The sequence below is a fragment of the Bos javanicus genome, chromosome 6 (genome assembly GCF_032452875.1).
Source record: "Bos javanicus breed banteng chromosome 6, ARS-OSU_banteng_1.0, whole genome shotgun sequence".
NCBI classification, from domain to species: Eukaryota; Metazoa; Chordata; class Mammalia; order Artiodactyla; family Bovidae; genus Bos; species Bos javanicus.
In genome coordinates this window covers 75268974-75341062 of record NC_083873.1, presented here as the reverse complement: position 1 = coordinate 75341062, position 72089 = coordinate 75268974, and the positions used below count along the sequence as shown (strand labels likewise).

The 72089-nt window shown below is 38.1% G+C and overlaps 1 pseudogene; it reads right to left on the bottom strand.

Annotated features, from left to right (window-relative positions):
• Nucleotides 1-19531: 19531 nt before the first annotated feature.
• On the bottom strand, nucleotides 19532-47051 carry LOC133249159 (condensin-2 complex subunit D3-like; annotated as a pseudogene).
• Nucleotides 47052-72089: the final 25038 nt, after the last annotated feature.

Below are 72089 nucleotides of genomic sequence, written 5' to 3'. Positions count from 1 at the left end.
TTTTTTTTTTTTTTATTCTTCCAATTTTATTTTATTTTTAAACTTTACATAATTGTATTAGTTTTGCCAAATATCAAAATGAATCCGCCACAGGTATACATGTGTTCCCCATCCCGAACCCTCCTCCCTCCTCCCTCCCCATACCATCCCTCTGGGCCGTCCCAGTGCACCAGCCCCAAGCATCCAGCATCATGCATCGAACCTGAACTGGCAACTCGTTTCCTGCATGATATTTTACATGTTTCATTGCCATTCTCCCACATCTTCCCACCCTCTCCCTCTCCCACAGAGTCCATAAGACTGTTCTATACATCAGTGTCTCTTTTGCTGTCTTGTACACAGGGTTATTGTTACCATCTTTCTAAATTCCATATATATGCGTTAGTATACTGTATTTATGTTTTTCCTTCTGGCTTACTTCACTCTGTATAATAGGCTCCAGTTTCATCCACCTCATTAGAACTGATTCAAATGTATTCTTTTTAATGGCTGAGTAATACTCCATTGTGTATATGTACCACAGCTTTCTTATCCATTCATCTGCTGATGGACATCTAGGTTGCTTCCACGTCTTGGCTATTATAAACAGTGCTGCGATGAACATTGGGGTACACGTGTCTCTTTCCCTTCTGGTTTCCTCAGTGTGTATGCCCAGCAGTGGGATTGCTGGATCATAAGGCAGTTCTATTTCCAGTTTTTTAAGGAATCTCCACACTGTTCTCCATAGTGGCTGTACTAGTTTGCATTCCCACCAACAGTGTAAGAGGGTTCCCTTTTCTCCACACCCTCTCCAGCATTGATTATTTGTAGACTTTTGGATCACAGCCATTCTGACTGGTGTGAAATGGTACCTCATAGTGGTTTTGATTTGCATTTCTCTGATAATGAGTGATGTTGAACATCTTTTCATGTGTTTGTTAGCCATCTGTATGTCTTTTTTGGAGAAATGTCTATTTAGTTCTTTGGCCCATTTTTTGATTGGGTCGTTTATTTTTCTGGAGTTGAGCTGTAGGAGTTGCTTGTATATTTTTGAGATTAGTTGTTTGTCGGTTGCTTCATTTGCTATTATTTTCTCCCATTCTGAAGGCTGTCTTTTCACCTTGCTAATAGTTTCCTTTGATGTGCAGAAGCTTTTAAGGTTAATTAGGTCCCATTTGTTTATTTTTGCTTTTATTTCCAATATTCTGGGAGGTGGGTCATAGAGGATCCTGCTGTGATGTATGTCGGAGAGTGTTTTGCCTATGTTCTCCTCTAGGAGTTTTATAGTTTCTGGTCTTACGTTTAGATCTTTAATCCATTTTGAGTTTATTTTTGTGTATGGTGTTAGAAAGTGGTCCAGTTTCATTCTTTTACAAGTGGTTGACCAGATTTCCCAGCACCACTTGTTAAAGAGATTGTCTTTAATCCATTGTATATTCTTGCCTCCTTTGTCGAAGATAAGGTGTCCATATGTGCGTGGATTTATCTCTGGGCTTTCTATTTTATTCCATTGATCAATATTTCTGTCTTTGTGCCAGTACCATACTGTCTTGATAACTGTGGCTTTGTAGTAGAGCCTGAAGTCAGGTAAGTTGATTCCTCCAGTTCCATTCTTCTTTCTCAAGGTCGCTTTGGCTATTCGAGGTTTTTTGTATTTCCATACAAATTGTGAAATTATTTGTTCTAGCTCTGTGAAGAATACTGTTGGTAGCTTGATAGGGATTGCGTTGAATCTATAAATTGCTTTGGGTAGTATACTCATTTTCACTATATTGATTCTTCCAATCCATGAACATGGTATATTTCTCCATCTATTAGTGTCCTCTTTGATTTCTTTCACCAGTGTTTTATAGTTTTCTATATATAGGTCTTTAGTTTCTTTAGGTAGATATATTCCTAAGTATTTTATTCTTTCCGTTGCAATGGTGAATGGAATTGTTTCCTTAATTTCTCTTTCTGTTTTCTCATTATTAGTGTATAGGAATGCAAGGGATTTCTGTGTGTTGATTTTATATCCTGCAACTTTGCTGTAGTCATTGATTATTTCTAGTAATTTTCTGGTGGACTCTTTAGGGTTTTCTATGTAGAGGATCATGTCATCTGCAAATAGTGAGAGTTTTACTTCTTCTTTTCCAATTTGGATTCCTTTTATTTCTTTTTCTGCTCTGATTGCTGTGGCCAAAACTTCCAAAACTATGTTGAATAGTAATGGTGAAAGTGGGCACCCTTGTCTTGTTCCTGACTTTAGAGGAAATGCTTTCAATTTTTCACCATTGAGGATAATGTTTGCAGTGGGTTTGTCATATATAGCTTTTATTATGTTGAGGTATGTTCCTTCTATTCCTGCTTTCTGGAGAGTTTTTATCATAAATGGATGTTGAATTTTGTCAAAGGCTTTCTCTGCATCTATTGAGATAATCATATGGTTTTTATTTTTCAATTTGTTAATGTGGTGTATTACATTGATTGATTTGTGGATATTGAAGAATCCTTGCATCCCTGGGATAAAGCCCACTTGATCATGGTTCCTTAAGGATATAACCTATTCTGAACATCACACATGACCTTCTGGTAGATATGGTCTCAGAAAACGTGTCATTATCAGTCAAAATATTAAATGTTAGTAAAGCATAATGCCTTTTTATTTTTTAATTCAAAGTTTGTTTTAAATGCATACTTCTCATCTTTGATAAATGCTCTTTAGAGCATTGTTATGTAATTATTTTAAACTATTAGTTGTCTATAGTAGAAAGAGGGCTCTATTGGTGGCTCAGCAGTAAAGAATCCATCTGCCAATGCAGGAGACGCAGGTTTGATCCCTGAGTGGGGAAGATTCCCTGGAGAAGGAAATGGCTCCCCACTCCAATATTCCTGCCTAGGAAATCCCATGGACAGAAGAGTCTGGTGAGCTTCAGTTCATGGGGTCACAGAGTCAGACATGACTTAATGACTAAAATAGCAGCACTAGTAGTGGAAAGAAGCAATAAAAACATATTTGTACATTGAATATGTCTTTTAAAATATCTTGAAACACTGTATATCTGTAATCTATATTGTTAGTCACTCTGAAGAGTCAGGTCTTCTGCCTAAATAAACAATAATTAACAACATATATCCTACCTTTAAAATTCTCAAAAGTCAGACATAAAGCATATAGGATATAAAAAGATTTTTGAAAGCAGTAGCATTTTCTAACAGTATTCTTTATGTTGTAATTAAGCAATACCTAAAATTATAAAAAAGTTATCAATAGTGGTGCCTTAGGTAGTCTGTTTTCAAAACAGAAAATGTGTCCTAAAAAAAAAGAAAAAAAGCAAATGTGTCCTATCCAAAAGGCTCACTTCTATTATTGCAATATATTTAGCAATATTCACTGATACATGTTTTATTTTAAAGATGTTATGTATTACCTTTTTTTGTATTACCTTTTATTATTAATATTTATCTCTATAATGAGAAAACCTTCTCCTTTGCAGGGGATGAGGTTTTTAGCAGGGGGATTTGTTAAGAACATGAGGGCATCATAATGTGAGCAAAAGGAGAGGGAAAAGGTACTTTCTATCAATGCTGGATGCTTAATAAAAAATAGAGTTCCTTCAAAGGAAGAAAGTTGTCCTTTATCATAGGTATTGGGATAGTTGACCTCTTCTGAAGAGAAATAGTAAGCTATTTAAAATACTGTGGTCCTTAATAGTATTTTAATCAAACAGTGGTTTGATTGTATTATCTATTTCATTGGTCATGCCTCTGCAACCATTTATCAGTGAGTGCAAGGACTTGCCCTGCACCACTTTCTCAGAGAAATGAACTCCTGTTGTAGGAAGGCAAAGGGAAGAAATTCCTTGGTTGGCAATAGAAACTTATCATTATTATTAAAAGATAGTATTTGCTGGAAACAAAGTACAAAGTCCCTATAAAAGCCTAAATAAAATGGGCAACATTCTGGAAAATCTGTACCTAAGGCCTCCAATTCCAATGTTGCTTCTGAAAGCCAGGTAAAAGGGGACCTAACAGGAGGAAATATCTCTGTCCAGATGTCCTTCTTAACAGGTGAAAATCTATTACTTGAGGTCCATTTGAGTCACATAGGACCCATTTCATTGCAAGAAAAGATACTTGACTTGAAGTATGTTAAATAATAGAAATTTGCATTTCCATGTTACAGGTAGTCCATGCTAGGAAATTCCAGACCTGATACAACACTTGAACAAATAAGTTCTCCATATTCACTTCTCTGGTCTATTTTTATTTATTAATTTTGGTTATAAGAAAACTGCAGTAGCCTCTGAGTACCATTTCTTTGTTTCAGTTATTGAAACAGGAAGATGGAAAGGATTGTTTATCTGTTTTGTTTGGAGAAGAAAGTCATGCCTGGAAGACCTACATCCACTTCCCATAATTAAATGCCAAGCATGTGTCATATGCTCACTCATATGCTAATTACTGGCAAGTGACATAGAGTAAATATGTTTCATACCCTGGCACATGGAACATTGCCACCCCCAATGAAATAAGAGACAAGGAAGAAGTGGGCAGCATTTATTGAAGAGTAACTAATCCTAGCTCATTATTACCTAGCCCATTATTTTTGTCATTATTTTTTTTCTCCTTGGCTCTCTTTGTACCTTGGGATCAACAACAACAACAAAAATATCTCATGGGCTTTCATGCATTGTTTTACTAACCATCAGTTGAGTTTGGGTGCTGGACACTGCAAATATAAATCTTAATACGAGACAAGTCATAGTAGCAGATTCACCTTACCTAGTCTGGAAGACAAGATATAAATAGCAATGAAAGGTTTTCAGTATGAGGGATCTGAGTTTTAAAGCAGAATAGATATTGTATATGTAAAGGTCAGGTGATGAGGAATGGCATTTACAGAGGGACGGGAACAAAATTATGAAGGATACAACCTACAAACAGCCGGTTTTGAGTACAGGGATTATAAGCAGGTTTGTGTTTCTGGAGAGTGTAGGTTAAAGCTAGAATTTGCTAGATATAAGGTGGTTGACTGCCTCTTTAAATTAACTTTGTAGAGTTATATATTAATAAGTGATTATGGACTGAATGTCTTGGTCCTTTCCAAAATTCATAAGTTGAAGCCCTTATGTGATCGTGATTGGAGATGGAATTTTAAGGAAGCAATTCAATTTATGTGAAGTCATGAAAATGGGATTCTAATGACAGAATGAGTGCCCTTATAAAATGAGACTAAAGAGCTTGTGCTCTCTATTAAGGTACATCAAAAAGCCAGCCATGTGCAAGCCAGAAAAAGAGCTCTCACCAAGAACCAATTGGCCAGAATCTTGGTCTAGGATTCTCTACCATCTCTAGAGCTATGGTAAATAAATTTATATTTTATTTAAGCTACCCAATCCCTGGATTTTAAGACAACAGCCAGAGCTAAGACATAGATATACAAAATCATTGGGGTACTTAAATCACCCAGGTAAAATTGAAGAAACTAGTGACTCAACTGAGAGCAGAATCGTAGATAAGAAGCACAGGACAGAAGTTATTTAACATCAGCAAAAGTCTTTTAGGACACAAAAATGAAGGCAATCTAATGCCTGTTATAAACAGGAAAGCAAACTCTAGTTATCTAACCATCATATCAGGGATTCCCTGGTGGCTCAGCAGAAAAGAATCCACCTGCCATACAGGAGATGTGGAATTGATCCCTAGTCCAGGAAGATCCCCTAGAGAAGGAAATGGCAACTCACTCCAATATTCTTGCCTGGGAAATTCCAAGGACAGAGGAGCCTGGCAAGCTATAATTCATGGGGTCACAAGAGTCCAACATGACTTAGCGACTAAACCACTACTACCAAGCATCATATCATGTAAAGAATACTGAGGTCACTACCTTTGAGGACTAGTATTCCAAAGAAAGAAAAAGGCCATGCTGGCTTTCTGGATAATGTAGCAACAAAGACTAAGGGGGTGACAACATCTCCTGTCGAATATTGAGATATGTAAGTTGTGAAGAAAAAATGTCACTGAAAAAGATCTGCTGGGGAGACCTTGACCTCTGGGGACAGATAAGTTATAGTTAGAGCAACCAGGTGATGGGCAGGTACAGACAAGTAGTAAAGGTTTTGGGAAATTTGCTGGGGGGCCAGGTGAGGGAGAATATGCCTCTCTTTTCAAGAATATTCTTAGGCAGTTATGACTAGATGGTAATGATCTTCTTGTGAGATTAATAGTGGTGTCTTGTGTATTTTTATCATGGTAATCCAAGTCTATGCCCCAGCCAGTAATGGGAAGAAGCTGAAGTTGAATGGTACTATGGAGACCTACAAGACCTTTTAGAACTAACATGTGAAAAAGATATCCTTTTCATTATAGGGGACTGGAATCCAAAAGTAGGAAGTCAAGAAACACCTGGAGTAACAGGCATATTTGGCCTTGAAGTACAGAATGAAGAATGGGCAAATGCTAACGGAGTCTTGCCAAAGGAACGCACTGATCATAGCAAACAACCTCTACCAACAACACAAGAGAAGGCTCTACACATGGGCATCACCAGATGGTCAACACCAAAATTAGATCCATTATATTTTTTGCAGCCAACAATGGAGAAGCTCTACACAGTCTGAAAAAAACAAGACCAGAAGCTGACTGTGGCTCAGATCATGAACTCCTTATTGCCAAATTCAGACTTAAATTGAAGAAAGTAGGGAAAACCACTAGACTATTCAGATATGACCTAAATGAAATCCCTTACGATTGTACAGTGGAAGTGGGAAATAGATTTAAGGGCCTAGATCTGACAGAAACAGTGCCTGATGAACTGTGGATAGAGGTTCAAGACATTGTACAGGATACAGGTTTGAAGACCATCCCCAAGAAAAAGAAATGCAAGGAAGCAAAAGGGCTCTCTGAGGAGGCCTTACAAATAGCTGTGAAAAGAAGAGAGGCAAAAAGCAAAGGAGAAAAGGAAAGATATACCCATTTGAATACAGAGTTCCCAAGAAGAGCAAAGAGATAATGAAACCTTTCTCAGTGATCAATGCAAAGAAATAGAGGAAAATAATAGAATGGGCAAGACTAGAGATCTCTTCAACAAAGTTAGAGATACCAGGGGAACATTTCATGCAAAGATGGGCTCGATAAAGGACAGAAATAGTATGGACATAACACAAGCAGAAGATATTAAGAAGAGGTGACAAGAATACACAGAAGAACTGTACAAAAAACAGCTTAATGACCCAGATGAGCACGATGGTGTGATCACTCACCTAGAGCCAGACACCCTGGAATGCGAAGTCAAGTGGGCCTTAGGAAGCATCATTATGAACAAAGCTAGTAGACGTGATGGAATTCCAGTTGAGCTATTTCAAATCCTAAAAGATGATGCTGTGAAAGTGCTGCCCTCAATGCAGCACATTTGGAAAACTCACCAGTGGCCACAGGACTGGAAAGGTCAGTTTTCATTTCAATCCCAAAGAAAGGAAATGTCAAAGAATGCTCAAACTACTGCACTATTGCCCTCATCTCACACACTAGCAAAGTAATGCTCAAAATTCTCCAAGCCAGGCTTCAATAGTATGTGAACTGTGAAGTTCCAGATGTTCAAGCTGCTTTTAGAAAAGGCAGAGGAACCAGAGATCAAATTGCCAACATCCGCTGGATCATCAAAAAAGCAAGACAGTTTCAGAAAAAAATATACATCTGCCTTATTGACTATGCCAAAGCCTTTGACTGTGTGGATCACAGAAAACTGTGGAAAATTCTGAAAGAGATGGGAATACCAGACCACCTGACCTCCCTCTGAGAAATCTGTATGCAGGTCAGGAAGCAACAGTTAAAACTGGACATGGAACAACAGACTTGTTCCAAATAGGAAAAGGAGTGTGTCAAGCCTTTATATTTTCACCCTGCTTATTTAGTTTATATTCAGAGTGCATAATGAGAAACCCTGGGCTAGATGAAACAAAAGCTGGAATCAAGATTGCTGTGAGAAATACCAATAACCTAAGATAAGCAGATGACACCACCCTTGTGGCAGAAAGTGAAGAAGGACTAAAGAGCCTCTTGCTGAAAGTGAAAAAGGATAGTGAAAAAGTTGGCTTAAAGCTCAACATTCAGGATACTAAGATCATGGCATCTGGTCCCATCACTTCATGGGAAATAGATGGGGAAACAGTGGAAACAGTGTCAGACTTTATTTTTGGGGGGCTCCAAAATCACTGCAGATGGTGACTGCAACCATGAAAATAAAAGACACTTACTCCTTGGAAGGAAAGTTGTAAACAGCCTAGACAGCATATTAAAAGCAGAGACATTACGTTGCCAATAAAGGTCTGCCTAGCAAGACTATGGTTTCTCCAGTAGTCATGTTTGGATGTGAGAGTTGGACTATAAAGAAAGCTGAATGCCAAAGAATTTCTGCTTTTGAACTGTGGTGTTGGAGAAGACTCTTGAGAGTCCCTTGGACTGCAATGAGATCCAACCAGTCTATCCTAAAGGAGATCAGTCCTGAGTGTTCATTGGAAGAAGTGATGTTGAAACTCCAATATTTTGGCCACCTGATGAGAAAAGCTGACTCACTGGAAAAGACTCAGATGCTGGGAAAGATTAAAGGCGGGAGGAGAAGGGGACGATGGACATGAGATGGTTGGATAGCATTACCAACTCAATGGAGATGAGTTTGGGTAAACTCTGGGAGTTGGTGATGGACAGGGAGGCCTGTCGTGCTATAAGCCATGGGGTTTCAAAGAGTCAGACATGACTAAGCAACTGAACTGTATTGAAGATGTGTATTTGCAGGAAAAAGTTTATCATGCATAGAACAAAAGACTCAGTGGCCTCTCTTAATTCACATAGTCGGTGTTTCTAATCTACTGAATGGAAATTAAATGTATATATTTATTGTTACTTAAGTGTATTTACTGAAAGAGGAACTCCCCAGGTCAGTAGGTGCCCAATATTCTATTGGAGATCAGTGGAGATATAACTCCAGAAAGAATGAAGGGATGGAGCCAAAGCAAAAACAATACCCAGCTGTGGATGTGACTGGTGATAGAAGCAAGGTCCAATGCTGTGAAGAGCAATATTGTATAGGAACCTGGAATGTCAGATCCATGAATCAAGGAAAATTGGAAGTGGTCAAACAAGAGATGGCAAGAGTGAACGTCGACATTCTAGGAATCAGCGAACGCAAATGGACTGGAATGGGGGAATTTAACTCAGATGACCATTATATCTACTACTGTGGGCAGGAATCCCTCAGAAGAAATGGAGTGGCCATTATGGTCAACAAAAGAGTCCGAAATGCAGTAGTTGGATGCAATCTCAAAAACGACAGAATGATCTCTGTTCGTTTCCAAGGCAAACCATTCAATACCGCAGTAATCCAAGCCTATGCCCCAACCAGCAATACTGAAGAAGATGAATTTGAACGGTTCTGTGAAGACCTTTTAGAACTAACACCCCAAAGAGATGTCCTTTTCATTATAGGGGACTGGAATGCAAAAGTAGGAAGTCAAGAAACACCTGGAGTAACAGGCAAATTTGGCCTTGGAATATGGAATGAATCAGGGCAAAAACTAATAGAGTTTTGCCAAGAAAATGCACTGGTGAGGGTGTGGAGAAAAGGGAACCCTCTTACACTGTTGGTGAGAATGCAAAATAGTACAGCCACTATGGAGAACAGTGTGGAGATTCCTTAAAAAACTGGAAATAGAACTGCCTTATGATCCAGCAATCCCACTGCTGGGCATACACACTGAGGAAACCAGAAGAGAAAGAGACACGTGTACCCCAATGTTCATCGCAGCACTGTCTATAATAGCCAGGACATGGAAGCAACCTAGATGTCCATCAGCAGATGAATGGATAAGAAAGCAGTGGTACATATACACAATGGAGTATTACTCAGCCATTAAAAAGAATACATTTGAATCAGTTCTAATGAGGTGGATGAAACTGGAGCCTATTATACAGAGTGAAGTAAGCCAGAAAGAAAAACACCAATACAGTATACTAATGCATATATATAGAATTTAGAAAGATGGTAACAATAACCCTGTGTACGAGACAGCAAAAGAGACACTGATGTATAGAACAGTCTTATGGACTCTGTGGGAGAGGGAGAGGGTGAGATGACTTGGGAGAATGGCATTGAAACATGTATAATATCATGTATGAAATGAGTTGCCAGTCCAGGTTCGATGCACAATACTGGATGCTTGTGGCTAGTGCACTGGGATGACCCAGAGGGATGGTATGGGGAGGGAGGAGGGAGGAGGGTTCAGGATGTGGAACACATGTATACCTGTGGTGGATTCATTTTGATATTTGGCAAAACTAATACAATTTGTAAAGTTTAAAAATAAAATAAAATTTAAAAAAAGAAAAGAAAATGCACTGGTCATAGCAAGTACCCTCTTCCAAAAACACAAGAGAAGACTCTACACATGGACATCACCAGATGGTCAACACCAAAATCATATTGGTTACATTCTTTGCAGTCAAAGATGGAAAAGCCCTATACAGTCAAGAAAAACAAGACCAGGAGCTGACTGTGGCTCAGATCACGAATTCCTTATTACCAAATTCAGACTGAAATTGAAGAAAGTAATGAGAACCACTAGACCATTGAGGTATGACATAAATCAAGTCCCTTATGATTATACAATGGAAGTGAGAAATAGATTTAAGGGCCTAGATCTGATAGATAGAGTGCCTGATGAACTATGGACTGAGGTTCATGATAATGTATAGGAAACAGGAATCAAGACCGTCCCCATGGAAAAGAAATGCAAAAAAGCAAAATGGCTCTCTGGGGAACCTTACAAATGGCTATGAAAAGAAGAGAAGTGAAAAGCAAAGGAGAAAAGGAAAGATATAAGCATCTGAATTCAGAGTTCCAAAGAACAGCAAGAAGAGATAAGAAAGCCTTCCTCAGAGGTCAATGCAAAGAAATAGAGGAAAACAACAGAATGGGAAAGACTAGAGATCTCTTCAAGAAAATTAGAGATACAAAGGGAACATTTCATACAAAGAGGGCCTCGATAAAGGACAGAAATGGTATGTACCTAACAGAAGCAGAAGATATCAAAAAGAGGTGGCAAGAATACACAGAAGAACTGTACAAAAAGATCTTCACCACCCAGATAATCTCGATGGTGTGATCACTGACCTAGACACAGACATCCTGGAATGTGAAGTCGAGTGGGCCTTAGAAAGCATCAGTATGAACAAAGCTAGTGGAGGTGATGGAATTCCAGTTGAGGTATTTCAAATTCTAAAAGATGATGCTGTGTAAGTGCTGCACTCAATATGCCAGCACATTTGGAAAACTCAGCAGTGGCCACAGGACTGGAAAAAGTCAGTTTTAATTCCAATCCCAAAGAAAGGCAATGCGAAAGAATGATCAAACTACCACACAATTGCACTCATCTCACATGCTAGTAAGGTAATGCTCAAAATTCTCCAAGCCAGGCTTCAGCAATGTGTGAACCATGAACTTCCAGATGTTCAAGCTGGTTCTAGAAAAGGCAGAGAAACTAGAGTTCAAATTGCCAACATCCGCTGGATCATCAAGAAAGCAAGAGAGTTCCAAAAAAACATCTATTTCTGCTTTATTGACTATGCCAAAGGCTTTGACTGTGTGGATCACAGTAAACTGTGGGAAATTCTGAAAGAGGTGGGAAATTCTGAAAGAGATGGGAATACCAGACCACCTGATCTGCCTCTTGAGAAATCTGCATGCAGGTCAGGGAGCAACAGTTAGAACTGGACATGGAACAACAGACTGGTTCCAAATAGGAAAAGGAGTACATCAGGGCTGTATATTGTCATCCTGCTTATTTAACTTATATGCAGTGTACATCCTGAGAAACGCTGGGCTGGAAGAAACACAAGCTGGAATCAGGATTGCCGGGAGAAATATCAATAACCTCAGATATGCAGATGACACCACCCTTATGGCAGACAGTGAAGAGGAATTAAAAACCTCTTCATGAAAGTGAAAGTGGAGAGTGAAAAAGTTGGCTTAAAGCTCAATATTCAGAAAATGAAGATCATGGCATCTGGTCCCATCACTTCATGGGAAATAGATGGGGAAACAGTGGAAACAGTGTCAGACTTTATTTTTGGGGCTCCAAAATCACTGCAGATGGTGACTGCAGCCATGAAAGTAAAAGACACTCCTTGGAAGGAAAGTTATGACCAACCTAGATAGCATATTCAAAAGCAGAGATATCACTTTGCCAACAAAGTTTCGTCTAGTCAAGTCTATGGTTTTTCCTGTGGTCATGTATGGATGTGAGAGTTGGACTGTGAAGAAGGCTGCGTGCTGAAGAATTGATGCTTTTGAACTGTGGTGTTGGAGCAGACTCTTGAGAGTCCCTTGGATTGCAATGAGATCCAACCAGTGTATCCTAAAAGAGATCAGTCTTGGGTGTTCTTTGGAAGGATAAAGCTTAAACTCCAGTACTTTGGCCACCTCAAATGAAGAGTTGACTCATTGGAAAAGACTCTGATGCTGGGAGGGATTGGGGGCAGGAGGAGAAGGGGATGACAGAGGATGAGATGGCTGGATGGCATCACTGACTCGATGGACTTGAGAGTGAGTGAACTCCTGGAGTTGGTGAAGAACAGGGAGGCCTGGCGTGCTGCGACTCATGGGGTTGCAAAGAGTTGGACACGACTGAGTGACTGAACTGAACTAAATTGTTTTTAAACAATATTACCTTTACTTGAACATTTTTCTTAGGTTTCAGTTCAGTTCAGTTCAGCTGCTCAGTCGTGTCCGACTCTTTGCAACCCCATGAATCACAGCACTCCAGGCCTCCCTGTCCATCACCAACTCCAGGAGTTCACCCAGACTCATGTCCATCGAGTCAGTGATGCCATCCAGCTATCTCATCCTCTATCATCCCCTTCTCCTCCTGCCCCCAATCCCTCCCAGCATCAGAGTCTTCAATGAGTCAACTCTTCGCATGAGGTGGCCAAAGTACTGGAATTTAGTTTTAGCATCATTCCTTCCAAAGAACACCCAGGGCTGATCTCCTCTAAAATGGACTGGTTGGATCTCCTTGCAGTTCAAGGGACCCTCAAGAGTATTCTCCAACACCACAAAAAAATAAATGTCACTATGTCCCACATATTATAGAACTCCAGGATGAATTTGAAACGTGTACCATAGATTTGAGATTCTAGTTGACTCAGTGGTAAAAAATCTGCCTGCCAATGCAGGAGATGCAGTTTCATTCCTGGATAAGGAATATCCCCTGGAGAAAGAAATCACAACCTACCCAAATATTCTTGCCTGGGAAATCCCATGGACAGAGGAGCCTGGTGGGCTACAGTCCCTGGGATTGTAAGAGAGTCAGATATGAGTTAGCAACTATACAAGAATAAACCACTGATTTACTCCATAGAATTTGGAGAACAGGTGTTCTTTTCTAAGTACAGAATAAGTAGTTTGCAGTTCAGTTCAGTTGCTCAGTCATGTCCTACTCTTCTCAACCACATGAACCTCAGCACACCAGGCCTCCCTGTCCATCACCAACTCCCGGACTCCACCCAAACCCATGTCCATCCAGTCGATGATACGATACAACCATCTCATTCTCTGTTGTCCCCTTCTCCTCCTGCCTTCAATCTTTCCCAGCATCAGGGTCTTTTCAAATGAGTCAGTTCTTTGCATCAGGTGGCCAAAGTTTTGGAGTTTCAGCTTCAACATCAGTTCTTTCAATGAACACCCAGGACTGATCTTTAGGATGGACTGGTTGGATATCCTTGCAGTCCAAAGGACTCTCAAGACTCTTCTCCAACACCACAGTTCAAAAGCATCAGTTCTTCAGTGCTCAGCTTTCTTTATAGTCCAACTCTCACATCCATACATGACTACTGGAAAAACCATACCCTTGACTAGACATGCCTCTGTGGACAAAATAATGTCTCTGTTTTTTAATATGCTGTCTAGGTTAGTCATAACTTTCCTTCCAACGACTAGGCGTTTTTTAATTTCATGGCTGCAATCACCATCTGCAGTGATTTTGGAGCCCCCAAAAATAAAGTCAGCCACTGTTTCCCCATCTATTTGCCATGAAGTGTTGGGACCAGATGCCATGATCTTAGTTTTCTGAATGTTGAGCTTTAAGCCAACTTTTTCACTCTCCTCTTTCACTTTCGTCAAGAGGCTCTTTTGTTCTTCTTCACTTTCTGCCATAATGGTGGTGTCATCTGCATATCTGAGGTTATTGATATTTCTTCTGGCAATCTTGAATCCAGCTTGTACTTCTTCCAGCCCAACGTTTCTCATGATGTACTCTGCCTATAAGCTAAATAAGCAGGGTGACAGTATACAGCCTTGGTGTTGTATATTTTGGGGGGTTGGACAAATGTATGATAATATATATCCATCATTATAATATCACAAAGAGTAATTTCACTGACCTAAAACCTCTTAATATATATATATATATATATTTTTTTTTTTACAAAATAATATGTTTATGCATTTTGTCTCATTAGTATGATTCCACTTTACTGTGTTTTCACTCTCCAAAAATAAAACAATTTAAAAGATTACCATGACTTTTCACAGTGGGTAGAGACACATTTAGAAGACCTTGTTGTGTGTCTCGCTATCATCGAAACGTTTCTTCCCCTACAGGAGTAGTTAACTCAAAAGAGGGAACAGATGGTAGGAGAGACATAAACAGAAAAGAATTTATTTGTGCAGGATTGCACCTGGGCAAATCATACCTTTGACCCTGTCTTGGAGAATAGGAGAAAGGAGTTCCAGGAAACATTTTCTCTTTTTCTTGTTTCCTGTCACAGCATTATTAATCATCTTTTAAACCCATAAATTAACTCCAGCGAGTCTTAGAAAGATGATCTTTATCTTGTAACTTAGCCCATGTAAATGTCACCAGATTAAAATCATGCTCATAATCACTCTATAAAATTATAAAGTCTGGGTCTTTACTCTGAAAGCCCTTTTCACTTGTCAAGGTGATAGGTGACCTGATTAATTAAAGTTAAGTCTTTAGGATAAAGGCTTCTGACTACCTTCATTGCTTTAAGCCTTGATTTAATAACTGTCAACTTTAAAAAATCAGTTTTATATATCAAACAAAAAGTTAGAGATACATCTGGAAATAATATTAAAACTAGTAAAAAGTATATGTGATTGAATTGTAAAAATTAGAAATATTTTTTGAAATGTTGAATAAAAATCGGGCTAGTGTGAACCATATTTTTTATGTCAATTTATATTATGTCACAATAAGTTTCTGAGTCTAACAATAAATTAAAAATCAATAACATGGAAAACATTTTTCCCAAACAAGGGGAGAATTTGTTTTGTTTTTCTTTAAAGAAATGGCAATAATCTTTTATCATGTAAGACTCTCAACTGATGGATCAAGAAGACTTGAATCTGTTTAAGAAAACAAATTTTAAAGCTTTATGCATATTTTCAGGTTTTCTTTTAATATCCAAAATTTAAAATCATCTTATGTCTCTTTAATGACCCCTAATACTGAAGGAGTAAACAGACGCGAGGAAATAATATGCTGTGTAAGCTGACTTTTGCAGCCACAAAATGGCTTGAACTCTTTTTTTTTTTTCCTTTACTATGTTTTATAGAAATGCTTGTGGTAAAATAAGACGTGGCATTCTATTGGAGAAAACATATCAACATCAAGCTCTTTACTCACTCACCATGAGAATATTTGTTTGTTTATTCATTTGTTTTTGTTAATGTTGTGATTTCCTAGATAAACATATGGTATCCACTTCCTCTTTTTAAACTTTTAGTGTCTTTATTACATAGATGTGATCAAGGTCTTCCTGCAGAGAGCGTCTGAAAACTAAGCAAGAGAAGATGAAAATTTTCATTGTTTTAATACTCCCTGCTTTTGACATTTTAAACAGGATTTGGTTAATACCTCTAGTTCACTTCCCATAAAGTTTAAAAAAAATACTTTTCAAGATAGAATCCAGAATTATTTTGTTACAGCTGAAATAACAATTCATTTAACTGCCAATTTGAAGTCTGGTTATGTCAGAAAAGATAGATGATTAGGAAATATATATTAATCTAAAACAAACCCTATTTGAGGGCTAAATCCTAAGTAATCCATTATGTAGTAATCCATCTTGTACAGTTAGATTCTCCTTTCTCTGCAATTCCACAGAACTGGGCTAGCTTTTTTTCTCAGTATCATAGTTGTCCATTTGCCAGGCACCCTTCCCATTATACTGTTCCTCTAGGTCATGAGCTGTGTCTTATTCTTTGTAGACATTCCAGTGCCTGGATAGTGAATGATTGAATAAATAAAGGTATGAACACACAAGTAAATAACATCAGTAAGAAAGATTTGAAATATAACTTGGGGTACATGATTATTCAAATGTAAAATAATGTATGGAAAATGATAAATTTAAAAAAAGATATAAGTAGTGAAATGAATTTTGTATAATTTTTTTTTTCTAAACACTGAGTTATGAGAGTTGAATTAATATTTATTGGACTATTTGTTAGGCTTCTTTGGATGATCTAACCAGGCAAGAAGGAATGGGGAAGGGAGTAATAATATAAGGATGACTCATTGGAAAAGACTGTGATGCTGGAAGGGATTGGGGGCAGGAGGAGAAAGGGATGACAGAGGATTAGATGGCTGGATGGCATCACTGACTCGATGGACTTGAATCTGAGTGAACTCCGGGAGTTGGTGAAGGACAGGAAGGCCTGGCGTGCTGTGATTCATGGGGTCGCAAAGAGTCGGACAGGACTGAGCGACTGAACTGAACTGACCTAATCAAATTTTATTAATCAGGGTTGAATTTTAACCACAGAAACTTATCTAGCTTGTGCATTCAAATAAAGCTGAAAATCAGTTTTCTGCCATGTAAACTTTGGACTTTTTTTGTTTTTTTTTCACGCTTGCTGCTGCTGCTGCTAAGTCACTTCAGTGGTGTCCGACACTGTGCGATCCCATAGACGGCAGCCCACCAGGCTCCCCCGTCCCTGGAATTCTCCAGGCAAGAATACTGGAGTGGGTTGCCATTTCCTTCTCCAATGCATGAAAGTGAAAAGTGAAAGTAAAGTCGCTCAGTCCTGTCCGACTCTTCGCGACCCCATGGACTGCAGCCTACCAGGCTCCTCCCTCTAAGGGATTTTCCAGGCAAGAGTACTGGAGTGGGGTGCCATTGCCTTCTCCGTTTTTCATGCTTAACCTTAATCAATTCAAAGAAATAATGGTTGTGAATTGTGGTACTGGAGAAGATTCTTGGGAATCCCTTGGACAGCAAGGATATCAAACCAGTCAATCCTAAAAGAAATCAACCCTGAATATTCATTAGAAGGACTGATGCTGAAGCTTCATTTGAAGCTGAAGCTCCAATAGTTTGGCCACCTGATGCAAAGAGCACACTCATTGGGCAATAGAAGATGAGATAATTGGATGGCATCACGGACTCAATGGACATATATCTGAGCAAACTCTAGAGATAGTGAAGGAGAGGGAAGCCTGGAGTGCTGTAGTTCATGGAGTTTTAAAGAGTTGGACACAACTTAGTGACCAAACAACAACCACCTTTATTTACTTGAACAAACTTCAAAAAGTTTGCAAAATATAAATAACATTAGAAAAATATTAGGGCTTCCTAGATGGGTCAATGTATAAAGAATCTGCCTGCAATGCAGGAGATGCAGAAATATATTATACGTAGGATTTTAACATCAGATATAGAAAGCTAGGTACAGCTACCAAAAGCTGGATTTACAGAAGAGAAAGCTCAGGATTAGGATCAGAATAGAACTTAATAGAATAAGCCAAATAATTTTCAAATATTTAAATTTGTATTAAATGCATGAGGCATTTCTCTAGTATCTTATATCTTACAGTTCCAAACTAGGTATTGACCAGCCACACAGGTAAACAGATAGGTGGCCCTGGTTCTCCTGATGGAAGCTTCCAGGGAGAGGTGGTCAGTTGCCTTTTTCTTGCAGGCCTCACAGTCCAACCTCCTGGGGACTGTCACATTCCACTGGGAAGTCTGGGATGGCTGTGTGGTCTGAAAGTCAGGCACTGACAGACACAGAATGTTGTCCCCAGGTTTTGTCTGCCTCTGACTTCCCAGGGTGAGCCTACTGGACCAGGTTGGGAGGGTCTGGCCTCTTGGGGGAAAAGATGGACCCCAGTGACAGACATAGCTGATTTCCTCTCAGAACATGACATTCTGGATGGTCCACTCAGGAGTCCTGATCCCTCACTTCCTTTCGAGGTCAATAGCTCCTCTGGACTCCATCTCTAAGCCCTTTAAGGAGTCACATTGCCCAGCTTACCCAGGCTCTCAGGACACATGTCAAAGGTTTATAGCTCTACTCTCTAGCCACAAGACCAGCTGCATAACTCCCCAAATTTCTTGAAGGAATTCAGGATGATGTTGGTGCTCACTGACATGAGCCTGTCTTTGGGCACCAGGAACAGAAATGCAGTCATGTGGGTAGCATGGGCCCTGGATATGGACGGATGATCCACAGCAGTGACCATGGAGTCTTTCTTGGCCAGCAGGAGTTGACATTGTTTCCAAACTTGGAACAACCTACCTGACCTGTGCCTCCTTGGAACCTGAGGCCACCCTGTCTGCGGCTGCCTACCTCCCCAGCTCCTACTCCTAAGTCAGCTGCTCTTAGTAGCGCCTGGTGTCCTACTCAAGTTTTATGACCAGCTGCTTGTCAACTGTAAAAAAAAGCCCTTGATTTCATCTCAGTAATCCCACATTGCCTCCCTGAGGTAGTGCATGAGTTCTCAAAGAGCTGGGATCTTGTTTTTCTCTAGGGCAGACTTCAGGGAGATGATAATTGGAATAATACTTTCTAGGAAATTCCTCCTTTGAACTTAAGACAAGCTCCTTCTGCACCTCCTACATGAACACTTTGGCTTGGGCCAGGTCCTCCTCCTCCACAAGCTGGTCCTTGTCTGGTTTAGCCCTCAATGTCTGCAACCTGATCTCCTTCAAACTGAGCACCTCAAACGTGTCTGAGAGGAGTTTGCTGTCTTCTGTGTCCACAGGAGGTCACTGTCAGTGAAATATGCCAGGATGTAGCTGAAGATTCTGGAAGTGATGTTGGACCCCTGCTCATCCGTGAAGTAGTGTTCCGGGAGAAACTTGTAGATTTTCATCTACTTTTCCTTGTCCATATTCCCCTTCAGGGAGAATAGCCACTTCTCTCTCTCCACCTGGGGGAGCCTAGTGAAAGTTTTGTGTTTCTCAAAGTTATTGAAGAGGAAAATGCACTCAATGAGGTGCTGGAAAAATATGTTTGGGTTCCTCTTCAGGAGCAATGGGCCAGACAGACTGCCCTGGTGCTGGTGACCTCTGGGTTCAGGTCTACTAGTGTGCTGATGAAACAGAGGAACAGGCAACACTTTCACTTCACCAAGTCCTCCTGCAGGGGTCGGGTGAACAAAAGTAGTGTCTGCTTCTGGAAGAAAGTGTTCAGGTCCTTCAGATGTGTGCGGATGTTGGGGATGTACTTGTTTGTTGGGGCTGTGTAGTGGACACAGAGGTCACATAAGATGATGTTGTTGAGAACATTCCTGCCTATGCCCACCTTCTAGTCCCTCTTTCAGGTTCATGCGAGTCATGCCCTCTGTGATCAGAGGACAAGCCATCATCACCTTGGGAAAGCTGTGGTTACAGCATGAGGACCTTGTCAAGAATAGTGTCCCCGTCTTGGTGTGAGAGCTGGAGGTGGGCATAGACAGGAGCTCTCATTGTCCATCACAGCCAGGATAAACCCCTCCAGCCAGATCTTCTGTAGATGGACACACCAGGATTGGACCATCAGCAGTTCGGTAGAGATTGCAAAGCCTGCTTGTTGACAGACATGGTGATACCAAAACACTGATTATGCAGGACAGGCAGCTTCTCTCTCATACACAAGATAGCACAGTGTTCCAAGATGTTCACTAAGACCTGGACTGCAGATTTCCTGACGTTGGTCTTCTCATCACTAACCCTGTTCCTCAGCATCATCATGAAATCTTTTTCTGTTGAATTTTTCTGAGCACTCTTTTGGTGGCTCTCTACTCCTGAAACTGAAGGAGTGTTATCCAGAAATGCCTGCATGCTGTCCAATGGGGACGTGACAAAGGACTCTAGGCCGTGTGTGAAATTGGACACAGCCTTGCTGTGGACCATTGGGTCCTTGTCTATACAGCGGGCAAACAAGATTTCCTGAACCAAGAACTTATGCTTGAGGAACTTCTCATGCTCAAGGGGAAGTGGGTCATCTACCTCTTATCAGGTAGTTCCAGAAGAGCCAAGGCAACATCTAGAGTGAAACCTGGAAAAGACATTAGCATCTGGTACTAATTCATAAATTCAGGCCATGAAAGAAGCATATTCCTCACAAGGAAGCTTGTTGAGCAGCTGGCCCAGAGGATGAGCCATATGGGTTTCAGTTCAGTTCAGTTCAGTTGCTCATTCATGTCCGACTCTTTGTGACCCCGTGGATCACAGCACACCAGGCTTCCCTGTCCATCACCAAGACCCAGAGCTTGCTCAAATTCATGTCCATCAAGTTGGTGATGCATTCCAACCATCTCATCCTCTTTTGTCCCCTTCTCCTCGTGCCTTTAATTGTTCCCAGCATCAGGGTCTTTTCCAATGAGTCAGTTCTTCGTATCAGGTGGCCAAAGTATTGGAGTTTTAGCTTCAGGATTAGTCCTTCCAATGAATATTCAGGACTGATCTCCTTTAGGATGGACTGGTTGGATCTCCTTGCAGTCCAAGGGACTCTTAGGAGTCTTTTCCAACACCACAGTTCAAAAGCGTCAATTCTTTGGTGCTGAGCTTTCTTTATGGTCCAACTCTTACATCCATATATGATTACTGAAAAAACCAAAGCTTTGACTAGATGGACCTTTGTTGGCAATGTAGTGTCACTGCTTTTTAATATGCTGTCTAGGTTGGTCTAGCTTTTCTTCCAAGGATCAAACATCTTTTAATTCATAGTTGCAGTCACCATCTGCTATGATTTTGGACCCAAGGAAATAAAGTCTATCACTGTTTCTATTGTTTCCCCATCTATTTGCCATGAAGTGATGGGACCAGATGCCGTGATCTTAGTTTTTTGAATGTTGAGTTTTAAACCAGCTTTTTCACTCTCCTCTTTCACTTTCATCAAGAGGCTCTTTAGTTCCTCTTTGCTTTCTGCCATAAGGGTGGTGTCATGTGCATATCTGAGATTATTGATATTTCTCCCTGCAGTCTTGATTCCAACTTGTCCTTCATCCAGCCTGGCATTTTACATGAGGTTTTCTGCATAGAAGTTAAGTAACCTGGGTGACAATATACAGCCTTGGTGTACTCCTTTCCCAATTTGAAACCTGTCTGTTGTTCCATGTCCAGTTCTAACTGTTTCTTCTTAACCTGCATACAGATTTCTCAAGAGGCAGGTCAGGTGGTCTGGTATCCCCATCTCTTGAAGAATTTTACACAGTTTGTTGTGATCCACACAGTCAAAGGTCTTTGCCTAGTTAGTAAAGCAGAAGTAGGTATTTTTCTGGAACTCTCTTGCTTTTTCGATGATCCAATGGATGTTGGTGATTTGATTTCTTGTCTCTCTGCCTTTTCTAAATCCAGCTTGAACATCTGGAAGTTCTCAGCTCACACAGTTTTGAAGACTTGCTTGGAGAATTTTGAGCATTACTTTGCTAGTGTGTGAGATGAGTGCAATTGTCATAGGTTTGATATTCAGATTTATTGAACACCTTGCCACAGATGTGTTGTAGGACTGGATGTATATAGTTTCTTTTAGTTCACCCAGACATAGTTCACTGGAGACATGATGGCAAGTGGGCTGTGATGGCAGTCTTTGTTCACTTGTCTCATTAATATTATGGAGAGCATTTGATGGAAAACACATCTGAGAATCTTGTTTCCTTCTCTGTGAATAGGGAAGCAAAGCAAATACAACCCATGATAGGCCAGTTCTGGTATATATTTTGCTTCATGGAGATTTCTAGCTCACATAACATGAAATTCATGAACAACTGGTTCAAAACTAGCTAATGCAACAAAGACTTTCTACACAATTATGTATACACTCTGGCTTCTCTTTTAGGGAGAACTTGGGAAGAAGTCTTGAAAGCTCTTCAAACACGAGAGGTGGCATTTAGAATTTGACAATGGTCTTCAGAAGAAGAAAAAAATCTCTTCATCTCCTTTGTCTCTTCATCCTCTTCTTTAGTAACCTCATCCATCTTTATCACCTCTTTCTTGCAGGGCTTCCCTCTTCCTTCTCTTCTTTGGATTGGCCTCAGTGTTTTTTGGCTGCTCTTTTTTGTTTTCTCATCTAAGCTGGATTCTTGAGCCCACTCTTTTTAGAATCTGAACATATTTATCAAACAGAAGTGGGTGGAAAACTTGATTGAATTACCCTGTCTGCTACTACCAGAACAAGAAGATAAAGCCCAGCAGTGTGAAGGATGAATTCCTGCTGTTGAGCACTGTCATTTTTCTTAACCACCTTATGAATGAAGTGATTAAACATGGCCATCAGCATGTTGTGGGAAATTCTGTTCTCCCCAAAGAAGGTCCAAATGCTCTTATTCTAAGGAGACTGGCTTGCCTTTTTGGAAGTTTTTGGTCTTCTGCCTGTGTTCAAAAGGTGTTCTGTAGGAGCTGTTCCATATGCAGATGGATTTCAGATGTATTTGTGGGGAGGGATGTGCTCTTCCTGTCTTATTCCTCTGCCATCTTGGAAGTTCTTCTGGACTGGTTTTTTCTAAAGTACTCTATTATTTTATGTAACAGGGTCACAAGGCAGCCTGCATTTGCTTATCTATTTCTTGCAAGATAACCAGAAACATGAACTTGTTCTTCCTTCTATTTAATTAACATTATAATTCTTAGTATAAAGGATAATGTAACTTTCCTGAACCTATTATATTAAATATTCTTATGGTTGTAATCTGTCATTAAAGGATTACATTAGAAGATAGCTGGTAGGAAACACACTGAGAAAAAAAAGTTGTTATTAACTAAATTCTAGAGAACCTCTGTTGCTGAAATTTGATCTTTGGAATACTGTAATAATATTACTATAGAATATGTTAGTATTGGAATACTAGGAATAGCAATTACTATGGAATACTGCACAGTAATTGTTAAAGTTTATTGAGCATAATCCAGGCATAGTTTTATGCTCTGTAATGACCAAAATGGGAAGGAAATCCAATAAATAATGGATATATGTATATGTATAGTTGATTCACTTTGCTGTACAGCAAAAAATACAACAGTGTAAAGCAATTATACATCAATGAAAATATATATGTATAAACAGATCATTTTTGATAAATTAATATAATGAAACATAGTTGTTATAAATTCATGGATGATGGAACTATTACTTTCATATCCTAGCTTTGCTACTTGCATATTATTTGGAGAAAATTGCTATGCTTTCTCAAAAATAATCCCAATTTATAAGATAATGCTAGTTTTTGGTCAAGTTTATTACATTGTCATAAGATATATTTCAGAAAAGGTACATAAAATGCCTATGGATCATGTGGAGGCATACAACCCACAATGCCTGGCTCAGAGTAAATGTTCTATGAATAGTATGTGTATACTCAGCCACTTAAATGTCTAGAGATTTTAAAACATTGGCCCAAATCATACATCTTATATGTTAAACTTTTAAACCATATCAGATAATATAGTCCTCTTCTGTCTCTACAGTTTTCCACTATTCTCCACAAGCTTCTGTAATATATGAATTTGAAAATGAGCAATCCTGAAAGTGAAATTTAGGAAAGTTCTCTATCACTTAGTAACAGGGATTTTTCTAGCACCTCCGGTTACCACAGGTTATATCAATTCAGGTCAGTCACTCAGTGGTGTCTAACTCTAGGCAACGCCATGAATCACAGCATGCCAGGCCTCCCTGTCCATCACCAACTCCTGGAGTTTACTCAAATTCATGTTCATTGAGTCAGTGATGTCATCCAGCCATCTCATCCTCTGTCACCCCCTTCTCCTCCTGCCCCCAATCCCTCCCAGCATCAGAGTCTTTTCCAATGAGTCAACTCTTTGCATGAGGTGGCCAAAGTACTGAAGTTTAAGCTTTAGCATCATTCCTTCCAAAGAAATCCCAGGGCTGATCTCCTTCAGAATGGACTGGTTGGATCTCCTTGCAGTCCGAGGGACTCTCAAGAGTCTTCTCCAACACCACATTTCAAAAGCATCAATTCTTTGGCAGTCACTTTTTTCACAGTCCAACTGTCACATCCATACATGACTCCTGGAAAAACCATAGCCTTGAAAAGATGGACCTTTGTTGGCAAAATAATGTCTCTACTTTTGAACACGCTATCTAAGTTGATCATAACTTTCCTTCCAAGGAGTAAGTGTTTTTTAATTTCATGGCTTAAATCACTATCTGCAGTGATTTTGGAGCCCCAAGAAATAAAGTCTGACACTGTTTCCACTGTTTCCCCATCTATTTCCCATGAAGTGATGGGACCAGAGGCCATAATCTTCATTTTCTGAATGCTGAGCTTTAAGCCAAATTTTTCACTCTACTCTTTCACTTCCATCAAGAGGCTTTTGAGTTCCTCTTCACTTTCTGCCATAAGGGTGGTGTCATCTGCATATCTGAGGTTATTGATATTTCTCCGGGCAATCTGATTCTAGCTTCTGTTTCTTCCAGTCCAGCGTTTCTCATGATGTACTCTGCATATAAGTTAAATAAGCAGGGTGACAATATACAGCCTTGACGTACTCCTTTTCCTATTTGGAACCGGTCTGTTGTTCCATGTCCAGTTCCATGTCCTATATGCATGTCCATGACCTGCATATAGGTTTCTCAAGAGGCAGATCAGGTGGTCTGGTATTCCCATCTCTTTCAGAATTTTCCACAGTTGATTGTGATCCACACAGTCAAAGGCTTTGACATAGTCAATAAAGCAGAAATAGAGGTTTTTCTGGAACTCTCTTGTTTTTTTGATGATCCAGTGGATTTTGACAATTTAATCTCTGGTTCCTCTGCCTTTTCTAAAACGAGCTTGAACATGTGGAAGTTCATGGTTCACATATTGCTGAACCCTGGTGGAGAATTTTGAGCATATACTTTACCAGAGTTTTAGATGAGTGCAACTGTGCAGTAGTTTGAGCATTCCTTGGCATTGCCTTTCTTTGGGATTGGAATGAAAACTGACCTTTTCCAGTCCTGTAGGCACTGCTGAGTTTTCCAAGTTGCTGGCATATTGAGTGCAGCACTTTCACAGCATCATCTTTCAGGATCTGAAATAGCTCAACTGGAATTCCATCACCTCCACTAGCTTTGTTCATACTGATGCTTTCTAAGGCCCACTTGACTTCACATTCCAAGATATCTGGCTCTAGGTGAGCGATCACACCATCCTAATTATCTGAGTTGTGAAGATATTTTTTGTACAGTTCTGTGTATTTTTGCCACCTCTTAATATCTTCTGCATGTGTTAGGTCCATACCATTTCTGTCCTTTATCAAGCCCATCTTTGCATGAAATGGTCCCTTGGTATCTCTAATTTTCTTGAAGAGATCTCTAGTCATTCTGTTATTTTCCTCTATTTCTTTGCATTGATCACTGATGAAGGCTTTCTTATCTCTCCTTGATATTTTTTGAAACTCTGCATTCAGATACTTATATCTTTCCATTTCTCCTTTGCTTTTCAATTTTCTTCTTTCACAGCTATTTTTAAGGCCTCCCCAGACAGCCATTTTGCTTATTTGCATTTGTTTTTCTTGGAAATGGTCTTGATTCCTGTCTCCTGTACAATGTCATGAACCTCTGTCCATAGTTCATCAGGCACTCTATCTATCAGATCTAGTCCCTTAAATCTATTTCTCACTTCAACTGTATAATCATAATGAATTTGATTTAGGTCATACCTGAATAGGAAAAGGAGTACATCATGGCTGTATATTGTCATCCTGCTTACTTAACTTATATGCAGAGTACATCATGAGAAACACAGGACTGGAAGAAGCACAAGCTGGAATCAAGATTGCTGGGAGAAATATCAATAACCTCAGATATGCAGATGACATCACCCTTATGGAAGAAAGTGAAGAGGAACCAAAAAGCCTCTTGATGAAAGTGAACGAGGAGAGTGAAAAAGTTGGCTTAAAGCTCAACATTCAGGAAACTAAGATCATGGCTTCTGGTCCCATCACTTCATGGGAAATAGATGGGGAAGCAGTGGAAACAGTGTCAGACTTTATCTTTTTGGGGGTTCCAAAATCACTGCAGATGGTGATTTCAGCCATGAAATTAAAAGACGCTTACTCCCTGGAAGGAAAGTTATGACCAACCTAAATAATATGTTCAAAAGTAGAGACATTACTTTGCCAACAAAGGTCCATCTAGTCAAGGCTATGGTTTTACCAGTAGTCATGTATGGATGTGAATGTTGGACTGTGAAGAAAACTGAGTGCTGAAGAATTGATGCTTTTGAACTGTGGTGTTGGAGAAGACACTTGAGAGTCCCTTGGACTGCAAGGAGATCCAACCAGTCCATTCTGAAGGAGATCAGCCCTGGGATTTCTTTGGAAGGAATGATGCTAAAGCTGAAACTCCAGTACTTTGGCCACCTCATGGGAAGAGTTGACTCATTGGAAAAGACTCTGATGCTGGGAGGGATTGGGGGCAGGAGGAGAAGGGGGCAACAGAGGATGAGATGGCTGGATGGCATCACTGACTCGGTGAACTTTGGTTTGGCTTAACTCTGGGAGTTGGTGATGGACAGGGAGACCTGGCGTGCTGGAATTCATGGGGTCGAAAGAGTTGGACACGACTGAGCGACTGAACTGAACTAAACTGAACTGAAATGAATGGTCTAGTGGTTTTCCCTACTTTTTTCAATTTAAGTCTGTTTTGGCAATAAGGAGTTCATGGTCTGAGCCACAGTCAGCTCCTGGTTGTTTTTGCTGAGTGTATAGAGCTTCTCCATCTTTGGCTGCAAAGAATATAATCAATCTGATTTTGGTGTTGACCATCTGGTGATGTCCATGGGTAGAGTCCTCTCTTGTGTTGTTGGAAGACGGTGCTTGCTATGAGCAGTGTGTTCTCTTGGCAAAACTCTATTAGCCTTTGCCCTGTTTCATTCCGTATTCCAAGGCCAAATTTGTGTGTTACCCTAGGTGTTTCTTGACTTCTTACTTTTGCATTCCTGTCCCCTATAATGAAAAGGACATCTTTTGGGGGTGTTAGTTCTAAAAGGTCTTGTAAGTCTTCATAGAACCATTCAACTTCAGCTTCTTCAGCATTACTGGTTGGGGCACAGGCTTGGGTTACGATATATTAAATGGTTTGCCTTGGAAATGAACAGAGATCATTCCGTCATTTTTGAGATTGCATCCAAGTACTGCATTTTGGACTCTTTTGTTGACCATCATGGCTACTACATTGCTTCTAAGGGAATCCTGCCCACAGAAGTAGATATAATGGTCATCTGAGTTAAATTCACCCATTCCTGTCCATTTTAGTTCGCTGATTCCTAGAATGTTGATATTCACTCTTGCCATCTCCTGTTTGACCGCTTCCAATTTGCCTTGATTCATGGACCTAACATTCCAGGTTTCTATGCAATATTGCTCTTTACCTCATTGGATCTTGCTTCTATCACCATTCGCATCCACAACTGGGTATTGTTTTTGCTGTGGCTCCACCCCTTCACTCTTTCTGGAGTTATTTCTCCACTGATCTCCAGTAGCATATTGGGCACCTACCAACTTGGGAGATCCTCTTTCAGTATCTTATCATTTTGCCTTTTCATACTGTTCATGGGGTTCTCAAGGCAAGAATACTGAAGTGGTTTACTATTCCCTTCTCCAGTGGACCACACTCCGTCAGACCTCTCCACCATGACCTGCCCATCCAGTGGCCCCGCAAAGCATGGCTTAGTTTCATTGAGTTAGACAAGGCTGTGGTCTTTGTGATCAGATTGACTAGTTTTCTGTGATTATGGTTTCAGTGTGTCTGCCCTTGATGCCCTCTCGCAACACTTACCGTCTTACTTAGGTTTCTCTTACCTCAGACATAGGGTATCTCTTCACGTCTGCTCCAGCAAAGCACAGCTGCTGCTCCTTACCTTGGATGAGGGGTATCTCCTCACGGCTGCCCCTTCTGACCTTGAACGTGGAGTAGCTCCTCCCTGCCCTCCTGCTCCTGTGCAGCTGCCGCTCCTTGAACATGGGGTAGCTCCTCCTGTCCGGTCCTGCACCGTCGCAGCCTGGCACTGTTGGCCTCTGCCCCTGACCTTGGGCGTTGAGTAGCTCCTCTTGGCCGCCGTCCCTGGCCTCGGACGTGGGGTAGCCCCTCTCATTATATAAGGTTAGATACAGGTTGCTGCTGCTGCTGCTAAGTTGCTTCAGTCGTGTCCGACTCTGTGCGACCCCATAGACAGTAGCCCACCAGGCTCCCCCGTCCCTGGGATTCTCCAGGCAAGAATACTGGAGTGGGTTGCCATTTCCTTCTCCAATGCATGAAAGTGAAAAGTGAAAGTGAAATCGCTCAGTCGTGTCCGACTCTTAGCAACCCCATGGACTGCAGCCTACCAGGCTCCTCTGTCCATGGGATTTTCCCAGGCAAGAGTACTGGAGTGGGGTGCCATTGCCTTCTCCGAGATACAGGTTATATACAGGTTATATAAGAATTATAAATAATATTTGTCTCTTATAAAGAATGAAAGTTCTCAGCAGTTTATATTCTCTAGTAGTTGCTTGCACGTTCTGCTTCTTTTGTTTTTATGATTCTTAAATTATTATTATTGAGCAAGTAGGAAGGCAATTATCAAATGTAATTTTGTCTTCTTAGAAGGAACACTTTAAAATGCTCCTCTTAAAAAACAATTGCAATTTTAAATTCTCAGATGACTCATCCATTGTCTCTCTTACTTCTATTTAATACGGGGAGGAGAGAGGTTTTATATTTTCTTCTTAGAGAATTTTTTCATTATTTTAATTTGAACAGTACTCCTGTGAACAAAATGTTGGAGTTTGGGATACGAGAAGGTAGAGAAACTATACCAAGTTCCCAGATTATAAACATCACCTATACAATAAAGGATATTAGATTCACTTGCTCAGACAGTAAAACATCTGCCTACACTGTGGGAGACCTGGGTTTGATCCCTGGGTGAGGGACATCCTCTGGAGAAGGAAATGGCAACCCACTCCAGTACTATTGCCTGGAAATCCCATGGACTGAGGAGCCTGGTAGGCTACAGTCCATGGGGTCCCGAAGAGTCAGACACGACTGAGTGACTTCACATCATACAATAAAGGAAAGGGAACACTGGTGTTACATATTAATCATTTCATATGTTCCATAGAAAAATATAGAATAATAACAACTGTATTTTCTATCCCAGGTGGTATTTCTGCATTGCTGCCAACATCTGCTGCCAACATCGAAAAAGCATGAGAGTTCCAGAAAAACATCTATTTCTGCTTTATTTACTATGCCAAAGCCTTTGACTGTGTGGATCATAATAAACTGTGGAAAATTCTGAAAGAGATGGGAATATGAGACCACCTGACCTGCCTCTTGAGAGACCTGTATGCAGGTCAGGAAGCAACAGTTAGAACTGGACATGGAACAACAGATTGGTTCTAAATAGGAAAAGAAGTATGTCAAGGCTGTATATTGTCACCCTGTTTATTTAACTTATATGCAGAGTACATCATGAGAAATGCTGGGCTGGAGAAAGTACAAGCTGGAATCAAGATTGCTGGGAGAAATATCAATAACTTCAGATATGCAGATGATACCACCCTTATGGAAGAAAGTGAAGAGGAACTAAAAAGCCTGTTGATGAAGGTGAAGGAGAGTGAAAAAGGTGGCTTAAAGCTCAACATTCTGGAAACTAAGATCATGGCATCTGGTCCCATCACTTCATGGCAAATAGATAGGGAAACCATGGAAACACTGTCAGACTTTCTTTTTGGGGGATCCAAAATCACTGCAGATGGTGATTGCAGCCATGAAATTAAAAGACGCTTACTCCCTGGAAGGAAAGTTATGACCAACCTAGATAGCATGTTCAAAAGCAGAGACATTACTTTGCCAACAAAGGTCCATCTAGTTAACGGCTATGGTTTTTCCAGTGGTCATGTATGGATGTAAGAGTCGGAATGTGAAGAAAGCTGAGTGCCGAAGAATTGATGCTTTTGAACTGTGGTGTTGGAGAAGACTCTTTAGAGTCCCTTGGACTGCAAGGAGATCCAACCAGTCCATTCTAAAGGAGATCAGTCCTGGGTGTTCTTTGGAAGGTATGATACTAAAGCTGAAACTCCAATACTTTGGCCACCTCATGAGAAGAGTTGACTCATTGGAAAAGACTCTGATGCTGGGAGGGATTGGGGGCAGGAGGAGAAGGGGACAACAGAGAATAAGATGGCTTTATGGCATCACCGACTCGATGGACATGAGTCTGAGTGAACTCCAGGAGTTGATGACGGACAGGGAGGCCTGGTGTGCTGCAATTCATGGGGTCGCAAAAAGTCACACATGACTGAGCGACTGAACTGAACTGAATCAGAGTTAAGTTATGCAGTTAGTATATTCTTACTATTGCCTTTTGACCACCAATAAAATGGCTGTTTTAAATTTAAAGACTCAAAGAATTCAATTACCATATAAATAGTAAGAAGAAATAAAGCTTAATATACAGCTCGTTTATTATTATAAGATAGACATTGATTCTATAATGCAGTGTAAGTCAAACGAACTAATTTTATTTACTAAAGCAATAGTGACTAGATTTACAAAGAAAGTACATATACAAAAACTGGAATTATAATCTAACATCAAGGGATTTTTCTTTAAAACATATTAGCTTGGATAATCAAGGGTTTTTTACTTCATCTTTAACATTTCTATTAGTATGAACTTACAAATAGATATATTTCAATGAAAAAATTTAAGAAGATAGGACAAATGAAAGAATAAATCAATTAACTATAATATTCAATTCCATTAATAATTTTCAATAAATGATTTACAGTTTATTTAATATCACTGGGGCATAGTAAGTCCACAGGTTTTCTAATGTGTTTTTGTTGCTGACCATCTGCTAAATGTTCTCAGAGATTTGCAAATTCCTAACTCATGGTCAACATTTTGTTGAAGTTTATTGTCTTATAACTGTCAGCAATTTTTTCTATTCCATTTGTTTACACAAAGCCTAGCTGTCTGACTACAGAAGATACTCAAAATCTTCAGTCTATAATTTTTTATGTCTGAACACAATTATTCATCTTACAGAAATATGATGAATCTCCTAAATGCCTAAAATGTAACTAAGTAGCAAAGCAAGCCTGATGTCTGGGACCATGAAAACAGCTGGTTTTATACTGTTTTCTGCTACACTCTGTTCTTTCAGTTTTAAAGAATCTGTTCATTTTGATATTTGGCAAAACTAATACAATTATGTAAAGTTTAAAAATTAAAAAAAAAAATAATAATCTGTTAAAGAGTCTATGGACTGTTCTGTTGGGATTGTCCCTGTGAACTTGAAGCAGTGAAATGGGGACACCATGAACATGGAATACACTGACACTTCTCTTATAAGTCTCTCATTTACCTTAAGATAGGGAATGGAATTTATATTATAGGTAGTGTCTGCTATTATACATGGGTTTCCCAGACAGTTTAGTGGTAAGAATCCACCTGCCAGGCAGGAGACACAGGTTTGATCCCTGGGCCAGGAAGACCCCCTGGAGAAGGAAATGCCAACCACTCTAGTATTCTTTGCCAACAAAGGTATATCTAGTCAAAGTTATGTTTTTTTCCAGTAGTCATGTATGGATGTGAGAGTTGGACCATAAAGAAGGCTGAGCACTGAAGAATTAATGCTTTTTAACTGTGGTGTTGAAGAAGACTCTTGAGAGTCTCTTGGACAGTGAGTAGATCAAACCAGTCAATCCTAAAGGAAATCAATCCTCAATATTCATTGGAAGGACTGATGCTAGAGCTCCATTACTTTGGCCACCTGGTGAGAAGAACTGACTCATGGAAAAGACCCTGATGCTGGAAAAAATCAAAGGCTGGAGGAGAAGGGGTTGACAGAGGATGAGATGGTTGGATGGCATCACCAACTCAATGGACATGAGTTTGAGCAAACTCTGGGAGATGGTGAAGAACAGAGAAGCCTGGCATGCTGCAGTCCATGGGGTGGCAAAGAGTCAGACATGACTGAGTGACTGAAAAATAACAATCAGTATTCTTGCCTGGGAAATGCTATGGGCAGAGGAGCCTGAAGAACTACAGTTCTTGGGGTCTCAAAGAGTTGGACACAATTTAGCAACTAAACAACACATTGTGCATGATTTTTAATGATAAGTAAATGGATACATAGAATTATTTAGACAGAAAATGAGATTTGTATGAGATCTTACCCCAAACCTTGAAGATAGGTATTTCTTTGCTGTATACTTTAAAATATATTAATATTAATTTTTAAGAATCTCAGATGAAGCATAGTTAATAGCATTATTTCCTTTTATATGAACATCTAAAGGGAGCGCACATCGTTCAACCCCTTTCATGCATTGATACATTTTAGGTAGGAGTTCTGGTTGATTGAACTATATAAAGAGAATTAAACAAAAAAGATTATACATGGATACTTTTGCTGGAAAAAAGTGTGGCACTTAAGTTGTTTCTATGCTTCTTTTGAATTTTGCCAAATTTAGATGCTACAATATCAAAGATCACCACAGTCAGATTTCCACAGTCAGTTTAGTCACTCAGACATCTGACACTTTGCAGCCCCATGGACTGCAGCAGGCCAGCTTACCTGTCTATCACCAACTCCCAGAGCATGCTCAAACGCATGTCCATCAAATTGTTGATGCTATCCAACCATCTCATCCTCTGTTGTCTCTTTCTCCTCCTGCCTTCAATCTTTCCCAGAAACAGAGTCTTTTCCAATGAGTCAGTTCTTCACATCAGGTGGTCAAATTACTGGAGTTTCAGCTTCAGCATCAGTCCTTTCAATGAATATTCAGGACTGATTTCCTTTAGGATTGACTGGTTGGATCTCCTTGCAGTCCAAGGGACTCTCAAGAGTCTTCTCCAACACCACAGTTCAAAAGCATCAATTCTTCGGCCCTCAGCCTTCTTTATGGTTCAACTCTCACATCCATACATGACACTGGAAAAAGCATAGCTTTGATTAGACATACCTTTGTTGGGAAAGTGATGTCTCTGCTTTTTAATATGCTGTCTAGGACTCGATGGACGTGAGTTTGAGTGAACTCCAGGAGTTGGTGATGGACAGGGAAGCCTGGCGTGCTGCAATTCATGGGGTCGCAAAGAGTTGGACACGACTGAGAAACTAAACTGGACTGAACTGAACTGAAGGTTGGTCATAACTTTTCTTCTAGGGAACAAGCATCTTTTAATTTCATGGCTGCAGTCACCATCTGCAGCAATTTTGGAGCCCAAGAAAATAAAGTCTGTCATGGTTTCCATTGTTTCCCCATCTATTTGCCATAAAGTGATGAGACTGGATGCCATGATCTTAGTTTTTCGAATATTGAGCTTTAAGCCAATTTTTTCACTTTCCTCTTTCACTTGCCTCAAGAGGCTCTTTAGTTCTGCTTTTTCTGCCGTACGGGAGGTGTCATCTGCATATCTGATATATATTTCTCCTGGTAATCTTGATTCCAGCTTGTGCTCTATCCAGCCTGACATTTTGTATGATGTACTCTTCATATAAGTTAAATAAGCAGGGTGACAATATACACCCTTGACATACTCCTTTTCCTATTTGGAAGCAGTCTGTTGTTCCATGTACTGTTCTAACTGTTGTTTCTTGACCTGCATACAAATTTCTCAAGAGGCAGGTCAGGTGGTCTGGTATTCCCATCTCTTGAAGAATTTTCCACAGTTTGTATCATAGTCTCTCTAGATTTTATTTCAACATTAAAAAATAGTGTTACCAAAAGTGGGGTCTGGTTTCTCACAGCTCTAAAGTCAATAAAGAGGCAAGACTTGTAGAAAGGAAAGGAAAGCAAGTTTGCTTTAACTTAACTTTAAAGGCTGGCAACAGAATGTGGGGGTCATTCCTGTCCAAAGGCTGACTTCCCCTACTGGCAATCAGCATTCAAGAAACTTTAGAGGCAGAGGGAGGGGCTATATGCAGAAATGGCACAGTCAGCTCTCATAGTCATCTTAAAATTGGTCATGTTCTGATCTGATGAGCATCATATTGATTGTTTTTTTTTTAATTTTATTTTATTTAACTTTACAATATTGTATTGGTTTTGCCATATATCAAAATGAATCTGCCACAGGTATACATGTGTTCCCCATCCTGAACCCTCCGCCCTCCTCCCTCCCCATACCATCCCTCTGGGTCATCCCAGTGCACTAGCCCCAAGCATCCAATATCGTGCATCGAACCTGGACTGGCGACTCGTTTCATATATGATATTATACATATTTCAATGCCATTCTCCCAAATCATCCCACCCTCTCCCTCTCCCACAGAGTCCAAAAGACTGTTCTGTACATCAGTGTCTCTTTTGCTGTCTCGTATACAGGGTTATTGTTACCATCTTTCTAAATTCCATATGTATGCATTAGTATACTGTATTGGTGTTTTTCTTTCTGGCTTACTTCACTCTGTATAATGGGCTCCAGTTTCATCCACCTCATTAGAACTGATTCAAATGTATTCTTTTTAATGGCTGAGTAATACCCCATTGTGTATATGTACCACAACGTTTTTATCACAGTTAATCTTCAGTTCCAGGGTCAGTTTTTCCTTTTCTTTGAGGCCAGTTCTCAGAATTGTGGCAGCTTATATCATGGCTATAGTCTGGTCATCATGTAGTTAACTTCTTCACCTGCATAGGGGGAGGAGAGTGGATTCAGTATCTACATGACAGCTCAAATGTCCTGTAGACATGTTTATCTCAGTTGTGGCCTAGAAGTGGAGGGGAGGGCTAAGGAGCTATTGTTTAATGGGCAGAAATTTTCAGCTTTGGAAAATGAATGGTTAGGAAATGGTGGTGAAGTTTTCTAAAAAATGTGAGTGTACTTAATGCCAGTAAAGTGTACACACTTTTTTTTTTTAACATGGTAGGAAAAAATACTATATTTTCCTCTTAAGGCTGAGATAGAACAAAGTTCAAAGATAGAATTTTAAAATCTCATTCGTTAAGCTTGTACTATTTCTTTCATTATTGTGTAGAATTATCTGTATCTCTTTTGGGATCACTCTTTACATCCATTGTAGTTAACAAAAATCTTGTTATTTGACCCAATTATTTATCTGTGATGACTGAAAACTTTCAACTAATATTAACCAAATTGCAAGAGAGTTCCAGAAAAACATACTGTGTGGATCACAATAAACTGTGAAAATTCTGAAAGAGATGGGAATACCAGACCACCTGACCTGCCTCTTGAGAAATCTGTATGCAGATGAGGAAGAAACAGTTAGAACTGGACATGGAACAACAGACTGGTTACAAACAGGAAAAGGAGTATGTCAAGGCTGTATATTGTCACTCTGCTTATTTACCTTATATGCAGAGTACATTATGAGAAATGCTGGGCTGGATGAAGCACAAGCTGGAATCAAGATTGCGGGGAGAAATATCAATAACCTCAGATATGCAGATGACACCACACTTATGGTAGAAAGTGAAGAGGAACTAAAAAGCCTCTTGATGAAAGTGAAAGTGGAAAGTGAAAAAGTTGGCTTAAAGCTCAACATTCAGAAAACAAAGACCATGGCATTCAGTCCCATCACTTCATGGCAAATAGATGAGGAAACAGTGGCTGACTTTATTTTGGGGGCTCCAAAATTACTGTGGATGGTGATTGCAGCCATGAAATTAAAAAAATGTTTACTCCTTGGAAGGAAAGTTATAACCAACCTAGACAGCATACTAAAAAGCAGAGACATTACTTTGCCAACAAAGGTCCATCTAGTCAAGGCTATGGTTTTTCCAGTAGTCATTTATGGATGTGAGTATTGGACTATAAAGAAAGCTGAGCACCAAAGAATTGGTGGTTTTGAGCTGTAGTGTTGGAGAAGACTCTTGAAAGTCCCTTGGACTGCAAGGAGATCCAACCAGTCCATCCTAAAGGAGATCAGTCCTGGGTATTCATTGGAAGGACTGATTTTGAAGCTGAAACTCCAATACTTTGGCCACCTGATGTGAAGAGCTGACTCATTGGAAAAGACCCTGATGCTGGGAAAGATTGATGGCAGGAGAAGGGGACGACGGAAGATGAGCTGGTTGGATGGCATCATCGACTCAATGGACATGAGTTTGGGTAAACTCTGGGAGTTGGTGATGGACAGGGAGGCCTGGAGTGCTGGGTTTCATGCGGTCGCAAAGAGTCAGACACAACTGAGCAACTGAACTGAACTGAAACAAATTGTAGCCAAAATTTAGAATATGCACAAAAACTGTAATGTTAAAATAGCAGCTAGATTAATTTATAAAGTAGTTCCTCAAAGGTACAAATATTTTCAAAGTCTTATTGATAGCAGGCTACAGAGAGAAAACATATTATTTCATTCATATATATATATATATGTTTTATCTCAACATTTTTATATAACAAAAATAATAGGCATACGAAACATTTTAAACTTTTGACAATTTTTACTTTAATATTACAACTTGTTTAGATGCAGTTTTTATGTTCCTAATAATTGCATATATTTACTTCATATTTTTCTAATTTCCTAAGTGATATGTTTTATCAAGATCATGTGCTATACCAAAACTTGTGCTTGTGTTATTACAAAAATGATTTGTCTGAATTTTGAGCTTTCCAACTGAATTTCTATTAATAATCCCTATAAAACAAGATGTTTGATTTTAACCAGAGTGAAATTCCAAAAGGTTTTTGATTCCATGAATTAGTTGAAAAAATTAAATCATTGTTGGAATTAATTTGGCTTCTTTTTTATTTGAAGACATAATATTAACAATTTGTAGGTTCTGTGTAAACTTCTGCTGCTGTAATGAAGCCTACCAATTAACATCTATGCATCACTTACAATATGTTCAAATCAATAATGTTATTGCAGGAGAATAGTTATTTAAGTGAAAAGTAATGTTTCATAAAGATACATATGAATCTAACTTCTATAATTGCACTTGGGAACAGGGCCTGGCCCAGGTGGCTCACTTGGTAAAGAATACACCTGCCAGTGCAGGAAATGCAGCTTTGATCCCTTGATGAGGCCAATCCCCTGGGGAAGGAAGTGGCAACCCACTCCAGTATTCTTGCCTAGGAAGTCCCATGGACAGAGGAGCCTCCTGGTTATAGTCCATGGGATCCCAAAGGGTCAGATACAACTCAGCAGACATGGACACAACGGTATGTTCAGAGATGATGACTTAACTATCTAATTAGATGAAGCCCACCTACTTTACGGAGGATAATCTGCTTTACTCAAATTGATTTGAATGTTAATGTCATTCAAAAAGTTTACCTCCTTAGCAACATCCAGACCAGTGATTGACCATATATCTAAGCACAGTGGAGTTGTCAAGTTGATACATAACCCCAAGGTCAGTGAATGAAGTAGAATTGCTGCAATGAATATAGAATGTATTTCCAAAAAGAATAATATGTTTATTTCTTGATATGACTGCCTCTTCAACCATGAAAGTAGTTTTAGGTTGAGAAAATGGGAGGCATGGGTCTTATTCTTTTGATTTAAGCAAGCTTTAGCAAAGTAGGTCTTGAGGGTCAAATTCCATTAGCCAGCTTTTTTGTAAATAAAGTTTTATTGGAACGGCCATTCACTTAAGCATTGTGCACAGCTGCTCTCATGCTACAAAGGCAGAGTCCAGTAGTTGTCATGCAGACTTGGTGGCCCAAAATCTAAACTTGTTACTACATTTTTATTTATAGAAAATTCTAATCATTGGTTTAGAATCAAAACATACATGTGTTACCCGAACATCCTAGAATTTTAATATGAAACAGATAAGATCCAGGAAAAGTAAAGCTATAATATTCATCACACTTTCCCTCTGTCAAACAATGGGGAATAACTTCAATTGGTGGTAAATTTGTGCTCTTTGTAATTTTGTGGTAATTATAGTGTGTGTTTGAATGAATTGGACATGAGAATGTCTTATTACCTTTAGAAATTGCAACCAAAGTTTTCAAGGGACTACTTTTGTATTTGAGATGTTATTGCTCATTGCAAGAGCTTTACTAATATATATATATATATATATATATATATATAATTTATATATATAAATCTATATAAATATATATATATATATTTTTTTTCTTTGTAAGGCCAGAGTTACTACTCTCAATACTTGCAAAATGGACCCTTGGAACAAAAAAATGAATTATGTGAACTTAGTGGGTTATAAAGTGTGACCAGATAGGCTGTTAGGAAATTAACTCTCAACTAGTTTTCCGGTCGGAGGCAACTTATGCTTTTTAATCGCTAACTTGCCACATCCCACTATATTTTGCATACAGAATAATACATTCAATAATTTGGTTTCAAAGGCTAATGTGGTCATGAAAATTCAGTGTTTGTAGCCACTCAAGCTAATTGTTCCATTGAAAATATAATGAAGAAGCCATAAAGGAATTTCATAGATTTTTCAAAGTGCTGGAGCAATAAATGATCCCCCGTGGTTCCTCTTTGAAACATTATTTTCTGTGCTTCACAGCTCTTACTAACAGAATGAGAAATATCTGGAATGTATTTATGCATTAAAGGAATATGGACATTTCTGGCCAAGGCACAGATGGTAGAAATTAAAGTTCATTCCCTGGGATAGGATTCAGTATATGAATACAGAGATGCTGATAAATGATTTTAAAAGTTGAAGTTTACCATAGAGTGTGAAATCTTTCTAAGAAACATGTGAATCTATTAACAGTATTGCCAGGTGATTCTCCAAATGTGTTTTCATATATCTCTTTAAAATAGATTACATTTATTTTTAAGATATAAAATTTTTAGCTGGTACTTAACACCATTTAGAAAGTAATAAGCAAAGCATGTATGCCAATATGGATTAGGAAAAACTAAAATTGCTTACATTAAAATAAAAGATTATATTATATCTAGTACTTAAGCTAAACTGCTGTTGTTAAAGCCAAATATTAGCTCCCTCCATTAAATCAAGCCCACTGGTTTAGAAACATCCAGTCTGAATTCAGATCATCAGTATTTTGGTGACCATACTAAGGCTTAGGCATGAATTTTGTTGTTTTTTGTCATCAAAATTAATCTGCTAATTCTTACATAAAATAATGTAATATTTATAGTATATTTTAAAATGTCTTTTATAAGTATATTTTACTTGCCAACTATGTATTTAAAGCATTGGCTTTGGAAAGGAAAAAGAATGCAGAATTCTAGGATGACTGCCAATGACCAAAACCATTGAATAACCCTTGTTATTTTATGTAAGCAGAACCTCTGAATATGATGGAATATCACTTCCATGATTAAGTTATGTTATATGACACACAAAAAAGTAACCTGATATTTTGAGAGATGAGAGAAAATTAGTAAAAAGAATATAACATTAGGCAATTTTCTTAATCCAGAAGAAAAAATAAAGTAATAAAAATCCATAACTTACTCTTTTCATCAAATTATTATTTAATTTAGCTATATTTTATAAAATAAATTGTTGGTTCTAGATATTGATAAATAATGGAAAATGAAAAAATACATCATCCCAACTTTTGCTTCATTTTCAGTAAAAGTTTAAAAAGAATATCCTGAGATTGCTGAAATTGCTTTAGAATTTTTCTTTTATTCTCAGTTATATATTTAGTTAGATTGGTTTCTCCTATGAGTGATGATAAAATAAAACATAGAAATTTTCACTGTAAAGTGTCAGATACTGTATCATTGCCATCAGTCCAACTTAGGTAAGACAAATAAGCAAACTCATAACACTTTATATGCATAATGTTCAAAATGTGCAAATATACCTTAAATATGAATAATTTCTTTTCATTTATGACATTTTAATTAATTTATTTTAATAGGAAAATAATTACTTTGCAATATCATGATGTTTTTTGCTGTACATAGACATGAATCAGCCACAGGTGCATTGCAGAATATCAAACAGTTGTGAATATACAACCATTTTCTCTATTGCCTATGTGCTTATTTTTAATTTTTATGATAAGCTTTAATTTTATTTATTGAAATGTAACTTTAACAGTAAAATTTGGGGTTTATAATTTGTGTATATTTTTCTAAATTTCATTTTCTAGTTCTTAGTTTTTTTGCTTGTGTATGTGTCTTATAGTAGAATTAATCCAGGGCTTTTCTTCATGGATGAAGAAAATCTGGCTTTTCTTTATGGATGGTTTTAGAAGCAATATCCTAGACTTTGGCATAATTGTTTAAAAGTTATATGCAGAATATATTTATGTAATTTGAAAGTCATATCTGGATAGGACCCTTAAATACAGGATTGACTCAAGGACTGCAATAGGATTGAAGTGCTAATGGTGGTTCAGGCATCGATTTAGTTGTGAAAAGCAGGTAAGAATGAATGTATGAGTTGTACTTCATATTTATTACAAATAAGTACAATGAAGATAACTCAAGCATGGTTATCTATGCTTAAAAATAAATACTTTAAAATATATTCAAAAGCTATTTTGAATAAAATTTAAAGTGATGAGTATCTAAAGAAACTGCTGAGTTGCACAGGAAGTTCTCTGAGCTCTCTCCTAAATGGCCATGTACAACATTTACAAGGAGAGATTCATACTTATCCATTAATGCCAAAAGTGGTATACAGCAATAAATCCAGAATATTCAATTACCTTTACTTGGGTTTTAAGAAAGCAGTGGAAAACATCAGTAGATTTGAGGATCACCAAAACACTGGCCTCTAAGGGATAAAAGATATTGGTAGAAAATTCTTGATGAACCTTACCACCCTGGACCCCTAATAGTCCATGCAGAATAGGCATCAAGATGTCAGGAAAGGAAGCACTGGCTTTGTTGCTAGACATTAAAGATGTGCATTTCCTAGAATGCCCTGGAAATTTAGGTCTTCATTATTTGTTATTTTAACAAAAGCAACAGACAGTCTCAAAGAACACTGAAAAGCTTACCAAGCAAGAATTGTGCAGATAATAGCCCATGAAGATGGAAGTTGGGAGGTTAGAAATGCACAGCTTGCATTCTGTACCAAAGAGTGATAGCTGATATGAATTTTAGAAGTGAAAAAATTCTCTCCTTAGAAATGTGAGCTCAGATTTTGTATGTGAACCTGCAGCAGTTGGAAGCCCTAGAGCATTTTTGACTCCAGGAATGTTCTTCTCTCACTTTAACTGCCAGCTCCTGGTGGAATGAGACTTGGACTTTGCAGGTGAAGCTTAAGGACAAAACCAGGAATCACAGTCTGGGATATGTCAAAAATCAAATCAGATGACAAATGCCGAAGATAAGTCCTATCCATGGGAATATATGGCCAACAAGAGTCAAAGGAATGGACTAGAATTAAAAGTAGGGAATAAGAGAAAGAAATTATAATATTAATAAAAAATAACAATGACAATAATAATGCCTAGCATAAATTGATCACTTGTTCTAAGCATTGTCCTAAGCACTTTATGTATATTAATTCATTTAATTCTCTCCATTTACTTAAGAGATGGACTTTGATGCTAATGCAGCGGAATGTGATTTGCGTCAGTCTGCTCCTAAATACATCAATTTTCTCTTTTGGTATTCCAAATGCTCAATTAAATTCTTCAATTTATTTTTCCCTAAGGAGAATAACTTGAACACAGAATTAGTTCCAGCTGAAGAAAGACTATGTTAACCTGTTATTTCTGGGCTGCATTTGTGTATTTTGTATACTAGTTTGAAAATGATTCAATAATGAATTTGCAGATCATGACACAAAGTATACCATTAATGCACTGAACTTCATGGTTAAATGAGCACTGAGTTTTAAGTGAGTATTATCTTTTAATGGTTTATAATTAAGATTTTCCTAACTATATATTTTTATAATACATTTCTTTCTGAACCATTTTTGTATTGCATATAGTTCTAAAAAAAACCACACTAAAAGAAAAAAGAAGGATTTAACATTAAGACCCAGGAGTAAGGCTCTGCAATTTGGAGATATAAGAAGTACATTAGATCTGGCTCTTTTTTATAAAGCTAATGGTAAAAAGGTAGGATTTTATTTCATAAACTAAAGGGAATTGTTATCATTTGGATAGTACCTTGGAAAATGTTTACCACTCTTTGTGAAACATTCATATTCTACAATATGTTGTATATTGAGTTAACAGATTTATGTGGCAATAAAGGAGTAGAAAAATAAAAAAAAAAAAAGAGATGGACTTTGTTATAACCAATCTTTTGTTTACAGATACAGAGACTAGATATAGTGAGGATAAAACTTGTTCTTATTCAGGTAGAGAGCAGAAAAACTAATGTGAAATTGACTTAGAGATATTTACCCTGGTTACACTTGTGAAAGGATGCTGCTGCTGCTAAGTCGCTTCAGTCGTGTCCGACTCTGTGTGACCCCATAGACGGCAGACCATCAGGCTCCCCCGTCCCTGGGATTCTCCAGGCAAGAACACTGGAGTAGGTTGCCATTTCCTTCTCCAATGCATAAAAGGGAAAAGTGAAAGTAAAGTTGCTCAGTCGTCGGACTCTTCGCGACCCCATGGACTGCAGCCTACCAGGCTCCTCCATCCATGGGATTTTCCAGGCAAGAACACTGGAGTGGGGTGCCATTGCCTTCTCCGTGAAGGGATGCTAGGTTCATTTAAAAGATAAACAATGAAGCAGGTAGAGCAGCTATTTAGATTTAGTTTGTAAAAATGTGTGAACAGCATACTAAGTACTTCAGATTTCATTATGTTTCTCTGCTCAAGTAACTCCATAACTCCTTTTTAATAAGAAATAAAGAATTGTCTAATAATTAGAATTTATAAAATCCATTAGCCACCACAAGAGTTCTTCATTACTACATTGTTGAACATGCTCATGCAGAGTCTAGAAGTCTGTCAAGGGTTGTTTTAGAATAGAATCCTACATTGTTTGAGATATTTTTAATTGTAACCTCCAAGTTAGAGACCTTAAGATCCATTCTGACCCAAGAGACTTTTATTGTCTCTCAAACAAACAGATATCCTGTAATTAAATATATGACATTAAAAATTTTTGAAACTATTATCCTGTATTGTAATATAACATGCTATGTGGGATTTTACTCAAAATTTAGAATAAAAATCACATGCTCAGATACCCTTCCAACCATCAATGTAATTTCAGTTTGCTTAAAGGAATCTTTGCATGATAAAGAAATAATTACACTGAACTCCTATTATGTTTGTGTTAAAGAGATATGAGATGTAAACTCTGTTGTGCTTTCTCATTTTCTAATCCTGCCAGCTATTACTGATTATTTAAAGCCAATATATATGCCCAGCAGTGGGATTGCTGGATCATAAGGCAGTTCTATTTCCAGTTTTTTAAGGAATCTCCACACTGTTCTCCATAGTGGCTGTACTAGTTTGCATTCCCACCAACAGTGTAAGAGGGTTCCCTTTTCTCCACACCCTCTCCAGCATTTATTATTTGTAGACTTTTGGATCACAGCCATTCTGACTGGTGTGAAATGGTACCTCATAGTGGTTTTGATTTGCATTTCTCTGATAATGAGTGATGTTGAGCATCTTTTCATGTGTTTGTTAGCCATCTGTATGTCTTCTTTGGAGAAATGTCTCTTTAGTTCTTTGGCCCATTTTTTGATTGGGTCATTTATTTTTCTGGAGTTGAGCTGTAGGAGTTGCTTGTATATTTTTGAGATTAGTTGTTTGTCAGTTGCTTCATTTGCTATTATTTTCTCCCATTCTGAAGGCTGTCTTTTCACCTTGCTAATAGTTTTCTTTGATGTGCAGAAGCTTTTAAGGTTAATTAGGTCCCATTTGTTTATTTTTGCTTTTATTTCCAATATTCTGGGAGGTGGGTCATAGAGGATCCTGCTGTGATGTATGTCAGAGAGTGTTTTGCCTATGTTCTCCTCTAGGAGTTTTATAGTTTCTGGCCTTACGTTGAGATCTTTAATCCACTTTGAGTTTATTTTTGTGTATGGTGTTAGAAAGTGTTCTAGTTTCATTCTTTTACAAGTGGTTGACCAGATTCCCCAGCACCATTTGTTAAAGAGATTGTCTTTAATCCATTGTTTATTCTTGCCTCCTTTGTCAAAGATAAGGTGTCCATAGGTGCGTGGATTTATCTCTGGGCTTTCTATTTTGTTCCATTGATCTATATTTCTGTCTTTGTGCCAGTACCATACTGTCTTGATAACTGTGGCTTTGTAAGAGACACGTGTACCCAAATGTTCATCGCAGCACTGTTTATAATAGCCAGGACATGGAAGCAACCTAGATGTCCATCAGCAGATGAATGGATAAGAAAGCTGTGGTACATATACACAATGGAATATTACTCAGCCATTAAAAAGAATACATTTGAATCAGTTCTAACGAGGTGGATGAAACTGGAGCCTATTATACAGAGTGAAGTAAGCCAGAAGGAAAAACACCATTACAGTATACTAACGCATATATATGGAATTTAGAAAGATGGTAACAATAACCCTTTGTACGAGACAGCAAAAGAGACACTGATGTATAGAACAGTCTTATGGACTCTGTGGGAGAGGGAGAGGGTGGGAAGATTTGGGAGAATGGCATTGAAACATGTAAAATATCATGTATGAAACGAGATGCCAGTCCAGGTTCGATGCACGATACTGGATGCATGGGGCTAGTGCACTGGGACGACCCAGAGGGATGGTATGGGGAGGGAGGAGGGAGGAGGGTTCAGGATGGGGAACACATGTATACCTGTGGTGGATTCATTTTGATATTTGGCAAAATTAATACAATTATGTAAAGTTTAAAAATAAAATAAAATTAAAAAAAATAAAACAGAAAAAAAAATAAAGCCAATATATAACTTAAACATCTTTTCATCTCTAGTCATCAATGTGCCTTGGTATCTGTTTTTGAAACATTGTTAACATTCACTGAAATAGCAACCAGAATAGAGGAAGCATAAATTTAGGTTTGCCTGTTGGATAATAAGAAGACTCAGGTTAGACAGAGAGTGTTAGATATTGAATTTGGTTTTGAGTTTACTATGCCTGAAAGACAAAGAAGTAGGTGGTTTGGTTTTGTCTGAAGTTTTGTTGCTGTTTTTTTTCCATAGAAAATTATAAATAGTCTTCAATTCAGTTCAGTTCAGTTCAGTCACTCAGTCGTGTCTGACTCTTCTCGACCCCATGAATTGCAGCATGCCAGGCCTCCCTGTCCATCACCAACTCCCGGAGTTCACTCAGACTCACATCCATCGAGTCACTGATGCCATCCAGCCATCTCATCCTCTGTCGTCCCCTTCTCCTTGAGAGAATGTTAAATTTCAAGCGGAGTTACAGATTTGCAATGCATCCATGTATAGAGGATAATTAAGAGAATAGGAGTGAGCTTTCCCAGAAAAAGAATACAGAATGATTTGAGACCCTGGGAGAGAGAATAGTATATAGCACATTGTGGGGAAAGTGCTTAGCATCGGCAGAGTCCTTCCTCAGTTGGAGAAGCAGATATGGTTTAGCTGTAACTATGGAATCTTGTTCCATAGTTACAGAGATCAAATTGCCAACATCCGCTGGATCATGGAAAAAGCAAGAGAGTTCCAGAAAAACATCTATTTCTGCTTTATTTACCATGCCAAAGTCTTTGACTATGTGGATCACAATAAACTGTGGAAAATTCTGAAAGAGATGGGAGTACCAGACCACCTGACCTGCCTCTTGAGAAACCTATATGCAGGTCAGGAGGCAACAGTTAGAACTGGACATGGAACAACAGACTGGTTCCAAATAGGAAAAGGAGTTCGTCAAGGCTGTATATTGTCACCCTGCTTATTTAACTTATATGCAGAGTACATCATGAGAAACGCTGGGCTGGAAGAAGCACAAGCTGGAATCAAGATTGCCGGGAGAAATATCAATAACATCAGGTATGCAGATGACACCACCCTTATGGCAGAAAGTGAAGAGGAACTCAAAAGCCTCTTGATGAAAGTGAACGTGGAGAGTGAAAAAGTTGGCTTAAAGCTCAACATTCAGAAAACGAAGATCATGGCATCTGGTCCCATCACTTCATGGGAAATAGATGGGGAAACAGTGGAAACAGTGTCAGACTTTATTTTTCTGGGCTCCAAAATCACTGCAGATGGTGATTGCAGCCATGAAATTAAGGACGCTTACTCCTTGGAAGGAAAGTTATGACCAACTTATATAGCATGTTCAAAAGCAGAGACATTACTTTGCCAACAAAGTTTCGTCTAGTCAAGGCTATGGTTTTTCCTGTGGTCATGTATGGATGTGAGAGTTGGACTGTGAAGAAGGCTGAGCACCGAAGAATTGATGTTTTTGAACTATGGTGTTGGAGAAGACTCTTGAGAGTCCCTTGGACTGCAAGGAGATCCAACCAGTCCATTCTGAAGCAGATCAGCCCTGGGATTTCTTTGGAAGGAAGGATGCTGAAGCTGAAACTCCAGTACTTTGGCCACCTCATGAGAACAGTTGACTCATTGGAAAAGACTCTGATGCTGGGAGGGATTGGGGGCAGGAGGAGAAGGGGACAACAGAGGATGAGATGGCTGGATGGCATCACTGACTCAATGGATGTGAGTCTCAGTGAACTCCAGGAGTTGGTGATGTACAGGGAGGCCTGGCATGCTGCGATTCATGGGGTCGCAAAGAGTCGGACATGACTGAGCGACTAATCTGATTTGATCTGATGGAATCTTGAGAGTTAGGAGGTAAAGCTATTTCTCCTGTGTCTGGTCTTAGACTCACGGGATTTGAAGTTAAACAGACCCCGGTTAAATTTGAGTGTGACCATTTCAGTACACTCAATTTTATACTACCTACCTGTATATAAATCTACTATTCTTACCTGAGCAATTGTCTGTCCTCCTCAAAGAGTACATGCTCATCCTTGCCACTTTTCACATATACTCTCTGTTTTACACACAGGAACCAACAGACTGTTTTAAAATATAACAGATTTTGTTATTAATCTGGCTTAAACACTTTTAATAAAGCTTGAAGTCCTCATGGTGAACAAGTTCTACATGATCTGCCCTCCCCCAGCCCTGCCCTCTTGCTGTATCAGCCACACTGTCCTCCTTTGCTGTTCCTTGCACCCTTGTACTATCCAAACGCAAGCCTGCCTCAGCACTTCTGCAGTTTGTTTTCTGGCAGTAATCTTCTTTCCCAGATGATTGCATCTCTCCTAGTTTTTATTAGGTTTGGCCTCATATGGGTACACACACACACACATATATATATACATATATATATATATGTATATATATATATATATATATATATATATATATATATATATGACAGCAGGCTCATTCATTGACCTCTAAAACATTTATCTGTTTAATTTTCTTGATGGTACTTATTGTCACTTAATATGGTACATATTTACTTGTTTAGACATTATCTCTCTTCTCCCACTGGAATGTAAACTCTTTGAAAGGATTAACATTGTCTGGTTTATTCATGACTATATCCCCTATGTCTAGAACAGGTCCTGTAAACACTCCATAAACATATATTGAATATGTAATAATAGCTAATGCTGATAAAGCATTAATTGTATTCCTGGCACAGTTTTACGTGTCACCTGTATATCAATTCATTTGATCCTTGCAATGAAGATAATATTGCCCGTATGTACCATTATTATTCCTGCTTAGAAATAGGGTCACTAATGCACAAAACAGTAAAGAAATGTGGTCAAAAACACAAACAGTTAGGGGCTGAGCCAGGAATACTATCCAAGCAGCCTAGCTTTAGATTTTAAACTTGTCATGAAAGCAGTAGTGGGGATGGATAGATGGATATATCTTCTAAAAACAGTTATATAACATTTTATACCTTCTCTAAGCCTCAGTTTCCTTGCCTGTAAAATGGGACTACTTATAAAATTATCTACTTTATAATGTAAATGTCAGTTATTAACATTATCATGAAATTATGTATTAATAATAGCATATCAATTTACCTCTCCCAGACTGGGTTTTTCACATTTTATAAGTAATATTAGGCCAAAGGAACAGTAAATTTCTCCTGTTACCTGAGTAATGTCATTTTAAGAGCATGGTCTCTTGAACCAGAATGCTGGGATTAAAATCTAGGTTCCAATGAGGTGGACAATAATGTTCATTTACAACTGGATATAGAAATGCTAGCCCTTACCTCTGGGGATGCCTGCATATCTGACCTTGACTTTTGGCTAATATCAGGGCAATGGAATTTATAATGGGCTGTTTATAAGGTGCGAAACTCCTGTGGTGACACCCAGAGCTGGTTTGTTGGTTGGTATTTTTCACCTGACCTCTGTGGTTAGACTGCCGGGTTTGACTAGCTGGTCAGAGGGGCATGAAAAGACCCCATTTCTGGGGAACTTGTGTCCTGAGCTATTCTGAAGCCAGGAATCAGGACACACACCAAAAAACTGGTTTTTTAATGCAGAGACAAATCATGCCCATGTATTCATAGGACCTTAGTGAGATTTTTCCTGGATGTCTCACACATTCTCAGTGCTTGTCTGTATACTCTCATTCTGTAACATTTAAATAAAACTTCATTGTGAGTATGCTCTGGGGAATTTGGTAAGTCCTTCCAAACATACAAATGTATGCAGTCTTCACAAATAACAATTGCCTGTGTTGTTGAACAACTTAAGTTTTTTCTCTGGTACTCAGTTTTTCCTCTACTAAACAGGGAAACATTATCTTACATTCTGGGATGATAAAAGTTTAATTTAATTACATATACTTCTCATAAAAGTATGTAATACATAGTGAGAAATAAATGTTATTTTTATACACTTGATTCTTTCAAAGTCAAACATTATACAATGGCTTGACTATGTGCTGATAGTAAAGATTATTTAAGGTCATACTTGCAATCTAATCTTGGCACTTCCAAAAGTACATTTGAATGTCATCATATAATTGTGTATTTTTGTTAACACTTAAAAATGTGGCAAAGCATCACATACACTTGACTACTATTCTTGACTTATCTATAACAACACAACATAATACCTAGGAGAAATGGACAATGTGAAAAATAACCAATTGTGAAAATGTCAACTGAGGAGTAATTTTCTTAGAAGCAATCTCATCTTTTAAATGCACTAAAAACAAAGAATTATAAAATAATGAATTGTTGAACTACCTCTTAAAATTTCATTTATTCAAACCCTGCCCAGTCACTTACCAGTTATGACTTAGGAGAGGGAGTTAACCTCTCTGTGGCTCAATTTTCTCCCTTATAAAAGTAGGAAAAGTAATAGAGCCAACTTCATAAATTGTTGTGAGAATTCAATGAGATAATCTATATAACAGTAAGTGCTCAATAGATACTCTACTTTCTTTTCATTTAAAATTGATGATTTCAGGATTTCATAAGAGCAAAATTAAAAAGTTGCAATTTAGTGTGATAAAAAGCATTTATACTTTCTTAAATTTATTTATGTATTTAAAAAAGATACAGTAAGAAAGTACTGATTATATCATACTTATTATTTGATTATTTTCTGTGTTTATTATGGGCCAGTAGTCTGATAGATGAAGGAATAAAATGTTGAAAGATAGTCACAATCCTTCCTCAGAGAATTTATAATAAATCAGTAACTTAAAGAGTGGTAAGTATTATAATAAGAGAAATGCCATGTAGCAGTAGCATATGTAGAAACATATAAACTATTATTAATACCTTGGAGACTTCAGGAAATTAACCAGAGAAAATTTGTTCATTTGTGACCTGAAGGACAGGTAGACATTAATCCTGTGTCTTACAAAGTTAATAGCATTTATAGATATCCAGACACTTAATACAAGTTTGTTTATTTCATGGATTAGGTGAAGTCCAGAATGTCTGGAGAATAAATTAACAGCTAATAGTTTCATAGCTCAACAAAAAACAGTTGATACAATCTAATTAAAATAAGTCATTAAATCAAGGTTTGTCATTAATAAACATTTATATATCCCACCTTTTAAACTTCCTTTATGACTAAAGAAATTCCATTAGAAGTTATTATACAGCAATTCTGGTAGCAAGTTCAGTTCAGTTCAGGTCACAGTCACGTCTGACTCTTTGCAACCTCATGGACTGCAACACGCCAGGCCTCTCTGTCAAACACCAACTGCCAGAGTTTACTCAAACTCATGTCCATCTAGTCAGGGATACCATACAACCATCACATCCTCTGTTGTCCCCGTTGCCTTCCGCCTTCATTCTTTCCCAGCATTACGGACTTTTCCAATGAGTCAGTTCTTCGTGTCAGATGGCCAGAGTATTGGAGTTTCAGCTTCAACATCACTCCTTCCAATGAATATTCAGGAGTGATTTCCTTTAGGATGGACTGGTTGGATCTCCTTGAAGTCCAAGGGACTCTCAAGAGTCTCTCCAACACCACAGTTCAAAAGCATCAATTCTTTGGCACTCAGCTTTCTTTTTTCTTTTTTTTTTTAATAGTCCAACTCTCACATCCATACATGACTATTGGAAAAACTATAGCCTTGACTAGATGGACCTTTGTTAGAAAGTAATGTCTCTGCTTTTTAATATGCTGTCTAGGTTGCTCTTGGCTTTCCTTCCAAGGAGCAAACATCTTTTAATTTCACGGCTGCAGTCACCATCTGCAGTGATTTTGGAGCTCCCCAAAATAAAGTTTGTCACTGTTTTCCTTGTTTCCCCATATATTTGCCATGAAGTGATGGGTCCAGGTGCCATGATCTTAGTTTTCTGAATGTTGAATTTTAAGCCAACTTTTTCACTCTCCTCTTTCACTTTCATCTGGAAGCTCTTTTGTTCTTCTTCACTTTCTGCCATAAGGGTGGTGTCATCTCCATATCTGAGGTTATTGATATTTTTCCCAGCATTCTTGATTCCAGCTTGTGCTTCTTCCAGCCCAGTGTTTATCATGATGTACTCTACATATAAGTTAAATAAGCAGGGTGACAATATACAGCCCTGACGTACTCCTTTTCCTATTTGGAACTAGCCTCTTGTTCCATGTCCAGTTCTAACTGTTGCTTCTTGACCTACATAAAGATTTCTCAACAGGCAGGTCAGGTGGTCTGGTATTCCCATCTCTTGAAGGATTTTCCACAGTTTGTTGTGATCCATGTAGTCAAAGGCTTTGGAATAGTCAATAAAGCAAAAGTAGATGTTTTTCTCGAACTCTCTTGCTTTTTCAATAATCCAACAGATGTTGGCAATTTGATCTTTGGTTCCTCTGCCTTTTCTAAATACAGCTTGAACATCTGTAAGGTTGTGGTTCATGGACTGTTGAATCCTGGTTTGGAGAATTTTGAGGATTACTTTGCTAAAGCGTGAGATGAGTGCAATTGTGCAGTAGTTTGTGCATTCTTTGGCATTGCCTTTCTTTGGGATTGGAATGAAAACTGACCTTTTCCAGTCCTGTGCCCACTGCTGAGTTTTCCATATTTGCTGGCATATTGAGTGCAGCACTTTCACAGCATCAACTTTTAGGATTTGAAATAGCTCAACTGGAGTTCCATCACCTTCACTAGCTTTGTTTGTAGTGATGCATCCTAAGACCCACTTGACTTCACATTCCAAGATGTCTGGCTCTAGGTGAGTGATCACACCATCTTAATTATCTGGGTCATGAAGATCTTTTTCTGTACAGTCTTCCATGTATTCTTGCCACCTCTTTTTAATCTCTTCTGCTTCTGTTAGATTGATACAATTTCTGTCCTTTATTGTGCCCATCATTGCATGAAATGTTTCCTTGATATCTCTAATTTTCTTGAAGAGGTCTCTAGTCTTTCCCATTCTATTGTTTCTTCTATTTCTTTGCATTGATTGCTGAATAAAGCTTTCTTATCTCTCCTTGCTATTCTTTGGAACTCTGCATTCAGATGGGTATATCTTTTCCTTTTCTGATAGCAAGAGATTTTCTTAATTTTTCTTCATATGACAGTGTCTTTCTCCTGCATTCCTAAAGAATATTTTCACTAGATAATTATGGGTTGCCCATCTTTTTCTTTCAGCATTTGAAAAATGTTATTTCCTTCCAAACTCTTGGCTTCTGATGAGCAATCCTCTGTTATTTAACTTGTTACTACCCTGTAGATTATGCATCTTTTCTTGCTGGCTGGTTTAAGATTTTTCTTTTTCTCTGGTTTTAAAAAAAATGATTCTTATTTTCTGGTTATTTATTTCTTTGAATTTATTTATTATGATCATTATTTTGATTGTACTAAGCTTCCTATCTGTAGACTTAGGAGATTAACAAATCTAGAATGTCTTCAGACATTAACAGATCTACAAAGTTTTCAACCATTCTTTTTTCAATTTTTTATTTGAATATTTCTCCTTTTTCTTTTCCTGGAACACTAATGGCTATGAATGATCTGTCAGAGTGTTGCTCAAGTTCTGATCTGGGCTGCTTCAAATTGCTTATGTAGACAAAGGTCCTGACCAAAGTGTCTTGTATATACTCAGTGTAGCTTTGAAGAAGATATAGGTCAAGATTGATGCTTTTTACCAGTGCTAATCTAATTGTTCCAACACTTCCATTGAATTATGTTTGAAAATCAGTTTCATCCACCTCATTAGAACTGACAATATACAAGTAGGTCTAGTTCCTGTCTCTATTCTCTTCCATTGATCTATGAATTTATCACTTTAATAAAATTATGCTGCCTTCATTATTATAATTTTATAGATCCTTAAATTATATGTACTTCAACTCTTTTCTTCTTTTCTAAACTGTTTTTACTATTCTAGTTCCTTCACTTCTTCACAAAATGTTTAGATTCACATTGACAGTTTCTGCTAAAATATTGTTGATTACAGGTTTAAAACCTGCTGATATTGCAAAGAAATTGCATTTATTACAGAATTATTTTTGCATTTAATTTATGGGTTAATTAGAGGAGAATTGACATCTTTATAATGTTGAGCAATCTGATCCATGAACAAAGAATACTGCTCTACTTATTTAGTTCCTGCTTAATTTTCCATATAAATGTTTTACAGTCTCAGTAAAAATTATGATTAGTGTTTCATACTTTTTGCAATGCTACTGTAATTTTAAAAATTCTAATTTTCAATTGTTCTTTGTTATCATAATTAATTATATACATTAATCTTGTATCTAGTATCCTTGATAATATAACACTACTTGATAATAGACTTTTTTGTAGATTCTTTAGAATGTGTTGCATAGAAAATCCTGTCAATTGTGAAGAAAAATAATTTTCTTCTCACTTTTTATTCTGTATTTTATTAAAATTTTCATACCTTATTGCACTGACTAGAAATTTCAGTGCAATATTTATGAAGACTCACATCATTATCCTGCTGCTAATATTAAAGGGAACATAGTGTTTCATCCTAAAGGTCAGGTTAATTATACATTCTTCAAGGACACTATTTATCAGGTTGAAAATGTTCACATTAATTCCTACCCCCTTATAGATTATTTCAATGATAAATTGATGTTGAATTTTGTCAAATGCATCAGTTGAAATTATAATATTTTTTTCATCTCCAGTCTGTGCTTTGAGCTACATTGATTGATTTTCAGATGTTGAACAACCTTAAGTTAACAGAGCAGACTCCACCTTATCACCGTAGAGTATCAGCTTTCCCTTGCACTGCTCTGTATATCCTTAATATAACCTTGTTGAAGAAGTACATAAATATTTATATTTATCTATATTTACTAATATTTTGTGGAAGTTTTTGCATTTATGTCCATGAAGGTTATTCTGCAGTTTTATTATAACTCCTTTCTTTGGTTGGAAATCAGGATAATTCTTACCTTGAAAAAATCAGTTGGGCATGTGTTCCTACCTCCTTCTCTAATGTAAAAAAGGGATTGTTTCTTAAATACTATATAGAATTAATGAGCAAGATTATTTAGGTCTAGAACTTTCTTTGTGGGAAAGTTTTTAAATATAAATTTAATTCATTTAAAATGAGACAATTTGGATTGTTCTTGAATTTCTATTGATGCTTTCTATAATTCAAGTAACTTATATATTCATACACATTGTCAAACATTTTAACATGTTTCTTTTTAATCTCCCCTTAGTTTTCCTTTAATATCTGCAAAATCTTTATTGATGGACCAATTTTATTCCCAGTATTGGTAATTTATTTTTTTAACATTTTGAAGTAATAGTAGATTTACAGAAGAGTCACAGGAGAGTTCCTGTGTATTCTTTACCCATCTTCCCCTAAAGCTAACATTTTACATAACCATCGCATAGGAAATGGCTACCCTGTGCAGCATTCTTATCTGGGCAATTCCATGGACGGAGGAGCCTGGCAGGCTACAGTCCACAATGTTGCAAAGAATCGGACATGATTGAGTGTGCACACACACAGCATGGTTATCAAAACTGAGGAACTGACATTGGAAAAATACTACTAACTAAAATGCTATCTGTATTTAAATATATCTTTTATGATTCCAGGGTCTAATCCATAGTCTCACTTGGCATTTAGTTGTCATGTCTCCTTGATCTCCTCCCATCTATGTCAGCTTCTCAATCTTTGTGTTTCATGACCTTGGCACATTTGAAGTGTCTTTGTCAGTTATTTTATATAATATCTCTAAATTTGACTTGTCTGATATTTCTTATGCTTATTTTGAGCTAATGCGTTTTTGGTAAGAATATCACAAAAGTGATATGCTCTTTCTTGGTGATTTGTATCAGAGGTACATGTTATCAATATGAAAAGGAGCCTGGCAAGCTACAGTCCATGGGGCAGCAAAGAGTAAGACATAACTGAGCACAGCCAGAACAGTGATGTTGTAATTTCTATAAATTTGTGTCAAAGAATGTATCTTCTCCATTAAATTGCCCCTCCCTCAGTGTTAACCTGTTGCTTTGTGTTACTTAGTGCTTGCCAGTATGCTTTTGGAGAAAGTATCCTTACCTCATGTGTAGGATTTTCTGTGTTTCCTCCTGTCTTCCCCATGAGACTCAATTTTTGAATCTGTAGTGGGTTTTGTGTGGGAAAAAGTGTGTTCCCCTAGAAAAAAAGAGATTTCTAATCATATTGATATAGGATCCTGAGCTCTAGAATATTTCTTGATACTCCCCTAAGTTTTTAGGGTTTCTTTTATCCTTCTCCAACTCATAATCAAATTTCACTTGCATCTGGCAGAATCTGTTGCTCTTCTCTCTGGTGAAGGCTTTTCCTCAGTATGAGAAGTGAATGCACAAAGAGGGTAGAGTTTAGAATCTTTCCAGCACCAGCAGTAAATTTCTTCCTGCAGGCATGGAGGGACAGAGATTCTCTTTGGGTTCATTCACTTCTCTAGTCTTTCTTATAAGTTTCTAATGAAGATCTGTGACAAGGAACCTGCAACTGACTGTGATTTACCTCTTTTCTGGGGCTCCACGGGGTCCTATGGGCTTCCCTGGTAGCTCAGCTTGTAGAGAGCTGGTAAAGTTGGTAAAGAATCCACCTGCAAAGCTGGAGACCCCGGTTCAATTCCTGAGTCTGCAAGATCCACTGGAGAAGGGATAGGCTACCTACTCCAGTATTCCTGGGCTTCCTTGGTATCTCAACTGACAAAGAATCTGCCCACAATGTGGGAGACTTGGGTTCAATTCCTAAGTTGGGAAGATTCCCTGGAGAAGGGAACAGCTATCCACTCCAGTATTCTGGCCTAAAGAATTCCATGGACTGTGTAGAACATGGGGTCACAAAGAGTCAGACACAACTAAGTGACTTTCACTTTCACAAGGGGTCCTATACTGTCACTGCAGATCACATGCATTCTTTTCACATTTCTTTACATTAGTTCTGTTTAGTCTTATTCACTTAGTATCAGTTGTGTCTTCCTCTTAGGTTCTCTCACATGTAAATCAGTCCCTGGTGTCCCTTCTGTCTCCTCAGAGACATATATCTCTCCAAATTTATATTTTTTGTAGCCATTTCTCATGTATCGAGTGAGATTTTTCTTCCAGCTTTTTCATTCCAAAAGGAAAGGAGATCTTTATTTTTTTAATTTAAATATGGTTATAATTGAAAATACCTAATAGCCTAATTTTGATCTTCTTAAAAGAAATATATAATAGAATTTTGATGTTTTGATTTCCCCAGAACTTTTGCTAATGCAGCTAAGATGCAACAAATCAATGTTTCCAAGAGAAGTTTTTATAAGATAAACTTGTTTAAACCTACTTAAAAGAATTACCTTTAATCATGATAAATTCTTCCACATGCTTAGAATTCCAAGAACTTAAGATCTTTGTCATTTATTTTCCCATTAACCAGTTCACTCTATGGGCAGAATATTCTGGGCATTGATAGCTCAGTCTCTCCTCTTTCTCTTACGATCTTTGCACTAATAGAAATCATGGATTGTCTTCTACTTCTCCATATTACAAATGTAACTAGCCAGACTACATATATGGAGACCAATTCTTTGGCTTGATATTGTTAGTAATTCAATAGATGTAATTCCTTAATTCCTTGAATTCAGTTATAAGGCCCATTTGTATTCCATACTAACTGCATTCTCTAATCCAATTGCTATAAAAAATAGTGGTCATATTTTATTCCTTACCTAATTAGTTATTCTTTTAAACATTTTTAATACTTTTTGAGCCTCAACAGGGAAGAGGTGCTCTGTTGGGAACACCAATATCTTTTGCATGACTGTAGACTTTGTAGAGTAGGAAAACACAAATATATAGAAGTGACTTTTTGTGGAATCTAGCTATGTGTCTTTGGACCTTATAGGATTTGAATGGGGCTTTGATTTTAATGATTTCTAGTGCCTGACAAGTTTTAAGCCTTGGGCTTTATGGTATTTTGAATTTGGTGGTGAGTCCTGTTTATGGAAGAAGCTTTGTTCATGGTTCAATGGCTATGTTTAGAAAAGTAAAGAAGTAGGAAAATGTAAACAAATCTTGGGGAAGGTGTTGGGAATGCAAACATGTAAAGGTAAATGAGTTTATGTGAGCAAAAGCAAATGCAAAAGGAAAAGAGGGATGAGTGGCTACTTTGGGGGCTGGAAGAGAATCTCATATATACTGCAGGGTACAGAAATCAAAATAGGTGGGCACAGATCCAGAGACAATTCAATTATAAGAAAAGTAGACGGGTGACCTCTCCAACACCAGGTAGCCAAGAGAGTAGTCACAATTCCAAGGGCATGTATGCAGGCTCAGGTAGTGTAAATTTGCAAGCTGTTGCTAATTTGCAGTACAGGTGCAGTATCTCCTAGGAATGTTTGGCTGAAGCAAAGATTTGATGGTAAGAAAATGGATATTTTCAGTCTTTTTAAGCATTTATGTGCAGAATAATTTCAATTGCAGTTAAAATGCAAGGCATCTGAGCGTGCTTGTTCTATGGAGCACAGGGGAATTTCCAGCTTTAAATTGTTAGAGCTAGGCTTATGTAGACATGACTAAGTACACTGAATCAAATTCCATTCTGCGTTCTGGGCCATAGAGGATTCTGTGGAGGGATATAGAGACTTGTCCACAAGCTTGAGAATGAGAATTACTCTATGAAATTATTACAGTGTAGTGTAAGGTGAGAGTATTATAGTAAGTGGGTATGCAGATACTGCTTGTGCCCAGAAGGATTATTCCTGAACAACTTATAGAATTGAAAATGGAGGAAAACAACATTTTGAGGAGCACATAACTGACGTTTGGTCCATTCCAGTTCACCTCACCCTTAATTTCTGCCCACTGTGGCCTAGGCTTCAGCAACATAGCAGTTTCAGGTCAAAAATATGGTGAGTATGATTCTCCGGTCGAAACAAATGTGGGGACCTTGCCTAGGAGGCAGATTTCATAGAATGGCTAGCTCCTAGATGTGGTAAATGTGTTGCAACAAAATTAAGTTCTTGTTGGAATTTTTCCTAATTGAATGTTAATGAATCCATCATGGATTCCAGACAACTGGCACAAACTTACTGGTGTTCCAGACTGCCCAGTGTTTCTTTTTTTCTTTTTTTTCCAATAAAGCCGAACAATACATTTCTGTACATTCTCCTTCAGTTCATTTCAGTTCAGTTCAGTAGCTCAGTCATATCCGACTCTTTGCGACCCCATGAATCACAGCACGCCAGGCCTCCCTGCCCATCTCCAATTCCCAGAGTTCACCCAGATTCACGTCCATCGAGTCAGTGATGCCATCCAGCCATCTCATCCTCTGTCATCCCCTTCTCCTCCTGCCCCCAATCCCTCCCAGCATCAGAATCTTTTCCAATGAGTCAACTCTTCGCATGAGGTGGCCAAAGTACTGGAGTTTCAGCTTTAGCATCCTTCCTTCCAAAGAAATCCCAGGGCTGATCTCCTTCAGAATGGACTGGTTGGATCTCCTTGCAGTCCAAGGGACTCCCAAGAGTCTTTTCCAACACGACAGTTCAAAAGCATCAATTCTTCGATGCTCAGCCTTCTTCACAGTCCAACTCTCACATCCATATATGACCACAGGAAAAACCATAGCCTTGACTAGACAGACCTTTGTTGGCAAAGTAATATCTCTGCTTTTGAATATGCTATCTAGGTTGGTCATCACTCCGTCACTTGAGTACAAATAAAACTCAGTCTTGGACTATAGTGATCCTGTGTACTCAGTCCCTGAGTGTATGGCATTAGTGTGACTTTGTTTCCCAAATATATAGCTAATGCTTTGAAGATCTTGTTTCTTAATCTTTTATTCTCTTTAAAATATGAATGATTCCACTGGGTAAATGTATGATAATTTGTTTATATATTGACCAGGTGGTAGATGTTTGGGTTATTTACAGTTTGTGGTTATGTGTTGCTAAAAGCAAGAAACAGCGTGGATGCATCTTAAAAGGGAAATAAAATAGACATAAAGTCCAAATAACTTATCATTTTGCTCATATAAAATTCTGGAAAGTCTAATGATAGAAAGCAGCTGACCAATTGCCAGGATCCAGGAGTTAACTGGAAAGTGTTACAAGGGAGATTTTGGAAGTGATAAAAATGTTATATATCATGATTGCAGTAGTGGTTAGAGGGCTGTGCACATTTGAAAAGTGCACTAACTTGTACACTTGGCAATTTAAAAGTATGGACACATTTGCACATTTAAAATTGAACCAATACAATTCAGAGACGCTATAGAAACTTCAACAATCAACAGACAAAACAGCATAGGCTGCAATTGCATAAAGAAAATAAACTTTGAGAAGAAACTTGAATTCAATAGGAAAAAAAGTCGGGGAGAATAGTTTGAGATTTAAACTTAAGGTTTTGGTCTTTGAACTTCTAAGTATGAAAGGAAAGAAAAATATTTTGAACTTAAAATGTTTTATTGTTTTAAAATTCAAGAAAACTAATATTTAACCTTAATTTCTAACAGAGAGTTTGTTACTCAGAAAGGATGTAATATAATCAAGTTTGGCCAAAATACTGATACCTAATTAAGATAGGTTCCAAATAGGAAAAGGAGTACGTCAAGCCTGTATATTGTCACCCTGCTTATTTAACTTATATGCAGAGTACATCATGAGAAACGCTGGACTGGAAGAAGCACAAGCTGGAATCAAGATTGCTGGGAGAAATATCAATAACCTCAGATATGCAGATGATACCACCCTTATGGCAGAAAGTGAAGAGGAACTAAAAAGCCTCTTGATGAAAATGAAAGTGGAGAGTGAAAAAGTTGGTTTGAAGCTCAACATTCAGAAAACGAAGATCATGGCATCTGGTTCCATCACTTCATGGCAAATAGATGGGGAAACAGTGGAAACAGTGTCAGACTTTATTTTTCTGGGCTCCAAAATCACTGCAGATGGTGACTGCAGCCATGAAATTAAAAGACACTTACTCCTTGGAAGGAAAGTTATGACCAACCTAGATAGCATATTCAAAAGCAGAGACATTAGTTTGCCAACAAAAGTCCGTCTAGTCAAGGCTATGGTTTTTCCAGTGGTCATGTATGGATGTGAAAATTGGACTGTGAAAAAGCTGAGCACGGAAGAATTGATGCTTTTGAACTGTGGTGTTGGAGAAGACTCTTGAAAGTCCCTTGGATTGCAAGGAGATCCAACCAGTCCATCTTAAAGGAGATCAGTCCTGGGTGTTCTTTGGAAGGACTGATGCTAAAGCTGAAACTCGAATACTTTGGCTGCCTCATGCGAAGAGCTGACTCATTGGAAAAGACTCTGATGCTGGGAGGGATTGGGGGCAGGAGGAGAAGGGGACTACAGAGGATGAGATAGCTGGTTGGCATCACCGACTCAATGGACATGAGTTTGGGTGAACTCCGGGAGTTGGTGATAGACAGGGAGGCCTGGCGTGCTGCAATTCATGGGGTCGCAAAGAGTCGGACATGACTGAGCGACTGAATTGAACTGAACTGAAGCTATATTCATAATTTTCTTTTTTTAAACATGATTTTAGTTTAGAAGATATACTGGCCTCTCAAAGTAGTTGGATAGCTTTTCTTATATCTCATACTCTCTTTAAGAGTTTGGATAAGATTAGGATGAGCTGTTCTTGAGATTTGGATGGACCCTGACTATAAACCACTTATATTATAACATATTCTATTAAAACGTACCTAAGAAAAGACTGAGAGTCAGTTTTTTAGAATAACGTACTCATCCAACCAACCAAATTCCCCACTTTCCCCCCCTACAATTGTATTTTTTATTTTGAGTATATGTTTGGCTTATTATAGCTATTTTCTAAAGATGCCACAGTCATGATTTTGCTTTATGCTATGTACTCTGAGTTCCAGTTTTATTTAATTGCTGGTGATGAAGTTTATACTATTTCTAAGGTTCTTGGATTTGGAGGGTTTTCTGTGTCTTTGCTGTGTTATATTATTTTCACATTTAACCACATTTTTTTTAAATTATGAAGAAACGGTGATGACATTAATAACATTACAAGGTTTAAACAAGAAAAAAAAAATCCTTCAACGTATATCACTGAATAAAAATTAAAACCTGTAAATTGCTGACTTATTTTTTAAAAAATTTTATTGGAGTATATTGATTTACAAAGTTGTATTAGTTTCTGCTATACAACACAGTGAGTCAATTATGAAATCAAATTATGAAAGTGAAAGTGCTAGTAGCTCAGTCGTCTCTGACTCCTTGTGACCCTGTGGACTTTAGCCAGCCAGCCTCCTCTGTCCATGAAATTCTCCAGGCAAGAATACTGGAGTGGGTTGCCATTCCCTTCTCCAGGGGATCTTCCCAACCCAGGGATCAAACCTGTGTCTCCTGTATTGGGAGGCAGATTCTCTACCATCTGAGCCACTAGGGGAAGAGTTACATAGCAGGAATAAGTTGTACACATGCATACATATACTCTTTTTTAGAGTATATGGCCCATATAGGCTCATATAGGCCCTATAATGGCCCATATAGGCCATTGCATAGTATTGAGTAGAGTTCCCTGTGCTATACAGAGGTTCTCATTAGTTATCTTATACACACACACACACACACACACACACACACACTAGTGTGTAAATGTCAGTCTCCCAATTTATTCCGCATTCCCTCCCTTCATCTTTCCCCCCTGGTATGCTGTGTTCTTAATTTAGCTTAAGATGTCTATTTAGAGCTTCTGTGTAACCTTTTTTTGCTTGAACAATTAGAGCAGACAAACACGTTTTTTGCCCTTATGTTACTAGCACTTTTGTTTCATATATTTTGCTACTATTTATTATGTATTTAGAATTTAATTTACTTTCTGACATTAACATCATGACAACTGCTTTCTTTTTATTTGCATTTTTTTCTAGATCTCATCCATTCTTTTACAGTCAAACCTTGCAAATCACTTGAGTTTAGGCAAGTCTCTTTGTACACAATATACAGTTGAATTTTATAACCCTGTGTAGTTGGATTTAATTTTATAACTCTGAGTGGGAAGTTATTACATTTACATATATTGACTTGGCATATAATTTTGGTTTTATTTTGTAATCTTATTTGCTTTTCTGTTTTTTTTAATGTTTTACTAGCAGTTTCCTTTGTCTTCTAGCTTGTACTTTATGATCTGTATTATTGTTTCAATTCTGTTTTCTTTTGATAATCTGGAAATTATAGAATACTTTTCATTCTATTAGCATATTTTTCTTTATATGTTTGTATCTATCCTTAATCTATATTTCTTGATTTATAGACCTCAGACACCAAGCTAAGGGTAGTGACCCTCTTTATAAAAACTAAACAAAAAATTACTTATGCCTTGTTCTATCATCATTCCCAAATCAGTTTTTATGTCTGAGATTTTGCCTCAGGTATTTTTAAGATAAATCATAATAACTTTTACAATTGACAGTGAATTTTTCACAAGTTGTAACACAACTCAATAGCCATAATTATCAAGTTAATACAATTCTGTGTTTATAGCTAGATTTAATGCTACCGTTACTACTTTGATACTGTTGTGTTCTGATTTTTATAGTTTTTATTTCCATTAATTGTTCAGTAATTTAGAGGGTGACATGAAGTAGATTTTGTTTGGAAAGTATATAGACTATATGCTTCCACAGAGTGGTTGGGGACTTTATTTTTACTAAAACTATTTGGATGTTTGACATCTGGTGCTTATTTATTAAAATAGTTATTAATAATCTAGTGACTCTTTCCTTTCAAACACATTTTCAGGTGCTGAGTATACAGCACTGCATGAGCAGTCAAAAAGACACAGATTTAAAACAATTCTTGATATGTGATTCCATGCTAGTAGATTAGTCATGGGACTGGTTGATACAGACTGAGATTAGCTGGAATTGGCTCCAAGGTGCAGTTTGGTCCCTTGTCTGCCTGCATGTTTGTTATCTTCTCTGGACCATTGAGTGAATTGAGGATTGGAATATACCAGTGAGAGGCATGGACACTTCGGGCACAGAGGATCTTCTTGTGGGGTTGGAAGAAGCTCAAAAGAAGGAGGAGGAAACATGCGATGTCTCTTAAGGCTAAGCTTTCAGAGAAGGCAATGGCAACCCACTCCAATACTTTTGCTTGGACAATCCCACGGATGGAGGAGCCTGGTAGGCTGCAGTCCATGGGGTCGCTAGGAGTCAGGCACGACTGAGCAACTTCACTTTCACTTTTCACTTTCATGCATTGGAGAAGGAAATGGCAACCCACTCCAGTATTCTTGCCTGGAGAATCCCAAGGACGTGGGAGCCTGGTGGACTTCCCTCTATGGGGTGGCACAGGGTCAGACATGACTGAAGTGACTTAGCAGCAGCAGCAGCAGTGGTTATATGCTGCCTTTCCTCACATATCTGTGGTCAAGCAAGTTTTATGGTTAAGTCCATCATCAACGGGGCGGGGAAGTAAATTTCACCTCCAAAAGGAAGAACTACAAAGTCATATGAAAAGAGTCTATTTTGAATGCAAGGAGGAGTGGGGAACTGGGATCAATAATTCAAGTTGAACTGTGTCAATTTTTTATATTTTTCCATGTAATGAATGCAAATATTTTCATTAATGATTCAAGATTTCCTTTACTTCACTGAACATTTACTTTTCTTTTTTTTTTTTAAGAATTTGAATATTTCCTCTTTCATTGCCTTTGTTCTTCTTTTGGGGTAAACTAGAATCCCACTGTTTCAGATCTCCTTTGTCTGTCCTCTACTTATTGTGTTGTTTATATGAACTGATCATCTCAGCCCTTTTCTTTCATGTTATATATGATTTTTGTGAACCTGTGTTCCATAAAACTGATTTAGCTTTTTACATTACTGATTCTTTCCTTTCTGCTTCATTTCCACCCTATGGTATCTAATTGAGTTATTTTTCCTTAATTTATTGCCTTTGTGTACGTGGCCCAATCTTATCTTTTTCTTCCTTCAGTAGAGTTCTTATTTTTTATAGCTTAGAGTATGAATGGAAATCTATTTTCCAATTTTTCCTCATTTATTTATTTTTGTATAAAATCTGTTTACTGCATTTTATTTACATGTATCCTTTTCTTTTGTTTGGATGATTAAATTTGGACATAATACTTAGTTTTCCCATGATATCCCTTTCTCTATCTGTATCCTATTCCTAGTCCTAGGACAAATTATAACTATGTACCAAAGTATCTTAGTTATATTTTGGCTGAACTGCTCAGTTGTATATTAAATTGCCCATTTTGATGTTCGTTTTGAGGTCTAATTATCCTAAAAAAATTACTATGAAAAAATGGATTTTTTTATTATGCTTTAAACCTGCTTGTCCCTCTAAGCTACCCATATCATTAAATGGTAGCCTTGTCAATTCAGATGTCAAGCATCCTCTTTTAATTGGGATTAAGCAGTAGTTTATCTGGAATATACTCTTCTAAATTTGTAGTATGAGATTATGATCATTTCCTAGCATTTTAGCATACATAAAGATCTTTTAGCCTCTTTTTTGATAAATTATGTTGTTTTCAGGGATGGGAAATCGTAATTATTCTTCCTTTTTTCCAGAAGTACTAGCTTTTAATAATTATGAGGACAGCTATCACTCAAAGTAACTCCTTTTGGGGGAGAAAGTAGTTTTTTTTAAAAATGGAAACAATGAGGTTTTCCATAAATCATTATTCTAATGTTTTCAGAATTAATAAAATTATCAATTTACAAAAAATAAACCCTGTCTGTCAAAACCTCATGTCTAAGAAAAATTCACACTGGTTTGTTTTTGCCTGCTCCAGCAATGTTACTATGAGGTTCTCAGCTTATATTGGAGAAGGCAAGATCAAAGTAGCAGACTTCTTGTTTAAAAAGAAATGCTATTTAAAAAAACAGAGAATCTGTAATATGCTAAAACCTAATTTCATATGATGCTTATATTAGTTTCCTGTGGTTACTGGTACAAATTAAAATAAATTGAAGGCTTAAAACAACAGAAGTTTACTTTTTATTTATTTTTAGCAATTCTGGAGGCTCCTGAATGTGTGTGTGTGTGTGCGCGCGTGTGCGTGTGTACAAAATCTCCCTTTACTTCCTTCTTAGAAAGAAAGAAAGTGAAGTCGCTCAGTCGTTTTTGACTCTTTGCGACCTCATGGACTGTAGCCTACTAGGCTTCTCTATCCATGGGATTTTCCAGGCAAGAATATTGGAGTGGGTTGCCATTTCTTTCTCCAAGAGATCTTCGCAACCCAGGGATTGAACCCAGGTCTCCCACATTGTAGGCAGGCGCTTTACCGTCTGAGCCACCAGGGAAGTCTGGAAGTCTGGAGGCCAGAAGTCTGAAATCAACTCTGGGTTAATATCAAGGAGTCAGTAGGGCTCTTGCTGTAGAATGTAGGCAAGAATCTATTCCTTGCCTCTTTTAGCCTCTGGTGGCTGCTGAAATTCCTTGTTTTGCGGGAATTCCTTGTTTCTGACTTCCCTCTTAAAAGACATGTGGTGGCTCAGATGGTAAAGTGTCTGCCCGCAATGAGGGAGGCCCAGGTTCGATCCCCGGGTTGGGAAGATCCCCTGGAGAAGGAAATGGCAACCCACTCCAGTACTCTTGCCTAGAAAATTCCATGGATGGAGGAGCCTGGTGGGCTACAGTCCATGGGGTCGCAAAGAATCGGACATGACTGAGAGACTTCATTTTCACTTTCACTTTCAAATACATTTAGGATCCATCCTTATATTTCTGGATGTCTCAAGATCCTATTAATTACATTTGCAATTGCCTTTTAATTTATTGTGTAATGTTTTTAGGTTCCAGGGAATAGGACCTGATATCTGTTGTTCAGTTGCTCAGTCATGTTAGATTCCTTGCGACCCCGGGGACTAGAGCACTCCAGGCTTCCCTGTCCTTCACCACCCTACAGAGTTTGCTCAAGCTCACATCCATTGAGTCGATGATGCCATCCAACCATCTCATCCTCTGTTGCCATCTTTCTCTCCTGCCCTCACTTTTTCCCAGCATCAGGGTCTTTTCCAATGAGTCAGCTCTTCGCATCAGGTGGCCAGAGTATTGGAGCTTCAGCTTCAGTCCTTCCAATGAATATTCAGGGTTGATTTCCTTTAGGATTGATATCTGTAGGGAAATGTTTTTTTCAGCCTACCACAATGCTGTCGCATATCCTGTCTCTATTCTGCTTTTAACTAAAACAAATTCTTCTGGAATTCACCTTCCTTCGGTCCTCTTTCTTTATCCCAAATGTTAGCTGCTTTTATTCTCTGTCCTTTGGGTTTTTAGTCCATTGGAGGGAAACCATCAGCTTTCCTTAAATCCCTCCTTAAAAGTACTCTCATCCATTTTAAACCACGCACACTTCATGTTATTTATAAATGTACTTTTAGCATAAAATAATTTCAAAGAAGTTTTAAACCTATTTTACTGGATAAAAAATGAAAGCATCTCATTTCATATAGAAATAATGCTTACTGTATGTGATAGTTTCTTTAAGTAGCCCATGCCAAATTTTATAAACATTTTATTATTAATATATTTTACTCTTATTATCTAATTTTCTTTGTAAATAATTTTTTCCTTGGCCATAATGACATTATGAATGTGTAGATTTGTGTGTGTGTTTATTTTCAACCGATTTAAATGGGTTTAGAAATGGAGAAATGTAGCTTGTACCAATGAGAATACAAAAAAAAAGTCATAAGTTTTGATCACGAATATATTTCTTTTTGTAAAAAAAAAAAAATCCAGTTGTATTGATATATAACTGATATGTGACGTTGTAATAGTCCAAGGTGTGAAAAACAATATTAGCATAAATTGTGAAATATTCACCACAATAAGTTTCAGTTCAGTTCAGTTCAGTTCAGTCACTCAGTCCTGTGCGACTCTTTGTGACCCCATGAATCACAGCACGCCAGGCCTCCCTGTCCATCACCAACTCCTGGAGTTCACTCATACTCACATCCATCGAGTCAGTGATGCCATCCAGCCATCTCATCCTCTGTCGTCCCCTTCTCCTCCTGCCCCCAATCCCTCCCAGCATCAGAGACTTTTCCAATGAGTCAACTCTTCACATGAGTTGCCCAAAGTACTGGAGTTTCAGCTTCAGCATCGTTCCTTCCAAAGAAATCCCAGGGCTGATCTTCTTCAGAATGGACTGCTTGGATCTCCCTGCAGTCCAAGGGACTCTCCAGAGTCTTTTCCAACACCACAGTTCAATGACATCAATTCTTCGGCGCTCAGCCTTCTTCACAGTCCAACTCTCACATCCATACATGACCACAGGAAAAACCATAGCCTTGACTAGACGAACCTTTGTTGGCAAAGTAATGTCTCTGCTTTTGAACATGCTATCTAGGTTGGTCATAACTTTACTTCCAAGGAGTAAGCGTCTTTTAATTTCATGGCTGCAGTCACCATCTGCAGTGATTTTGGAGCCCCAAAAAATAAAGTCTGACACTGTTTCCACTGTTTCCCCATCTATTTCCCATGAAGTGATGGGACTGGATGCCATGATCTTTGTTTTCTGAATGTTGAGCTTTAAGCCAACTTTTTCACTCTCCACTTTCACTTTCATCAAGAGGCTTTTAGTTCCTCTTCACTTTCTGCCATAAGGGTGGTGTCATCTGCATATCTGAGGTTATTGATATTTCTTCCGGTAATGTTGACTCCAGCTTGTGCTTCTTCCAGTCCAGCGTTTCTCATGATGTACTCTGCATATAAGTTAAATAAGCAGGGTGACAATATATAGCCTTGACTAACTCCTTTTCCTATTTGGAACCAGTCTGTTCCATGTCCAGTTCTAACTGTTGCTTCCTGACCTGCATACAGATTTCTCAAGAGGCAGGTCAGATGGTCTGGTACTCCCATTTCTTTCAGAATTTCCCACAGTTTACTGTGATCCACACAGTCAAAGGTTTTGGCATTGTCAATAAAGCAGAAATAGATGTTTTTCTGGAACTCTCTTGCTTTTTCCATGATCCAGCAGATGTTGGCAATTTGATCTCTGGTTCTTCTGCCTTTTCTAAAACCAGCTGGAACATCAGGAAGTTCAGGGTTCATATATTGCTGAAGCCTGGCTTGGAGAATTTTGAGCATCACTTTACTAGCGTTTGAGATGAGTGCAATTGTGCAGTAGTTTGAGCATTCTTTGGCATTGCCTTTCTTTGGAATAAATTTAGTTAACATCAATTACCTTGTAGTTAAGCATTTTTTCTTGTCATGAGAACTTTGAAGGTCTACACTCTTAACAGCTTTCAAATATACAATACACTGTTATTAACTATAATCATTATGCTGTATATTACACATGCAAAATTTAATTATCGTATAATTGGAAATTTTCACCCTTTTATAAAAGGGACAAAAATCCCACAAACTCATAGATACAGAGAATAGAACAGACTGACATTTGCCAAAAGTAGGGGTAGAGAATAGTAGAAATGGAGGAAAATAGTCAAAAGGTAAAAAGTACATTTCTGACATAGAGGTTTTTATTAATATTATTTGAGAGACATGGCCTGGAATTGCTAAATACATAATAACTGATAATGCTAGCTTTTTAGCTTAAATATCACAATTTCTAGGTTGAGTCACTGAGACTGTAGAGCAAGCATGAAAGACCAGTAGCTTGCATTTGGAGATAACTTTTAATGTATGCATTTTTAATGGTAACACTTATTGGATTCTAAGTGCAAATCATAGAATTAATTAGCAACCTTAAGATTTGCAACAAACTGAAGAGAGAGTTAATATGCTTACTAAATTGATACAATTCCTTTGTATTAGGTCCATGACTGTCTTTGACTCTTAGGTCTATACATTTTTACTAGCTTGCAATTGTCTAGTCCAAATACATATATTTTCATTATTTATCAGTAGGCTAAGAAGTGAACTAAGAAACAATGAAAGCACTGAACCCAAGGCCACATCTGTTCACTGCCACCAATTAGAGTTGCATTAAAATAATCCTTTTTTTTTTTTGCTATAATGATAACTGAGTTTTATTAAAAATAATAAACTCCCAGCTATTAAATCTGTAAAAAGCAGAAATGGCTCTGCTAGCAACCAGAGCAGCACATTCTCAACCACATACCAATAATGCTTACAGAATACAAGAAATGATCCAGCTAGACTATTCTGTGAGCTGAACTGAACTTCAGGCCACAACACTGCCACACTGCTAACAGGCTTGACTGCTGATCCCCCAGCCATGATAACTCGCCTCCTGACAGTGTGCTATCAAGAAGTTGCCCCACTACCTTGGAAACTTGTCATCAATTCCAGCCCAAGTAGAAATTCTGATAAAAGCCAGCAAGCCCTTCTAACTCACATCCTCCCATATGTGATACCCCATACTTGCTCTGAGGTATGTCTCCCGTGCTGCAGCAAGCCCACTAAACATCTTCATTATTATTACTGTCTACTGATGTGTTTCATGGGGCATTTGATCAGTGCAATTTAACCATAATCACTTGAAAGTTCAACCATCTTCTTTAACATATTCTTCACAACTGTATTTTCATTGGCATATCTACTACCAAACTTCTGCATCACTTTAAACACTCTTGCATAGTCATTTGTGTTATTCATACATATTTACATATGTCCACCCTCCTCCTCCTAATCCTCCTCCATCAAAGCACAAGATGCCCTCACCTTTGAAGTTAGGTATGTCCCTATTACTTTCTACGTTTAATGAGTCAAGGATGTGTATCTGGCACAGAAACTGCAAAAATTAATCATACCTACTCTTCCTTCTGTCTAGTTGATTTTAAAAGCAAATATTGAAATGGACCCTCTCTTACTCCACAACCCAGAGTAACTATAATGAGAAGACATTCTTTGCCCCTCCAGGCTTGCTCTAGATACACAGCATAAATAATGATAATGTTTAACATGTTTAGCAACTGGGGAATTCCTTGGCAGTCCAGTGTTTAAAACTCCTTGCTTCTAATACAGAGGGCACAGGTTCTGTCCCTGGTCAGGCAACTAAGACCTCGCAACCTGTGGTACAGCCAAAAAAAAGAAAAAAATAATTAAAAATAAATTAAAAAACAGGGTTAGCAGCTGGGAATTTTGAATATTGTTAAACCAATATACCAACTAACTTTCTCTGACTGATACAATGCACAGTTGTATTCGTGAATGACTTTTGGCTGCAATGTTATAAAATTCCTAGACAATTCAGAACTGTGATTTGTAATTGAATTTCATTTGTATATCATTAATAGGTACCTTTATTTATGTTAAGAATTATTTCTAATGATTCAGAAACTTATATATTTGTCAAAGTGTAGACTGTTGTTAAAAATGCATTTTGTTCAATTACTTCTACAATATTCCAGAGTCATATATGCTAAGAATTATTTGAAGTCTATTTTCAAACTTCAGAATTTTATTTTTTGTAATTACTTATTTTTTTAAATTTTATTTTATTTTTAAACTTTACAATTTTGTATTAGTTTTGCCAAATATTGAAATGAATCTACCACAGGTATACCTGTGTTCCCCATCCTGAACCGTCCTCCCTCCTCCCTCCCCATACCCTCCCTCTGGGTCGTCCCAGTGCACCAGCCCCAAGCATCCAGTACCGTGCATCGAACCTGGGCTGGCGACTCGTTTCATACATGATATTATACATGTTTCAGTGCCATTCTCCCAAATCTCCCCACCCTCTCCCTCTCCCACAGAGTCCATAAGACTGATCTATACATCAGTGTCTCTTTTGCTGTCTCGTACACAGGGTTATTGTTACCATCTTTCTAAATTCCATATATATGCGTTAGTATACTGTATTGGTGTTTTTCTTTCTGGCTTACTTCACTCTGTATAATAGGTTCCTGTTTCATCCATCTCATTAGAACTGATTCAAATGTATTCTTTTTAATGGCTGAGTAATACTCCATTGTGTATATGTACCACTGCTTTCTTATCCATTCATCTGCTGATGGGCATCTAGGTTGCTTCCATGTCCTGGCTATTATAAACAGTGCTGCAATGAACATTGGGGTACACGTGTCTCTTTCCCTTCTGGTTTCCTCAGTGTGTATGCCCAGCAGTGGGATTGCTGGATCATAAGGCAGTTCTATTTCCAGTTTTTTAAGGAATCTCCATAGTGGCTGTACTAGTTTGCATTCCCACCAACAGTGTAGGAGAGTTCCCTTTTCTCCACACCCTCTCCAGCATTTATTGCTTGTAGACTTTTGGATCACAGCCATTCTGACTGGCATGAAATGGTACCTCATAGTGGTTTTGATTTGCATTTCTCTGATAATGAGTGATGTTGAGCATCTTTGAATTGAAGTTATTTAGTTAGATGACAGTTTTAACATAGCAGATAAATTAGGGAAGGAAATCTCTTTAAATATTTGTTGTAACTAAACCAACCATTGGGCTTTCCTGGTGGCTCAGTGGTAAAGAATCCACCTGTATTGCAGGCAGTATGGGGAAGATTCCCTGAAGAAGGAAATGGCAACCCACTCCAATATTCTTGCCTAGAAAATGCCATAGCTACAGTCCATGGAGTCACAAAGAGTCAGACACAACTAAATGACTAAACAACAGCAAACCTACTGTAGCGTCTATAGGATAATCTTCAGTAGGGGGGCATGTTCATTATGTGCTGGTGCAATATACCAAAGGGAGAGAACTGGGTTTATAAATATTTTTTTTTAGTTTTAGAAATATCCTCCTATGACATTAAGGAAGCAATTTATTTATAAGCTGCTTTTTGCTAACAAACTGAACCACAAGGCACAAATCACCAGCTGGATCCTCTGAGAGACAGGTTGCTCACAGTGAAAACATAGGCTGCCTCTGTCCCCTGTGCTCTTACACAACTGAACTCCACTTCCTTGGAAGTATGGGCACTTAATAAAAAAGAGGGGAATGGCACTATTTTAAGCCTTCAGATTAAGTAACCTCAAGGAAAACCAGTGGCACCCCAGAACAGATTTCACTCTGAGCCTAAGACAGAGGTTCTGAAACTACTGGTTCTTGCAGATTTATTGCCTAGTCAGACATTTACTGCTTCCCAAGACATTCTTCTCAGGACTTCTCTGTTACCTCTATACTGATAGACATCTAGAAAAAATTAAAT